At 38.0% G+C, this 72,089-nt stretch overlaps 1 pseudogene; it reads left to right on the forward strand.

The window, feature by feature from the left end:
- The first annotated feature begins 51,591 nt into the window (after positions 1 to 51,591).
- On the forward strand, positions 51,592 to 52,656 carry LOC115522917 (annotated as a pseudogene).
- Positions 52,657 to 72,089: the final 19,433 nt, after the last annotated feature.

A 72,089-nucleotide genomic window follows, 5' to 3' on the forward strand; every position in this document is an offset into this window, starting at 1 on the left:
TTTTAATATATGAAATTTATTGTCAAATTGGTTTCCATACAACACCCAGTGCTCATCCCAAAAGGTGCCCTCCTCAATACCCATCACCCACCCTCTCCTCCCTCCCACCCCCCATCAACCCTCAGTTTGTTCTCAGTTTTTAACAGTCTCTTATGCTTTGGCTCTCTCCCACTCTAACCTCTTTTTTTTTTTTTTCCTTCCCCTCCCCCAGGGGTTCCTGTTAAGTTTCTCAGGATCCACATAAGAGTGAAACCATATGGTATCTGTCTTTCTCTGTATGGCTTATTTCACTTAGCATCACACTCTCCAGTTCCATCCACGTTGCTACAAAAGGCCATATTTCATTCTTTCTCATTGCCACGTAGTATTCCACTGTGTATATAAACCACAATTTCTTTATCCATTCATCAGTTGATGGACATTTAGGCTCTTTCCATAATTTGGCTATTGTTGACAGTGCTGCTATGAACATTGGGGTACAAGTGCCCCTATGCATCAGTACTCCTGTATCCCTTGGATAAATTCCTAGCAGTGCTATTGCTGGGTCATAGGGTAGGTCTATTTTTAATTTTCTTAGGAACCTCCACACTGCTTTCCAGAGCGGCTGCACCAATTTGCATCCCCACCAACAGTGCAAGAGGGTTCCCGTTTCTCCACATCCTCTCCAGCATCTATAGTCTCCTGATTTGTTCATTTTGGCCACTCTGACTGGCGTGAGGTGATATCTGAGTGTGGTTTTGATTTGTATTTCCCTGATGAAGAGCAACGCTGAGCATCTTTTCATGTGCCTGTTGGCCATCCGGATGACTTCTTTAGAGAAGTGTCTATTCATGTTTTCTGCCCATTTCTTCACTGGGTTATTTGTTTTTCGGGTGTGGAGTTTGGTGAGCTCTTTATAGATTTTGGATACTAGCCCTTTGTCCGATATGTCATTTGCAAATATCTTTTCCCATTCCGTTGGTTGCCTTTTAGTTTTGTTGGTTGTTTCCTTTGCTGTGCAGAAGCTTTTTATCTTCATAAGGTCCCAGTAATTCACTTTTGCTTTTAATTCCCTTGCCTTTGGGGATGTGTCGAGTAAGAGATTGCTATGGCTGAGGTCAGAGAGGTCTTTTCCTGCTTTCTCCTCTAAGGTTTTGATGGTTTCCTGTCTCACATTCAGGTCCTTTATCCATTTTGAGTTTATTTTTGTGAATGGTGTGAGAAAGTGGTCTAGTTTCAACCTTCTGCATGTTGCTGTCCAGTTCTCCCAGCACCATTTGTTAAAGAGGCTGTCTTTTTTCCATTGGATGTTCTTTCCTGCTTTGTCAAAGATGAGTTGGCCATACGTTTGTGGGTCAAGTTCTGGGGTTTCTATTCTATTCCATTGGTCTATGTGTCTGTTTTTGTGCCAATACCATGCTGTCTTGATGATGACAGCTTTGTAGTAGAGGCTAAAGTCTGGGATTGTGATGCCTCCTGCTTTGGTCTTCTTCTTCAAAATTCCTTTGGCTATTCGGGGCCTTTTGTGGTTCCATATGAATTTTAGGATTGCTTGTTCTAATTTCGAGAAGAATGCTGGTGCAATTTTGATTGGGATTGCATTGAATGTGTAGATAGCTTTGGGTAGTATTGACATTTTGACAATATTTATTCTTCAAATCCATGAGCAGGGAATGTCTTTCCATTTCTTTAAATCTTCTTCAATTACCTTCATACGCTTTCTATAGTTTTCAGCATACAGATACTTTACATCTTTGGTTACATTTATTCCCAGGTATTTTATGCTTCTTGGTGCAATTGTGAATGGGATCAGTTTCTGTATTTGTCTTTCTGTTGCTTCATTGTTAGTGTGTAAGAATGCAACTGATTTCTCTACATTGATTTTGTATCCTGCAACTTTGCTGAATTCATGTATCAGTTCTAGCAGACTTTTGGTGGAGTCTATCGGATTTTCCGTGTATAATATCATGTCATCTGCAAAAAGCGAAAGCTTGACTTCATCTTTGCCAATTTTGATGCCTTTGATTTCCTTTTGTTGTCTGATTGCTGATGCTAGAACTTCCAGCACTATGTTAAACAACAGCAGTGAGAGTGGGTATCCCTGTCGTGTTCCTGATCTCAGGGAAAAATGTCTCAGTTTTTCCCCGTTGAGGATGATGTTAGCTGTGGGCTTTTCATAAAGGGCTTTTATGATCTTTAGGTATGTTCCTTCTATCCCGACTTTCTCAAGGGTTTTTATTAAGAAAGGGTGCTGGATTTTGTCAAAGGCCTTTTCTGCATCGATTGACAGGATCATATGGTTCTTCTCTTTTTTTTTTGTTAATGTGATGTATCACGTTGATTGATTTGCAAATGTTGAACCAGCCCTGCATCCCAGGAATGAATCCCACTTGATCATGGTGAATAATTCTTTTTATATGCCGTTGAATTCGATTTGCTAGTATCTTATTGAGAATTTTTGCATCCATATTCATCAGGGATATTGGCCTGTAGTTCTCTTTTTTTACTGGGTCTCTGTCTGGTTTAGGAATCAAAGTAATACTGGCTTCATAGAATGAGTCTGGAAGTTTTCCTTCCCTTTCTATTTCTTGGAAAAGCTTGAGAAGGATAGGTATTATCTCTGCTTTAAACGTCTGGTAGAACTCCCCTGGGAAGCCATCTGGTCCTGGACTCTTATTTGTTGGGAGATTTTTGATAACCGATTCAATTTCTTCGCTGGTTATGGGTCTGTTCAAGCTTTCTCTTTCCTCCTGATTGAGTTTTGGAAGAGTGTGGGTGTTCAGGAATTTGTCCATTTCTTCCAGGTTGTCCAATTTGTTGGCATATAATTTTTCATAGTATTCCCTGATAATTGTTTGTATCTCTGAGGGATTGGTTGTAATAATTCCATTTTCCTTCATGATATTATCTATTTGGGTCATCTCCCTTTTCTTTTTGAGAAGCCTGGCTAGAGGTTTGTCAATTTTGTTTATTTTTTCAAAAAACCAACTCTTGGTTTCGTTGATCTGCTCTACAGTTTTTTTAGATTCTATATTGTTTATTTCTGCTCTGATCTTTATTATTTCTCTTCTTCTGCTGGGTTTAGGCTGCCTTTGCTGTTCTGCTTCTATTTCCTTTAGGTGTGCTGTTAGATTTTGTATTTGGGATTTTTCTTGTTTCTTGAGATAGGCCTGGATTGCAATGTATTTTCCTCTCAGGACTGCCTTCGCTGTGTCCCAAAGCGTTTGGATTGTTGTATTTTCATTTTCATTTGTTTCCATATATTGTTTAATTTCTTCTCTAATTGCCTGGTTGACCCACTCATTCGTTTGTAGGGTGTTCTTTAACCTCCATGCTTTTGGAGGTTTTCCAGACTTTTTCCTGTGGTTGATTTCAAGCTTCATAGCATTGTGGTCTGAAAGTATGCATGGTATAATTTCAATTCTTGTAAACTTATGAAGGGCTGTTTTGTGACCCAGTATATGATCTATCTTGGAGAATGTCCCATGTGCACTCGAGAAGAAAGTATATTCTGTTGCTTTGGGATGCAGAGTTCTAAATATATCTGTCAAGTCCATCTGATCCAATGTCTCATTCAGGGCCCTTGTTTCTTTATTGACCGTGTGTCTAGATGATCTATCCATTTCTGTAAGTGGGGTGTTAAAGTCCCCTGCAATTACCACATTCTTATCAATAAGGTTGCTTCTGTTTATGAGTAATTGTTTTATATATTTGGGGGCTCCGGTATTCGGCGCATAGACATTTATAATTGTTAGCTCTTCCTGATGGATAGACCCTGTAACTATTATATAATGTCCTTCTTCATCTCTTGTTACAGCCTTTAATTGAAAGTCTAGTTTGTCTGATATAAGTATGGCTACTCCAGCTTTCTTTTGGCTTCCAGTAGCATGATAAATAGTTCTCCATCTCCTCACTCTCAATCTAAAGGTGTCCTCAGGTCTAAAATGAGTCTCTTGTAGACAGCAAATAGATGGGTCTTGTTTTTTTATCCATTCTGATACCCTATGTCTTTTGGTTGGCGCATTTAATCCATTTACATTCAGTGTTATTATAGAAAGATACGGGTTTAGAGTCATTGTGATGTCTGTATGTTTTATGCTTGTAGTGATGTCTCTGGGACTTTGTCTCACAGGGTCCCCCTTAGGATCTCTTGTAGGGCTGGTTTAGTGGTGACAAATTCCTTCAGTTTTTGTTTGTTTGGGAAGACCTTTATCTCTCCTTCTATTCTAAATGACAGACTTGCTGGATAAAGGATTCTCGGCTGCATATTTTTTCTGTCTAGCACACTGAAAATCTCGTGCCAATTCTTTCTGGCCTGCCAGGTTTCAAAAGAGAGATCAGTCACGAGTCTTATAGGTCTCCCTTTATATGTGAGGGCACGTTTACCCCTTGCTGCTTTCAGAATTTTCTCTTTATCCTTGTATTTTGCCAGTTTCACTATGATATGTCGTGCAGAAGATCGATTCAAGTTACGTCTGAAGGGAGTTCTCTGTGCCTCTTGGATTTCAATGCCTTTTTCCTTCCCCAGTTCAGGGAAGTTCTCAGCTATTATTTCTTCAAGTACCCCTTCAGCACCTTTCCCTCTCTCTTCCTCCTCTGGGATACCAATTATGCGTATATTATTTCTTTTTAGTGTATCACTTAGTTCTCTAATTTTCCCCTCATACTCCTGGATTTTTTTATCTCTCTTTTTCTCAGCTTCCTCTTTTTCCATAACTTTATCTTCCAGTTCACCTATTCTCTCCTCTGCCTCTTCAATCCGAGCCGTGGTGGTTTCCATTTTGTTTTGCATTTCGTTTAAAGCGTTTTTCAGCTCCTCGTGACTGTTCCTTAGTCCCTTGATCTCTGTAGCAAGAGATTCTCTGCTGTCCTCTATACTGTTTTCAAGCCCAGCGATTAATTTTATGACTATTATAATAAATTCACTTTCTGTTATATTATTTAAACCCTTTTTGATCAGCTCATTAGCTGTTGTTATTTCCCGGAGATTCTTCTGAGGGGAATTCTTCCACTTGGTCATTTTGGATAGTCCCTGGTGTGGTGAGGACCTGCAGGGCACTTCCCCTGTGCTGTGGTGTATAACTGGAGTTGGTGGGCGGGGCCACAGTCCGACCTGATGTCTGCCCCCAGCCCACCGCTGGGGCCACAGTCAGACTGGTGTGTGCCTTCTCTTCCCCTCTCCTAGGGGCGGGATTCACTGTGGGGTGGAGTGGCCCATCTGGGCTACTTGCACACTGCCAGGCTTGTGGTGCTGGGGATCTGGCGTATTAGCTGGGGTGGGTAGGCAAGGTGCACGGGGGCAGGAAGGGCAGGCTTAGCTCGCTTCTCCTTAGGTGATCCACTTCAGTAGGGGCCCTGTGGCAGCCGGAGAGAGTCAGATCCGCTGCCGGAGGTTTGGCTCCGCAGAAGCACAGAGTTGGGTGTTTGTGGGGAGCGAGCAAGTTCCCTGGCAGGAACTGGTTCTCTTTGGGATTTTGGCTGGGGGATGGGCAGGGGAGATGGCGCTGGCGAGCGCCTTTGTTCCCCGCCAAACTGAGCTCTGTCGTCCGGGGGCTCCGCAGCTCTCCCTCCCTTTGTCCTCCAGCCTTCCCGCTTTCCGAACAGAGCTGTTAACTTATGACCTCCCAGACGCTAAGTCGCGCTTGCTGTGGGAACACAGTCCGTCAGGCCCCTCCGCTTTTGCAAGCCGGACTCGGGGGCTCTGCTTGGCCGGCGAGCCGCCCCTCCGCCGTGGCTCCCTCCCGCCAGTCCGTGGAGTGCGCACCGCCTCTCCATCCTTCCTACCCTCTTCCGTGGGCCTCTTGTCTGTGCTTGGCTCCAGCGACTCCGTTCTGCTAATCCTCTGGCGGTTTTCTGGGTTATTTAGGGAGGTGTAGGTGGAATCTAAGTGATCAGCAGGACGCGTGGTGAGCCCAGAGTCCTCCTACGCCACCATCTTCCCTCCCAGCTCACCAGTTACCTCTGATTTTTAAATATATGAATGATTTATGTAGTTACTTTGTATTTCATACTTTACTGTATAATAAAGAAATAATAAATGCCTATTAATTTCATGCTCAGAAAAATTATTTTTTAAATATAGATGACTTTTATTTTTATAAGCACAACACCAGTTAGATATTCAACCAAAACAGTTGCTGAATTTGAGTCTTTCAAGAGAGCCTAAATAGAAGCAAGAGTGTTTTTTTTTCTTTTAAAGTTTATTTATTTTGAGACAGAGAGAGAGCACAAACAGGGGAAGGGCAGCGACAGAGGGGAACAGAGGATCTGAAGCAGGCTCTGTGCTGACAGCAGAGAGCCTGATGTGGAACTTGAAATTAGGAACCGAACAGTGAGATCATGACCTAAGCCGATACCAAGAGTCGGAGGTTTAACCGACTAAGCCGCCCAGGCTCCCCAAAGCAAGAGTTTTAAAAGCCATTGCTATTTATAATTTTGACCAAAATGATATTGACTATCACACTTTCCTTAACTTCCTTCCTCTTACAAAGCCTTAAGAGATGGAGATGATATTCAATTGGTTCTCAAGGGGATAACGTGGATTCAGTTCCAAGAATATACATAAAATATCTTAAACAATGGAGATGGTGGTCTTACACTGGTTCTTGTTTTGATGACCATGAAGTGGCAAACTAACAGTGTGTTCAGCAACACTCTTCATCAGAGGCAACTCTCTTCCTGGAGACAATGGGAAAGTTCACCTCCAACCCTATAGGCTCCCCTCTGGGATGTATTTTCAGACACTAGGATCAACTCCCATTAAAAAGCCTAAAAAGAAAAATGCTTATCTTTTTTGTGACACTGGTTTACCCCAATATAAAGTAGAGGGTGAGGAAGTCTGACCAGAAAATGATAGTCTTAACTCTAATACCATAATGTAACTTCATCTCTTCTATAAATGGTAGGGGCAATGGACTAAAATCCCATATGGTCAGGGCTTTATGGCCCTATACCAAAAGTCTGACACATACCCCTTTAGGGGGTCTGAAGACTCCCCTCTCCTCACCCTCTACTCCTCAATCCACCAGCAGCTCAGCTGCCTCAGGCCCTTCTATCTGTTAATCTGCCACCATACCTGTGCTCTGTCAAGTTCTCTACATGCCCCCCTCTCTTGTAAACAGGTTTCTGCCAAAATTGTCTACACATCTCCCTCTGCTTTTCATGAGTTGTCTCCTCTTTGCTTTTTCTTTTATGTGTCAGGTCTGAAATAGGCCTTGAGAGAACTGGATGAATGTTGCCTGACTTTTGTTGGATGTGGGGACTTCTCCATCATTCATTTCCAGGTTAATGGCTATGATCATTGGAGTCTGCAGTTAGTCTATCTCAAAACAGAAATTTTGAGGAGTATTCCCAAGCAGCTGCTGAAACTCCTTTTGTTTCAGGGAGAGGTTCCCCTTCCTCCCGTTTTTTCTGTACCACCTTGAACACAGTTTGCATAGCTTACTTCTATACCATCCTCAGTGCCTCGGGGGCCCTGGGCTCCTGTTCCTCCTATCCTCACTACTGGGGACCAAAAAGCATACCAAGCCATTGGGTCACCTCCTTATGAAGTAGAAAGTGAAGCACTTCCCAAATTATCACGAAAGAGCCCAAGGGCTCCAGTGGATTAAAAAAATCCAAAAATTACAAATTAGGAAATGTAGTCATAAATTTCCAATCTAAAGAATTCTGGTTTACAACTGGTTACTACTTAGTTTTTTCTGGAGACTGAGGTTTCTCAGAATGAAAATTCTGCTAAATGTAATGGAGATGGAAATAAGGAAAGCAACTCTGTACGTAGAAAAGTAGATGTGTAAGAAAGGTGTGAGGAATGGGAATACATTGTTTGTTGAGGAGAAAGAAAGAAAGAAAGAAAGAAAGAAAGAAAGAAAGAAAGAAAGAAAGAAAGGGATTTTGTCCTAAAATGAGGCTGGTTATTTAGAAAGAGGGGGCTTAAGACAAAATCTGAATGAAAAAGAAATTTGTAGAAGATTTGTGAAGGGAAAAGAATAATACCTGTGTTCAGAACTGACTAAGATTGAAATGAATGGATTTTTAAAGTACACTTGAAATTCTGCCTTTCTCTCCATTAAAAATACAAAGTTTTCTTGGATTGTTTGCTCTTGATAAGAAACTATAAACAAGGTTTGTTTGGTTTTTTTTTCTTTTCTTTATCTGCTAAAAAAAACAAAGTTTTATGTTTTGTCTTTATCAGGTCTTTGATTAAATATTTGAAATTCCTGCAGTTTTAAAATGTCCTGATATAAGGCCATCACTTAATATTCTAATTATTGAAATGTATGTCACAGAAATAAGCACATTTTCTTGTCAACTGCATTATAATGAACTCTCATCAGATCTTTAACCATGTCCATTTTTGAGTTTCTTATCATTTATACTTATTGTTCTGATGCTCTTGCAAAATGTGTTTCATCATCAAGGAGATTCATGAAAAGGACTTTTGACAACTACCAGGTATCTCATATGTTTAAAATAATAAAACTATACTAGGTAAGAATTTCTGGAACTAGTGGAAGAGATGCATTCAAACAAATCAAGAATTAATGATATGGGACTGAACGAATTGAGGAAGATGATTATAGTTTTTATGACTATTGTTTGAAATGGCTGATTCTGTTTCCTTTTCCAGAGTTAAGGAAATTTTCTCTTAAGGGATCTATGACTTACAGAAATATGGAAGATATTCCTTTGTGAACAAATTATAACATTTAACTTTTCTTTCTACTTTAACTCTCCAGAATTCAGAAAATCTCAGTGAGTATTCTTTCCTTCATGGCAATTTTAATTATTTGCATAAGTTCAATAAGACTCTGTTCTCCTTGTAACTGGGTACTATTGGGAACATTGCTTATATTACCAAGGCTTTGACTGGAATGTCATACTTGAGAGAAACACGCATAGACTCAGATTTGACCAGACAGCTTTAAAAGATTAAGGTTGACTTTATGGAGTCAATAGAGCCCCTTGGAAATGTTGGCCTCATACCCTTACAGAGTTTCCAGTAGCATTACCCAGGCGAGTAAAGAATTTAATATCCTGGCTGGTGCAGGAAACGGAATATTTGGGGGAACCCAAGAAGAGAAATTCATTTAAATCTACGGGTATTGCAGTCAAGTCTGATGGCAAGTATTTGGCTTCCCTTCTGGCCTCAAGAGGCTATTAAAAGTTCAATCTGAAATTCTTTACAAAAAATTCCAGCAAAGCAGATTTTAAAGACTCTAATACAATCAGTTACTATTCTTGCTGAGTTTATGTAAATTAATTAGACCAAGTTTGTTAACACTGGCCTTGTTTCACAAACAGAGTAGTCTTGATTTGGCTATCTTTTATAGAAATGAGGGTGATTATAGAGAAAGATTATGTTTCAATAACACATTTTTGTGGATGTTAGATTCTAGTTCTGATTAATTATCTTTGAGTGTTTACTATTGTCTATAAAACTGTACTGGATCCTAAATTCTTCTGGTTTCCTCAAAAGCCTAACTATGATTCTCCAAACTAAGGTTTCCAATTTACTCCCATTCTCTTGACTTAAGATCATTAAAAACTAAAACTGTCCTTTTTCCTGAAATCCTGCAAACTAAAGCTGGACAACTTGAGGCCAATTTCAGAGGGATTGTCTCAAAACTCATGTATAGACCATTTTACTGCTTGTTGCTCTCTGGACTACTCAAGGGGATCACCAGAGACATATGAATTACAAACTAGAACAAAAAACTTCCCATCAGATTGCCACTGCCTGCTCCCACTCCATCTGAGGGTGCTTTGAGCCTGACATCTAGAAATCTCGCTGGGAGCACTCTGGACTCAGACATTGGGTTTGTAATTTGCTCCAACCATTAATCTATGGTTTTCTTTTGTTTCCATAGAAATGCCTCTTATTAATTACCTGATTGCTTGCTAACCAAAAGAGAGACTATATGATGTCTAACACCACCTGCTATACCTGCATTAACTCCTCCTGAAAAGTAAAAACCCATGCAGATAAAACAGGCCACATGCCACTTGGCTAAAGAGGCCCTCGACTACATTTTTGTAGAAATCAGGGAGTCTACATGATGGCTAACACATCATGCTATGTATGGATCAATTCTTCCAGAGAGGTTAAACAAAGCTTCTAGCCAGGTAAATCTCTAGATGGTGGTCTGTAACAGCCTTAGGGGGAAAAAACATGAAACAAATGACTATTGACATCCAGTAGACCAAGCTATAACTTCCTTCTACTCCCTACTGTCCATCCGGTTTCCTAAAACTTAGATAGCAAGGACTTCTGAAGCCCTCAGTCAGGGTCAACATCCCACACCAGCATGAAGTAGTTAAGAAGACAGACCATCACCCATGTTCCCTTAAAAGATTTTTAAGGGCCCGAATCCTTGAGTAGAGAATGTTAAAAGTAAGGAGTTAGGTTTTAACAGGATCCCTGGAGGCCAGCAAAGGGAAGTCAGATACTTGTCTTTGCATCACTGCACAAATAAGGCCACAGGTAGCCAGATAAAATCAGACAGGCCCAAGACAAAGAAGGCCAGAGAGCCTGACCAAGTAAGGGAGAAAATGTACAAAACTTTGCTTCCAAAGAAATCCCCTCTCTAAATAATCAATATTCCACCCCTTTGTTAACAACCGTCAATAAAAGGTAGAAACCCAAACCCTGGGGAGGTGCACAACCGTTCCTTAAGCTCACCTGCTCTCACATCTCTAGTGTACTCAATTTAATAAACTCTTCTCAACCACCATGTCTGGTCGATCCTTAAATGCTTTTCTTTCAATGAGACTAATAGCCTCTGGCAATGTTCTTCGAGGGGCTGTGCAGCAACCTCAGGGCCAGGGGACTCCCAGGTCCACCTGCCAAAAGGTGGTGTCTGGATTTCAACAATATTTTCATTTCTTGCAGCACACTTTTAATGGGAAAATGATGCACTTAACTGCATCCACAGGAGAACAAGAGCCTGATGGCCTGTTGCTTTCTAGAGACAGTTGGAAAAAAACAAGGAACCTGGAGATGTGAAGGGAATCTATGATATAGGTCTTCAAATGCAAGAAGGGCTGTCACTGGAATAAACTGTAAGTCCAGACACAGAGAAAGGAGGCAGATTTCAGTTTTCTATAAGAAATGGACTGCCTTAGTTACTAAAATCCCTGGCACCAAGGGCATGCAAAAATGGAAGAGGACTTCTTCACCTGCCTCTATTTGACCTCAAGCTTTCTAATTGGCTTCTTCTTTCCAGCTTGTCTCTTGGCTCAGACAGAAGACCTTGAGGGCAAAGGATCCCCTGATGAGAACCGAAACTACCCCTCAAGAAATAAAAACTGCCCTGAGCCTGCAAGACCCCACCCCATAGACTACTAGATGGTGATTGATTTACTCGTCACTGCCTACCTGCACCTACCCACCCACCTCTGGACATTGTCCTCATATAAACTTGGAAGGATTTTGGACACTTGGAAGGCAGTCTTCAGGATGCTAGTCCACTGTCTTCAAGGTGTTGGTCCCACTGAAATAAATTCCTTTCCTGTTTTACCACCACTTGTTTCCCTGCCTTGGGGTTTTGTCAGCCCAAGTAGCTGAACGTGGTCTTCTGGGACCCCTGGAGCCAGGTGCACCCCAGATACAAAAGAGCATGGATCTGACTTAAGATTCAACCAAAAGACTTAGTTAACATTTTTAACAGTCTCTTGTTTCAGTCACTAAGCAGCTGATCCTGCTTCTACTGTTCTTTAGGACAAAGGCCGTTATGACACCTTTCATTCACCAGCAAAGACTAAGACTCAGTTGTATAGGTTTTTTTTCTAACAATTAAAATCTATGACCTGATTTTATACTAGTAAAAAGTTGGAATATTTAATGCACATTATTTACTTAAGGGTTTACTTGACCTATATTGGGTCACAATTTGAAAAATAATTTTTTAATTTTTTAAAAATTTTTATTTAATTTTGAGAAAGAGAGAGAGCACGTGCAGGGGAGGGGCAGAGAGAGAAGGAGACATAGAATCCAAAGCAGACTCCAGGCTCTGAGCTGTCAGCACAGAGCCTGACGTGGGGCTCGAACTCACAGACCACAAGATCATGACCTGAGCCGAAGTCAGACGCCCAACTGACTGAGCCACACAGGCACCACAATTTGAAAATTAATACCTTAAACACAATTATATGCAAGTATACCTTAAACACACACACACACACAATATCACCTGTCAAAGTACCTATAGATACAGATTTCTAAAGAAACTATCAAGTAGTGGTTTGTGTACACACACACAACAGATTAGTGTTAAGAAAATGTAGAATTTATAAAAACATGAATATTTAAGTTCCAAATCAATGTAAATATACTTAAAACTATTGTATTTTATACACATTAAAATTTTTTTAATGTTTATTATTTTTGAGAGAGAGAGAGAGAGAGAGAGAGCAAAGTCAAATGCTTAACCTACTAAGCTACCCAGGTGCCCCTGAATTATATACTTAGAAATGGTTAAAACAGGAGATCCTAGGTGGCTCAGTCAATTGAGCATCCGACTTCAGTTCAGGTCATGATCTTACAGTTTGTGAATTTGAGCCCCACATTGGGCTCTGTGCTAACAGCTGAGAGGCTGGAGCCTGCTTCAGATTCTGTGTCTCCCTCTCTCTCTGCCTTTTCCTCAGTTGTATTCTCTCTTGCTCTCTCTCTCTCAATCTCTCTCTCAAAAGTAAATCAATATTTTTTTAAAAAATAGAAATGGTTAAAATAGTAAGTTTTATGTTATGTGCTTTATACCAAAATGAAAAAAATTAAAAATATATTCACAAATATTGCTTATTGAGGAGTTTTATTTGGGTAGATAATGCTGCTGAAAATAAAAAAAAAATCACAAGATGTCTTAAATAATATAAAATGTGTTGCATTTTGCAAAAAAAAAAAAAAAACCTCTGTAATTTTAAAAATAAATACTCCCCCCCCAAATTTATATGGAAAGTTTGATAAAGGCTACAGCAATGATTAAAAAGAGTAATTATTAAAGACTTCCAATACCTTATCTTATTGTGTAAATTAAGTGGTTCCTGTCTGAGAGCAAATGAAAAAAGGAATTGCTTTGGAAGTTAGTGCATTCTGGTGGTATGTATTAAAATAGTCAGGGACTGCATGTTGATCAGAAATTACTAACAGTTTGCCAGTGAATCATTCACATGGTCATCCACTGAGCCACAGCAGCAGCAAACAGCATGCCCTAATGAGGGCCTGACTCTTATTGTCTGACTGTCACAGGTCCCGTCCTTTCCACGAAGTTACAGAAAACTACATGAATATACCATATGTGTCGTCCTGAAAAAAATAAGAACACCAAACGGTGTCCTATTGTTTTCCATAAATTGAAATGAGAGCTTACTCTATAACCGCTTCCTGGAAGAATTGTGGTATGATGCTTAGTTGTCGAGTAATAATTTCTTCACTTTGTTCCAGGTGCACTACTTGATTTGAAAGTAATGCTGATCTGCCATTAATATCCCCTTGCACAAGTCAACTCAAAGGACTATGCTTGCTACACTTAAAACATGATTTTGGACTGATTTTGTGCCTGCATTTCTGTGTACATTTAATCTGCACCGTGTTGTTGTTATGCGTTGAATTGCATCCCCCAACACGTAGGCTGAATCTTAACCCCCCAGTATCTCAGACAGTGACATTATTTAGAGGTGGGGTCCCTGCAGATGTAATTAGAGGAGGTCACATAGGTGGAAAGTGACCCCTTAAAGTGAGATAACCTGTGTCTTTATAAGAAGGGGGAAGAAAGACACAGGAAGAACACCCTGGAATGACGGACACAGAGATCAAACCATGGACTGTCAAGAATTGACGGCCATCTTAAGAAGCCTGGAAAAGGCAAGGAAAGAGTTTCTCCCATGAATTTCAGAAAGAGCCTGGCCTGACTTTTTGGATATCTAGCCTCCATAACTGTCAGATAATAAATACATTTCTCTTGGCTTCCACTACCCAGAAGTTTTGATATTTGGTTACAGCAGCCCTGAGAAAGGAACAATCATATAGACCAAATGGGCAGAGAAAGCAACTAAAACCTAAAGAGAGAGAGAACCTTTGTGTCTAATTATTTTACATATAGAATTCTTCTAAAAAGGTCATACTAATTATTTCTGAAGCTCGTTTAGAAATGGTAATTAAGAGGTTTCTATTCCCTTTGATATCCAAACTATATTTTGTAACTTGCTTAATCACCGAGTTACATTAACACTAAGATGAAATCATACAAAATCAAAGAAAAAGCCTTAGCAAAGGAATGCAGGCTCCTTAAATGAATATTAGTTGATTATAAGAAAGAGTTACTGCCATGATTTCATACATTTGGATCGTTTTTAAAACACTTCTGTACTTGAGTTTTGGCTATTAATTGTGTTAAAAAAAATCTCTAGAAATTCTTTAAAGCAATCATTCCATTTTGTAGTTGAGTCAATTTAGATTTTGTCTTTGTCAAATAGTTGATACATGAAAGCCCTGGGACTTGAACCCCACTACCTCAACTCCTAGGACAGTATTTTTTTTTTCTTTTTAATACATTATCTTACCACTCCTTCTTGAAATAATAATTATTCTAACATAAAAAAGGCTGTTTGGCCAATAAGAACCTCAGGTACAAATTCAGCTATGCAAAAAATGGTTCTATCTTTCTATAATGGAATCTTTTTTTTTTTTATTTCAAGTTTTCATTCTGCCACATGGCACACTTTCTCACTTTCTTCATTTATATATTGTTTTAAATTGTATTACATTCATATGATACAAAGTTCAAAAGACAAAGTTATTCCTCTTTATGTGAGGTTAGGGAGAAAGAGACTAAAACCATAGGTAAATAGAAAAACATCTTCTCCAAGAAAAGTTTGCAAACCAAAATTTCAAGTTCTTTAAAGAAGCAAATGTCAGGGCACCTGGGTGGCTCAGTCTGTTGAATGTCTGACTCTTGGTTTCAGCTTAGGTCATGATCTCACAGTTCATGGGTTTGAGCCCCACATCTGGCTCTGCATGGGGCTGTTTGAGATTCTCTCTCTCCCTCTCTCTCTCTCTGACTCTCCTCCACAAAACAAATAAACTTTTTTTGTAAAAAAAGAGACAAGATAGCATCAATAGAGATATCTTACAAACCAAACACTAAACAACAACAACAACCAGAAATTAAAAAAAAAATTATCATATATCCACCCATGTCTCTTCTGGCATAATAAAAACTTTATCAGTCTCTCATATATTTTTCCAAAAATATATTTTTCTAGAAATATATTTTTCTGTATATACATGTGTGTGTTTCTAATTAAATTATAGATTATCAACATTCTGTACCTTTTTTCCCTTATTAGAGAATATTTCATGTTAGAGCTAAAAGATTTTTTTCTGCTCTCTACACAGAGAGTGAATGTTCTCCAAAAATGGACGAGTCGAAATATGAAAGTAATTAATAAATACAAATAGATTTAACTCAATATTACAATATAGAAATTAAATTTTATTTTATAAAACCCAGCTGGGTGCTTATCAAAAAAGGTAGAAAATCGGAGAGGGGAAGATGGCGGCGTAGGAGGACGCTGGGCTCACCGCGCGTCCTGCTGATCACTTAGATTCCACCTACACCTGCCTAAATAACCCAGAAAACAGCCAGAGGATTAGCAGAACGGAGTCAGCAGACCCAAGTGCAGACAAGAGGCCCACTGAAGAAGGTAGGAAGGGCGGCGAGGCGGTGCGCACTCCACGGACTGGCGGGAGGGAGCCACGGCGGAGGGGCAGCTCGCCAGCCAAGCAGAGCCCCCGAGTCCGGCTTGCAAAAGCGGAGGGGCCTGACGGACTGTATTCCCACAGCAAGTGCGACTTAGCGTCTGGGAGGTCATAAGTTAACAGCTCTGTTCGGAAAGCGGGAAGGCTGGAGGACAAAGGGAGGGAGAGCTGCGGAGCCCCCGGACGACAGAGCTCAGTTTGGCGGGGAACAAAGGCGCTCGCCAGCGCCATCTCCCCCGCCCATCCCCCAGCCAAAATCCCAAAGGGAACCGGTTCCGGCCAGGGAAATTGCTCCCTCCTCGCAAACACCCAACTCTGTGCTTCTGCGGAGCCAAACCTCCGGCAGCGGATCTGACTCCCTCCGGCTGCCACAGGGCCCCTCCTGAAGTGGATCACCTAAGGAGAAGCGAGCTAAGCCTGCCCCCCCTGCCTCCGTGCACCTTGCCTACCCACCCCAGCTAATACGCCAGATCCCCAGCATCACAAGCCTGGCAGTGTGCAAGTAGCCCAGACGGGCCACGCCACCCCACAGTGAATCCCGCCCCTAGGAGAGGGGAAGAGAAGGCACACACCAGTCTGACTGTGGCCCCAGCGGTGGGCTGGGGGCAGACATCAGGACGGACTGCGGCCCTGCCCACCAACTCCAGTTATACACCACAGCACAGGGGAAGTGCCCTGCAGGTCCTCACCACACCAGGGACTATCCAAAATGACCAAGCGGAAGAATTCCCCTCAGAAGAATCTCCGGGAAATAACAACAGCTAATGAGCTGATCAAAAAGGATTTAAATAATATAACAGAAAGTGAATTTAGAATAATAGTCATAAAATTAATCGCTGGGCTTGAAAACAGTATAGAGGACAGCAGAGAATCTCTTGCTACAGAGATCAAGGGACTAAGGAACAGTCACGAGGAGCTGAAAAACACTTTAAATGAAATGCAAAACAAAATGCAAACCACCACGGCTTGGATGGAAGAGGCAGAGGAGAGAATAGGTGAACTAGAAGATAAAGTTATGGAAAAAGAGGAAGCTGAGAAAAAGAGAGATAAAAAAATCCAGGAGTATGAGGGGAAAATTAGAGAACTAAGTGATACACTAAAAAGAAATAATATACGCATAATTGGTATCCCAGAGGAGGAAGAGAGAGGGAAAGGTGCTGAAGGGGTACTTGAAGAAATAATAGCTGAGAACTTCCCTGAACTGGGGAAGGAAAAAGGCATTGAAATCCAAGAGGCACAGAGAACTCCCTTCAGACGTAACTTGAATCGATCTTCTGCACGACATATCATAGTGAAACTGGCAAAATACAAGGATAAAGAGAAAATTCTGAAAGCAGCAAGGGGTAAACGTGCCCTCACATATAAAGGGAGACCTATAAGACTCGTGACTGATCTCTCTTTTGAAACCTGGCAGGCCAGAAAGAATTGGCACGAGATTTTCAGTGTGCTAGACAGAAAAAATATGCAGCCGAGAATCCTTTATCCAGCAAGTCTGTCATTTAGAATAGAAGGAGAGATAAAGGTCTTCCCAAACAAACAAAAACTGAAGGAATTTGTCACCACTAAACCAGCCCTACAAGAGATCCTAAGGGGGACCCTGTGAGACAAAGTCCCAGAGACATCACTACAAGCATAAAACATACAGACATCACAATGACTCTAAACCCGTATCTTTCTATAATAACACTGAATGTAAATGGATTAAATGCGCCAACCAAAAGACATAGGGTATCAGAATGGATAAAAAAACAAGACCCATCTATTTGCTGTCTACAAGAGACTCATTTTAGACCTGAGGACACCTTTAGATTGAGAGTGAGGGGATGGAGAACTATCTATCATGCTACTGGAAGCCAAAAGAAAGCTGGAGTAGCCATACTTCTATCAGACAAACTAGACTTTAAATTAAAGGCTGTAACAAGAGATGAAGAAGGACATTATATAATAGTTACAGGGTCTATCCATCAGGAAGAGCTAACAATTATAAATGTCTATGCGCCGAATACCGGAGCCCCCAAGTATATAAAACAATTACTCATAAACAGAAGCAACCTTATTGATAAGAATGTGGTAATTGCAGGGGACTTTAACACCCCACTTACAGAAATGGATAGATCATCTAGACACACGGTCAATAAAGAAACAAGGGCCCTGAATGAGACATTGGGTCAGATGGACTTGACAGATATATTTAGAACTCTGCATCCCAAAGCAACAGAATATACTTTCTTCTCGAGTGCACATGGAACATTCTCCAAGATAGATCATATACTGGGTCACAAAACAGCCCTTCATAAGTTTACAAGAATTGAAATTATACCATGCATACTTTCAGACCACAATGCTATGAAGCTTGAAATCAACCACAGGAAAAAGTCTGGAAAACCTCCAAAAGCGTGGAGGTTAAAGAACACCCTACTAACGAATGAGTGGGTCAACCAGGCAATTAGAGAAGAAATCAAAAAATATATGGAAACAAACGAAAATGAAAATACAACAATCCAAACACTTTGGGACACAGCGAAGGCAGTCCTGAGAGGAAAATACATTGCAATCCAGGCCTATCTCAAGAAACAAGAAAAATCCCAAATACAAAATCTAACAGCACACCTAAAGGAAATAGAAGCAGAACAGCAAAGGCAGCCTAAACCCAGCAGAAGAAGAGAAATAATAAAGATCAGAGCAGAAATAAACAATATAGAATCTAAAAAAACTGTAGAGCAGATCAACGAAACCAAGAGTTGGTTTTTTGAAAAAATAAACAAAATTGACAAACCTCTAGCCAGGCTTCTCAAAAAGAAAAGGGAGATGACCCAAATAGATAAAATCATGAAGGAAAATGGAATTATTACAACCAATCCCTCAGAGATACAAACAATTATCAGGGAATACTATGAAAAATTATATGCCAACAAATTGGACAACCTGGAAGAAATGGACACATTCCTGAACACCCACACTCTTCCAAAACTCAATCAGGAGGAAATAGAAAGCTTGAACAGACCCATAACCAGCGAAGAAATTGAATCGGTTATCAAAAATCTCCCAACAAATAAGAGTCCAGGACCAGATGGCTTCCCAGGGGAGTTCTACCAGACATTTAAAGCAGAGATAATACCTATCCTTCTCAAGCTATTCCAAGAAATAGAAAGGGAAGGAAAACTTCCAGACTCATTCTATGAAGCCAGTATTACTTTGATTCCTAAACCAGACAGAGACCCAGTAAAAAAAGAGAACTACAGGCCAATATCCCTGATGAATATGGATGCAAAAATTCTCAATAAGATACTAGCAAATCGAATTCAACGGCATATAAAAAGAATTATTCACCATGATCAAGTGGGATTCATTCCTGGGATGCAGGGCTGGTTCAACATTTGCAAAACAATCAACGTGATACATCACATTAACAAAAAAAAAAGAGAAGAACCATATGATCCTGTCAATCGATGCAGAAAAGGCCTTTGACAAAATCCAGCACCCTTTCTTAATAAAAACCCTTGAGAAAGTCGGGATAGAAGGAACATACCTAAAGATCATAAAAGCCCTTTATGAAAAGCCCACAGCTAACATAATCCTCAACAGGGAAAAACTGAGAGCTTTTTCCCTGAGATCAGGAACACGACAGGGATGCCCACTCTCATCGCTGTTGTTTAACATAGTGCTGGAAGTTCTAGCATCAGCAATCAGACAACAAAAGGAAATCAAAGGCATCAAAATTGGCAAAGATGAAGTCAAGCTTTCGCTTTTTGCAGATGACATGATATTATACACGGAAAATCCAATAGACTCCACCAAAAGTCTGCTAGAACTGATACATGAATTCAGCAAAGTTGCAGGATACAAAATCAATGTACAGAAATCAGTTGCATTCTTATACACTAACAATGAAGCCACAGAAAGACAAATAAAGAAAATGATCCCATTCACAATTGCACCAAGAAGCATAAAATACCTAGGAATAAATCTAACCAAAGATGTAAAGGATCTGTATGCTGAAAACTATAGAAAGCGTATGAAGGTAATTGAAGAAGATTTAAAGAAATGGAAAGACATTCCCTGCTCATGGATTGGAAAAATAAATATTGTCAAAATGTCAATACTACCCAAAGCTATCTACACATTCAATGCAATCCCAATCAAAATTGCACCAGCATTCTTCTCGAAAGTAGAACAAGCAATCCTAAAATTCATATGGAACCACAAAAGGCCCCGAATAGCCAAAGTAATTTTGAAGAAGAAGACCAAAGCAGGAGGCATCACAATCCCAGACTTTAGCCTCTACTACAAAGCTGTCATCATCAAGACAGCATGGTATTGGCACAAAAACAGACACACAGACCAATGGAATAGAATAGAAACCCCAGAACTAGACCCACAAACATATGGCCAACTCATCTTTGACAAAGCAGGAAAGAACATCCAATGGAAAAAAGACAGCCTCTTTAACAAATGGTGCTGGGAGAACTGGACAGCAACATGCAGAAGGTTGAAACTAGACCACTTTCTCACACCATTTACAAAAATAAACTCAAAATGGATAAAGGACCTAAATGTGAGACAGGAAACCATCAAAACCTTAGAGGAGAAAGCAGGAAAAGACCTCTCTGACCTCAGCCATAGCAATCTCTTACTCGACACATCCCCAAAGGCAAGGGAATTAAAAGCAAAAGTGAATTACTGGGACCTTATGAAGATAAAAAGCTTCTGCACAGCAAAGGAAACAACCAACAAAACTAAAAGGCAACCAACAGAATGGGAAAAGATATTTGCAAATGACATATCGGACAAAGGGCTAGTATCCAAAATCTATAAAGAGCTCACCAAACTCCACACCCGAAAAACAAATAACCCAGTGAAGAAATGGGCAGAAAACATGAATAGACACTTCTCTAAAGAAGACATCCAGATGGCCAACAGGCACATGAAAAGATGTTCAGCGTCGCTCCTTATCAGGGAAATACAAATCAAAACCACACTCAGATATCACCTCACGCCAGTCAGAGTGGCCAAAATGAACAAATCAGGAGACTATAGATGCTGGAGAGGATGTGGAGAAACGGGAACCCTCTTGCACTGTTGGTGGGAATGCAAATTGGTGCAGCCGCTCTGGAAAGCAGTGTGGAGGTTCCTCAGAAAATTAAAAATAGACCTACCCTATGACCCAGCAATAGCACTGCTAGGAATTTATCCAAGGGATACAGGAGTACTGATGCATAGGGGCACTTGTACCCCAATGTTCATAGCAGCACTCTCAACAATAGCCAAATTATGGAAAGAGCCTAAATGTCCATCAACTGATGAATGGATAAAAAATTGTGGTATATATACACAATGGAATACTATGTGGCAATGAGAAAAAATGAAATATGGCCTTTTGTAGCAACGTGGATGGAACTGGAGAGTGTAATGCTAAGTGAAATAAGCCATACAGAGAAAGACAGATACCATATGGTTTCACTCTTATGTGGATCCTGAGAAACTTAACAGGAACCCATGGGGAGGGGAAGGAAAAAAAAAAAAAAAGAGGTTAGAGTGGGAGAGAGCCAAAGCATAAGAGACTGTTAAAAACTGAGAACAAACTGAGGGTTGATGGGGGGTGGGAGGGAGGGGAGGGTGGGTGATGGGTATTGAGGAGGGCACCTTTTGGGATGAGCATTGGGTTTTGTATGGAAACCAATTTGTCAATAAATTTCATATATATATAAAAAAAAGTAGAAAATCAGTTATGTTACAATAACAAAAAATAAGGATTAAAAAATAGGCAAAAATAATTAAGAGTTACCTGATTTAACTTCCAAAATGTAAGATAAAATAGAATCCAAGACAGATACTTTAAGTATAGTGAGGGAAGCTTCATATCAAAAGAAACAAGTTACCAAAAGTATTTAGCAGTGTTTGATATAATATGCAATATAGCCTATAATGCAAAAAAACTGCCAGAATTTTCAAATTGAAACTGGAGAAATCTATAATTAAAACAGTAGTGTCCAATGTTATTTATTACTAAGTGATAGACCAAGAGACAGAAAAATTAGTAGGTATTATGTTTTGAATTTTGTACCCCTCCCCAAATTCATAGTTTGAAAACCTAACCCTCAAAGGTGATGGTGTTAGTTGGTGGGCCTTTGAGAGGTAATCAGGTCATGACAGTGGAATCCTCATAAATGGGATTAGTGCCTTATAAAAGAGGATCCAGAGAGATCCCTACTCCTTCTATACCAGGTGAGGACACAGCAAGAAGTTACTGACTATAAACTGGCAAGAAGGTCCTCACCAGAACGTGACTATGCTGGTGCCTTGATCTTGGACTTTCCATGTAAGAAATGAATTTCCATAGTTTAAAAACTACCCAGTCAGTGGAATACTATTACAGTAGCCCAAAGGACTAAGACAGTAACGACGTAGAATATTTGAACGAACAATTTTAAATGTGAGCTAAGTAGGATATATAGAAACATACACCTAACAAATAGAAATAAATATTTTTTAAAAGTATGCATGGAACTTTTACATGATATTATTTATCTTACACACAATGTATTATGATGGAAACGAAATTAAATTAGAGTGAATACTTAAAAACAAAACTCTAAAAGTTTGGAGAACAGAATACTCAACTATAGATTAATAAATCTTAATGGATATTATCAAATATTTCAAAGCAACTAAAAAATTAATACATCAAAACAGGCTAGATATAAAACGAAGATAAGATGGTGCTGAGGGGTAAATTTGCTAAAAGGCAAGACTGAAAATTAGTAAACTAACCACAAAAAACTAGGTAATATTTTCTTAAATGTTCATTTATTTATTTTGAGAAAGGGAGAGAAAGCAGGGGAAAGGCAGAGAAAGAGAGGGATGGAGAGAATCCCAAGCAAACTTCACACTGTCAGTGTAGAGACAGACATGGGGCTCCATCCCACAAACCATGAGATCATGACCTGAGCCCAAATTAAGAGTCAGATGCTTAATTGACTGAGCCACCCAGGCACCCCTAGGAAATGATTTTTTAAGGCAACAAAATAAATGCCAGTAGAGGAAACAAATGTACATATAAGAGTACATTTACTCATTTAGTGGACCAAAAGAATAATATTATTTTATTTATTTTGAGAGAGAGACAGCACAAGCAGGGGAAGGGCAGACAGAGAGGAAGAGAGAGAATCCCAAGCAGACTTTGTGCTGTCAGTGCCGAGCCTGACATGGGGCTTGAACCCACAAACAGTGAGATCATTACCTGAGCTGAAACCAGGAGTCAGAAGCTTAATTGACTGAGCCACCCGGGCACCCCCAAAACAAAAAGGTTTTAAAGAGACCCGATCTTCAAATCTAAAATGTGAAAAAATAGTATACTAAAGAACCCTCCAGCAAGATGGACTAAGAGGAAAATAATCTGAGAAGCAAACCATATGAGAAATAAAGAAGAAAAATAAGGCATTTTTAATATTTAAAAATATCAATAAATTTATGGCAACATATTTAAGATTGATAGCACTTACACAAAACTATCAAAAAATACATAGTCCCAGAGAGGTGTTAACAACCCTTCAAGTGACATATAGTTTCTGTTTTATATTAACTGTTCCAGAGAGAAAATAATTTAACAAGTGCCATACAATTTTGTATCAGAAGAAATATATAAAACTATAAAAGTATCTCACTTATAAACTCATAAACATAATACTAGCACATGAATCTAGCATATATAAAACATAATCCACCATGACAAGTAAGTTTTATTCCTTAAGTAGAAAGATTTTTGTTTTGTTCACCAATGTACCCGAAGGATTCTCTTAGACACTGCCTGGTAAAGAGTAGGAGTCAATATTTGGTAAGTGAATTGAATAACAAATAATCACAAGTATGGGCTAAAATCAGAAAATCAAACAATGTAAGCTACCACATTAACAGGTTTAATATTATGCTAATACTAATTGTTAATTAGTATTATATTAATATCTAGTATTATACAGTTATATACATATATATATCACATTAACATGGTATAGACATAGACACACACATCAACAGACACAGAAAAGCACTGAATATTAAACATTCATGTCTGATTTTTAAAAATGCAAACAAGTAAGAATTAAATGAAGTTGTTTAGCTTGACGAAAAATATTTACTAAACCCAGAGGTAAATACACTTCATGTAACCATTCCCATTAACATCAGAAGCAAGGGAAGGATGATGGTCCTTGTCATTGCTATTTTTAATATTGTGCAAAGACTCCTAGCCAATGCAGGAATACAAAATAAGCAAAAGGAAGCTTAAGGTTTAGAGAAGAGACAAAAATTAATTTCAGATTATATGAGTGGGCAAAAAATAAATAAAATAAAACAGTTTCATGGAAAAACAATAAAAAATATTTGAAGGTTTTATCAGGGCTGTACATGGATGAGAGACTCAGCATTATGAAGATACCATTTTCTTCCTAAATACACTGTAAATGTAATGCCTTTGCAAATAAAACATCCACTTTATAAAATGAAGCTAAACAAAGTAATTTTAAAATTAATATGAGAGAATACATTTGCACCGAGGGTCTAATAAGGTTTTTCAAAAGGAAAGAATAAGATTTGCCCTTTCATATTTCAAGATATATTTTGCAGCTATAGTTAATAAAATAGTGATATTTTCTGGCTTGGATAGATAAACAAATAATAAAAATGTAAAAGGCAGTCCAAGAATAGACCTACACACAGTATACGGCACAACAGGATTCAAACCAAAATAGAACAATTTGACTCAATAATAATTCATGTTAAAACAAAATCCCAGGGCCATGGGATTGAGCCCCCTCATTGGGCTCTGTGCTAAGCATGGAGTCTGCTTAAGATTCTCTCTCTCCCTCTACACCCACCCCGACTTGCATGCTCTCTCTCGCAAATAAAAAATTAAAAAATATATATTTGAAAAATATTAAAATATAAATAATGAGCAAAAAATGTTAAAACGGTTAAATACAAACTATGTTCATTCTATTTTTGAAATAAGAAAGTTGGATACTAAAAGCAAAACAGATTAGTGAAAAGACTCAATATCTGACATCATCAAACTTAAAACTATCTTTCACCAGCAATCCCTATCAAAATAACACCAGCATTCTTCACACAGCTAGAACAAACAATCCTAAAATTTGCATGGAGCCACACAAGACCCCAAATAGCCAAAGCAATCTTGAAAAAGAAATCCAGGTGCGCCTGGGTGGCTCAATTGGTTAAGCATCCGACTTTAGCTCAGGTCATAATCTCATGGTCCGTGAGTTCAAGTCCCACGTCAGGCTCTGTACTGACAGCTCAGAGCCTGGAGCCTGCTTTGGATTCTGTGTCCCCACCCCCCCACTCTCTATGACCCTCCCTCACTTGTGCTGTGTCTGACTCTGTCTCTCAAAAATAAATAAATGTTAAAAAATTTAAATAAAGGAAAAAGAAAAAGAAAACCAAAGCTGGAGGCATCAGAATCCCCGACTTCAAGATGTAATGCAAAGCTGTAATCATCAAGAGAGTATAGTACTTGCACAAAAACAGACACTCAGATCAATGGAACAGAACAGAGAACCCAGAAGTGGACCCACAAACATATGGCCAACTAATCTTTGACAAAGCAGCAAAGAATATCCAATAGAATAAAGACAGTCTCTTTAGCAAATGGTGCTGGGAAAACTGGACAGCGACATGCAGAAGAATGAACCTGGACCACTTTCTTACACCATACACAAAAATAAACTCAAAATGGATTAAAGATCTAAATGCAAGATGGGAAGCCATCAAAATCCTAGGCAGGCAAAAACCTCTTTGACTTCGGCCATAGAAACTTCTTACTCCACATCTCCAGAGGAAAGGGAAACAAAAGCAAAAATGAACTATTGGGACCTCAGCAAAATAAAAAGCTTCCGTCAATGAAGGAAACAATCAGAAAAACTAAAAGACAACCAATGGAATGGGAGAAGACATTTGCAAATGACATATCAGATAAAGGGTTAGTTTCTAAAACCTATAGAGAACTTACCAAACCCAACACCCAAAACAAATAATCCAGTGAAGAAATGGGCAAAAGACATGAATAGACACTTCTCCAAAGAAGACATCCAGATGGTGAACAGACACATGAAAAAACGTTCAACATCCCTCATCATCAGGGAAATACAAATCAAAACTACAATGAGATACCACCTCACATCTGTCAGAATGACTGACATTCACAACTCAGGCAACAACACATGTTGGTGAGGATGTGGAGAAAAAGGATCTCTTTTGCACTGCTGGTGGGAATGCAAATTGGTGCAGCCACTCTGGAAAACAGCATGGAGGTTCCGCAAAAAATTAAAACTAGAACTACCCTACGACCTAGCAATTGCACTAATAGGTATTTACCCAAGGGATACAGGTGTGCTGTTTCGAAGGGGCACATGCATCCCAATGTTTATAGCAGCACTATCAACAATAGCCAAAGTATGGAAAGAGCCCAAATGTCTATCGATGGATGAATGGATAAAGAATATGTGGTATATATATAAAACGTAGTATTACTCGGCAGTCAAAAGAATGAAATCTTGCCATTTGCAACTATGTAGATGGAACTGGAGCTTGTTATGGTAAGCAAAATTAGAGAAAGACAAATATCATATGACTTTGCTCATATGAGAAATTTAAGATACTAAACAGATGAACGTAAGAGAAGGGAAGCAAAAAGAATATAAAAACAGGAAGGGGGGCAAAACATAAGAGACTTGAATGCAGAAAACAAACTGAGGGTTACTGGAAGGGTTGTGGGAAGGGGGATGGGCTAATTGGGTAAGAGGCATTAAGGAGTCTACTCCTGAAATCATTGTTGCACTATATGCCAACTAACGTGGATGCAAATTAAACAATAAGTAATTTTTAAAAAATAAGTAGACATAATGCTTATATTAACACTGCTTGTATTAGGTTATTTAAATGAAGTTGTAGTTTATAAATGGAAAATATACTATTAATTAGTCTAACAAATAGGAATATCTAACTGAGGCCTTATTCCTGGATCCATGATATCATATCTTATGGTCGTACCACGGAGATGCATGTGGGAAAAATAACAATGTATTGTCAAAAATCAAATAAACTGCACATAAATAAAAAAATATATACATCTTTCGCAAGAAAATATACAAAAACTAAAAATAGACTGACATTATATTTGCTATATTTTCGACAGGATGTTAATATCACAATGTAAAGAATTTGCATGTATATGTCCAAAATAGGAATAATATGATATCTTTTTTAAACTCAAAATTGTGAGCTGAAAGACTTGGGAATTTTTTTTTAATTTAATAAAAATATATGGTAACATAAAATTACTTAAAGGTAACATTTTTGTGAGGGTGATAAAAATAAGAATCAAATGCATACATACTTGTTCTATTCTAGTTTATGGTTTTCTAGGGTTTAAACTTAAAGCACCCACAATTATAAAGTGAGAAAATAATCAGTGATAGTGATCAATCAAAGTAGTCTTAACAAGAATGAAAGCAGGCATTCTTAGAGGATATGCATTTCTACAACTGGTAACTAACTAGTGTTTTTGACTCTCATCAAACTTCACCATTTTAGAATTTCAGAACCATCTAATTTTAGAAATAAAATAAATACTGGAAGAACCTTGGAGATCTAGAATACAAGTTATAAGGAAAAAGGATTGTATTTTTATTTCATGTAATTGCATAAAGAGAATCTGGAGTGTGTGGCTGGGGGTGGACAGTAGAGTTACACATAATTTGAGAAATACAATGGGAGGAAATAATCTTCTAAAACTAGTATTTTCTCTGCTTAATGCTTTAGTATAATAGATGCTTAAGATTCTCTTTTCAGCTTAATGAGCAAGGAAATCCAAATTCTGAATCTTTAGTCAAATTCATGGTTTCTCTGGGCAGGAGTTCACTCTGCTAATAAGAATAGTCTTTTTATGATTAATATCTATGGCAACCACTAATGCTTGGTTCTTTACAACTAGGCAAAGCGGAAAGCAAGAGAAGAAATAGTGACTTTTTAAAAATAAACCTTTTGACAATAAATTTCAAAAAGAAATAAATAAAAATAAACCTTTAATTTTATAATAATCTTTTTATTTCCAGAAAAAAAATGAAAATAGTAGAGAGTCACCATATATCCCAAATTCAATTTCCCATATATTGCTAACGTCTTATATTAGTATGGTATATTTCTCATAATAAATGAGCCAATGTTGATACACTATTATTAAGATAAATCCATACTTTATTCAGATTTCTTTAGCTTTTACTTAATATACATTTTTCCCCCTATTCCAGGAAACCCCATTACATTTAGGTGTCATGTCTCCTTAGGTTCCTCTAGACTGTGACACTTCTGCTTACTGTTTTTGATGATCTTGACAGTTTTGAGAAATAACTGCTTGGTCATTAAGTTGAATGTCCCTCAGTTGGTGTGCGTCAGATGTTTTTCTCATCACATCATATTAAGAATTCATGCGATCCATATGACTTATCACGAACTATGTTGACCTTGATTATCTGGCTAATGTAGTGTCTGCCAGACCCCTCCACTGTGAAGTTGTTCTTTTTCCCCTTCCCATATGGTAGTGTTTGAAAGAAAGTCACTACATGCATCCCACAAGTAAGAAGTGAAGAGTTGTGCTCTCCCTCTTAAAGGTGTGTGGAGGGGGGGTATCTACATAAGCTCTCTGGAATTTTTTGGTTTAAGAGCTTTGTCTATTCTTCCCGTTTTAATTTAATCAATAATTTCTTCCAATCAGAATGGACTTACAGGTATTTTATACTTTGCATTATAATCCAGTGCTATTTGATGTTGTTGGTCAAATTCTTCCAGCTGTGGTCACTGGCAGCTCTTTCGGTTCCCTCTGTGTCCCTTTTACATACAGTCATTGCTGTGTGTCTGGTTTTTTATCTTTTTTATTTTTCAGCACTTTCTTACCTTCTGGCACTAAAAGCTGCTGAAAGTACTAAAAGCTGCTGATATCCTGCCCCTATCCCAGAATCAACCAATATTCCAATGATTTCCCTAGAGTTTACAGTATATATTTTCAAGTAATCGGAGTCCAACTTCAAATAACACTATACCACTTCGTGTGCAGTGAAGGCACGTTCTAATGAAGCATTCCCAACTGCTCTCTCTTGTCTCTATAGCCCTGCTGTCACTCATTACATTTATTCATGTTATAGCCACTTGATACATTGTTATTATTATTGTTTTAAAGGTATAGGTATCTTTTAGTTCAATTAAGAATAAGAAAAATAAGATATTTTACCTTTATTTTTTCCCTATATTTTCCTATCTTTATGTAAATCCAAGTTTCTTGCTTATATTGTTTTTCTTCTGCTTGAAGAAATTCACTTAATACTTCTTTTAAGACAAGTCATCAAATTTCCCGAGTTTTTGCTTTTCTGAAAAACTATTTCTCCTTTACTTTTTAGACAATAATTTTGCTAGGTGCACACAATTCTAATTTGGTAGCATCTTCTTCAAATATCGCAGTGCAGGGGCACCTGGGTGGCTCAGTCGGTTAAGCGTCCGACTTCGGCTCAGGTCATGATCTCGTGGTTCGTGAGTTCAAGCCCCGCGTCAGGCTTTGTGCTGATGGCTCAGAGCCTGGAGCCTGTTTCAGGTTCTGTGTTTCCCTCTCTCTCTGACCCTCCCCCATTCATGCTCTGTCTCTCTCTGTCTCAAAAATAAATAAAGGTTAAAAAAAATATATCTCAGTGCATTCTCGGCTGGCTTACGTGATTTTTGACAAGAATGTCATAATTTTTATCATTGTTCTTTGGACAAAACTGAATTTTTTCCCTCTTGTTTCCTTTAGTGATTCCTCTTTTAAGTAAGCAAAACTCAGTTGCTGTATCTTTAGTCCTTTCCAGATTTTGAGGTTGGTGATTTGCCCTCACATCAGTTCTTTGATGAATCCAAGTAAAGTGATTAATTCCCAGTGTGTCTAGTTTGTTCTTTTTGTAAAAATAGGAGTGATGGATGACCTCCAACCTCTTTACATGTCAGAACTTAGACAAAAGTCGTATGGGTTTTAAACTTGTTTTTTTTTTTTTTTGTTTGTTTGTTTTTACTGTTTATTTTTGAGAGAGAGAGAGAGAGACAGAACACGAACTGGGGAGGGGCAGAGAGAGGGAGACATAGAATCCGAAACAGGCTCCAGGTTCCGAGCTGTTAGCCACAGATCCCAATGCGGGGATTGAACTCATGAACTGTGAGATCATGACCTGAGCCGAAGTCGGACACTTAACCAATTGAGCCACCAGGTGCCCCCATATGGATTTTAAAATATCTTTTTGAATAAAGGAAAGATAAAGCTTACTTGAGAACTATTAAACACAATTTTATAGACTTCTAAACACATTTAAGATAAAAGGTCAGGGGAAAAAAAATAGTCCAACAACTCTTCAATATAATATTGAAATGACAGAAAACAAAATAAAATCTGGAAGATTCAAAATGAGGCAAATGAAAAGAAAATGAGGCAAATGATATTGTGAAAATTTTGCAATAAAATATTTCACAATAGACCATTCTTACTTCATAATCTAATATCAACTTGTTCATTTATTTTTTATTTATTCAATATCTGTTAAATTATTACTATGAGCCAAGCACTTTTCTAAATGCTAAAGAGTTGACAGGGGAAAAGAAGAAGTCATTTGTTATCCAAACTGGTGGTCTTTTAGATATTGATGGCAATGTCAACTATGATCACAGACTCCTATCTAACACCCAGTAAGTTGGAAAACATAGAGGGTTGGTTTTTTATTGTTTTTTTTTTGTTTTGTTTTGTTTTAACTCCAAAAAGTTATCAGCAACTCCTAACAGGGAAAGATCTTCCACCTTGTATAATGAAATTTGAAAAGTACAGTCAGAGAAAGAAGGAGGTTTTATTGTTTTACAGCATAGATATACTGATCTGCACTGAACTCAGGTACAAGCAATGGTACAAAATGAGCAAAACCAAAGCCATATTACATGTTATACAATCTTAAAGTACAGAAAAAATTCTTTAATTATTCTAAAATATAGTTCTAAAATATAAGCTATAATAATATAGCTCTAAAATATAAGCTACTAATGGACAGTGGGGAATGCATCAGGCTGGCCGCAGACTCTTCTGCAATAACAGACGTGAAAATTCCAAAGATAAGGAAATAGTAAATACAGAATTCAATGTAAAAAAAAAAAAAAAAAGGAATTAAATCATAGCAGCTGAGAAACTTTAGAATAAAATCTTAGTGAAATAACTGACAAAAGGAACATAATAAAAGCAAAAATAAAATTGAGTGCTGGACGGTGTGGAAGAAATAGAAAATGTAAAAACTGCTAAGAGTTTGTGGTAGGGAGCTGATCTATACTGTCATTAACTGAAATTGTTTTTAAAAATAAATCTCTGCCCCTTCACAAGTTGATCCTTTTTTACTTAATCTCAAAGAGACATTGAAGAAAGTGCTGTATATCATAGTAAAAATAAATAAATAATAAACAAATAAAAATCTAAATAGGGATACTTCAAATTTCTTTTCCATAAAGCAAATTTAATACTTTTCTATTACAAATGTCTTTAATATTATGATCTCATTCTTATAAAACGCTCCCTGTCTTTCCCTTTTACCCTCCCCCGCCCCAGACAGCACATGGAAGTGCACAGATTTAGAAAACTGAAATGCATGATGTTCACCAAGTGTAACCAATGTTATTTTTGAATGGTGGCATAGTGGCTGTTTTAATGCATTCCATTTTTGTGTACTTTTCTCAATTACCTGATAATACTATGAAAAATGATGCCCTATTTCAGAAGAATACATTTATTTATTTATTTTTTTATTTTTATTTTTTTTTAAATTAAGAACTTCTTCAACGTTTATTTATTTTTGGGACAGAGAGAGACAGAGCATGAACGGGGGAGGGGCAGAGAGAGAGGAGACACAGAATCGGAAACAGGCTCCAGGCTCCGAGCCATCAGCCCAGAGCCTGACGCGGGGCTCGAACTCCCGGACCGCGAGATCGTGACCTGGCTGAAGTCGGACGCTTAACCGACTGCGCCACCCAGGCGCCCCAATACATTTATGAATATTATATAAGAAAGAGAGATAATTAAACAAAAAGACACCATTTGGAGCACCTGGGTGGCTCAGTTGGTTAAGTGTCCGACTTCAGCTCAGGTCATGATCTCACACATGTGTTCCAGGCCTGCGTTGGGCTCTGTGCTGACCCCTCAGAGCCTGGAGCCTGCTTTGGATTCTGTGCCTCCCTCTCTCTCTGCCCTCGCTCCCCGCTTGTTCTCTCTCTCTCTCTCAAATAAACATTAAACATTTTTTAAAACATATAAAAAAAACACCTTTTTCATTGCACATAGTTTTAGCTTCCTCATATACTCAAATTACCATTTGTTCTTGAAACACTACAAAATGTCATACTTATTTTCTCTAATTATTCTATTTACTTGTATAGAATACTCTCTTCACTCCCTCCCTGAACTCAGTCCATCAAAGTCGTTACCATTCAATGTCCAGCTTGAATGTTATCCTTCATCTATCACCTTTACAAACTGTCCCTTCCTCATAAATCATTAGGCATATATGTTTGTATGGTCCTTTTTCATATCTCCCTTATAATACTTATGCTGTAATATAATAGTATTTCTTATAATATTTATGCTGTAATATAATAGTATTTATTTTGAACTATTAGAGAACAGAGATGATTTCATTCATTTTGTACCACAAGCATAAGAACTGAGACATTATATATGTTTGGTAAAATACGTTTGATAAATTATGATGGGACAGACACACAAGTAAACCAATAACATAGTGCAACAGGTGCAGTGTTGACATTACACGCAGAAGAATGCAAGAGAACTCTCAACTCATCCTGGAAGGAAATAGGTAAAGAAAGCTTTAAAAAAAATTGGACATGAGGAGCTCCTGGGTGGTTCAGTCGGTTGGGTGTCCAACTTCGGCTCAGCTCATGATCTCGCAGTTTGTGGGTTCGAGCCCCACATAGGGCCCTGTGCTGACAGCTCAGGGCCTGGAGCCTGCTTTGGATTGTGTCTGCTTTGGATTTGTGGATTGTGTCTCCCTCTCTCTCTGCCCCTCCCATGCTCATGCTCTGTCTCTCTATCTCAAAAAATAAACATTAATTTTTTTTTTAAAAAATTGGACATGAGATAAGTTCTGAAAAAAATAGATAGGAATCAGTATAGTAATTAACCTATAAAGTTAAAATTAAAATATTCATAATATATAATACATTTTGTATATTATATAGTATATATAGTATATACTATATAATATGCTATTATATACTATACATTGTATATAGTATATAATATGCTTATATACTATATATATTGTATATAGTATATAATATGCTTATATACTATATATTATAAATACATATAGAAGAAAGTATGATCCATCTAGAAAATTGTGAGAATGTGCTTGGTGTAGCTGATGTTGGGCCACATAGGGCAAAGTACAAAAGAAAACAAGAGAAGCAGGCCAAGCCTAGGTGGCAAAAAACCTGTTTATGTTTTGGAACAAGGCCATCATTTTTCCCAAAAGCAATGAAAATGTATTGAAGACTTTAATTGGAAGAGCTGTATGTTAATATATGCCTTTTAGAAAGTTATCAGAGAAACACACTGTACTCACACACTGAATATGTATATATTCATTGCATTAATGGGTTGTTTAATGTGAATTATTAATTCATTAAATGATAATTTCATGAAATAGGCAAAAAGTGGAAAATGATTCTGGAAATGACCATGAATACGGTCCTTTAGCCAAAAGGCTTTAAAGAAGCTATATCTTAGATATCCTAATAAATATACCAGAACCCTCCACGTCTTTGAGCCTCCTTGGACCTTCAGGATTCTAAGATAATAAAGAGAAGATGGATCTAGTTTGACTTTAAAATCATAGAATATTTTATTTAAAAAAGTGTAACATTTATTTCTTGTTTAGATACAGAGAGAGACAGAATGCGAGCAGGGGAGGGGGAGGGAGAGAGGGAGACACAGAATTTGAACAAGTTCCAGGCTCTGGGCTGTCAGCACAGAGCCCGATGTGGGGCTCGAACTCATAAACTGGGATATCATGACCTGAGTTGAAGTCAGACGCTTAACCGACTAAGCCACCCAGGCAGCCTTAGAATATTTTATTTATGCCCTGGTGTTTGTTGCTTCATGGAAACAAGACTATGAAATCTCCCACTTGGTTCAAAGAACTACCTTTTGACTAAAATGTATATAAATCACACACATATACAAACACCTTTTCTCTCATTTTGGCATTTCATTGCCTTATTCTAACTTGCTCCTGCAACTACTATAACAAGAGACATCTTAAGTCAGAAAGAAGAGTGATTAGCAAGAGATATAGAAAGAATCTGGCTATAATAACACTCTTTCTTAATTAGAGGTGACTATTCTCCAGGGTCTCATCTTCTTTTGCAAGCTCTTGGCATCTTGTCTATTCCACATAAAAACTGAAATGTTTCCAAATAGTTCAGGCCTTTACTTGACATCTTGCTACTTAAAAATATCTCATATGTGCTCTCCAATTTCCAAAATCAATAAATCAGATCAATACAAAAATAACATTAATTTTCTGCATCAGCTTGGAAAAACATTCTAAGCAAAAAGAGGAAGCATCACCCTGTCTAATAGATAAACATCAGGATAACTGAATATCCTAATACCTCCAAATGCTAGAGAGTAAGCCAACAAATAAACAAAAACAGAAAATTTAGAAATAATAATAATAAATGAAATAGTTTAGATTATAAACCATTATTTTGTAATTTTTTAAGTTTATTTAGAGAGAGAGAGAGAGAGACAGAGCAAGCATGGGAGCTTGAGTGGGGGAAGGACAGAGAGAGAGAGAAATCCCAAGCAGGCTCTGCTCTGTCAGTGCAGCCACTTCAGGGCTCGAACTCACAAACTGTAAGATTATGACCTGAGCCCCAATCAAGAGTCAGACGCTTAACCAACTGAGCCACCCGGGCGCCGCTAAACCATTATTTTTTAAGTGAATGTTCCACAGCACCCCCTGTAGCTAACACTGTTGGTATTCATTCCAGATCCCCTTCTAGCCTTACTTTTTGACTCTTTCAATGTGCCCTCTTCTTTTTTGTTGTTCCTTTGCCTCTTATGACCCACATGTTTGATTTTTTTGTGTGTGCTCTGCAGAGGTTGCTGGGGCTGTTTGTCTTCACAGCAGAGACCCAGAAATCTGAGAGTTTATGATCCAGTTAACAAATGACTGCAGGGTATGGAATTTGAAAAGGACCATTCCATCATTCGAAGTGTGATTTACACCAGAGTCTTCCCCCAATATCAGCAAACAACCCTGTATGAAACTTTGCATGAACTCTTGCTTAGATTCTTCCCCTGGCTTGCCCTGATTCCCTCTATTCCTTCAATGGTTTCTCTTGAAAACAATTTCTTAATAAGTGTGGTCGGAAAATAATTTCTTAGTAAGTTTGGATATTGGAAAGATGGAACTACTGAAATATTTACATAGGTTTATAGCATGCACGGAACTTTTAAAAAGGCAATAGAAAGAAGAGAAAAACAAATACAGACAATAATATTGATTCTTCATCTTTGAATTTATCAGTGTTCTAAAAAATGACTATTTAGAAACACTACATGTAGCAAAAATTTTGGTGCACCACCCAGATCTCTCCCTGAAGATTCAGGAATTCATTTTCCTGGCTTTCATAACTGAGTCACTCCCCCTGATTGCTTTATCTAAGAGTAAAGTACTTCCTTAGGGGAAGTCAGCTTCCAACAATGGGTCAATGCAGGGGTACAAAGACCAAAGAAAGCTCTTACCTTGTACTCCCAAGTACTCCCAAGTACTCCCAAGAGTACTTCCTAATAAGTCACCTGCATGACCATGCCCTTTCCAACAGTAAATATAACATTAAAATTGTAGGTCTTGGGTTCCTAGTGGGTAGTGGAGTGCCTGGTTAGAAGACATACAGGGCCCAGACATTTAGAACTATTCTTTAGAATATGAGTTCCGCTAGATACACAAAGTGATAAACTTGTGTCAGGCCAACAGCAATCTATCATAATATGGAATGGTACATCTGGGATCAGACAGATACAGGCCAAAAACACAAGTAAGACGTATAAGCAGATGATCCAGAGGCCATGACATCATTTCTCCTCAACTCAATTTATCGGCTAATGCTTATGGATGTATGTGAGGAAGGGGGTTATACCTAATGACCAACTGAAGGTGAAGAAAACATGTTGAGTTGGTTCACAAAATTGTCAGTTCAGATGTGAGTAACACAGAAAATTTCTGCAACACTATAATGGCCTGAAGAGTAGCAGTGAGGAAAAGGCTTCCCCAATCCTAGAGCTTGGGAAAGTACACCGGGTCATTCACTTTGTGCAGAAAGAAAAGGGACGCGAAGCAAGAATATAGGGACAGTCATGGCAAGTGCCAGATGGTTAGGTTGATTTGTCAGTGATGTGAACAAAAAATAACTGGAAAATTGGGAACAAGAAATTGGGGGGGGGGAAGAGGCAAGTAAATAGATCTATTATACTGAACACGAAGTGTGAAAATTTTTGTACCATTAATAGCCTCTAGAAAGCATCAACCATCAAAGATTTATCAAACAGCCAAGTACATAATAATGGGTAGTGATATTAGGCAAATGTCGTCATGATCCACCTCAATGCCAAGACAATGGCCCATGGTAGAAATGAAGTCTGTGAAGAGATTTGATAGCATAAGTTCTCACTCACCACTGCCAATGCAATTACTGATGTCACCAAACGATTAAAATCCTCACAATGTAGACTTACAACTGGAGCATCACTTCAGAAGACCAACTAGCTCGTTGGCCACAGGTGGTCATTGAGCCCATCTGTCCTGCAAGGGACAACAATAATCTTGATGAAGATCAACCAATATTCTGAATGTGAATTCTTTCCACAGGGCCTCAACCAACACCACCTTCCGAAGGCTTACAGAGTGTTTGATTCATCCTCATAGAATCCTGCATCATATTTCACTTGACAGAGTGATCTGCTTTAGAACAAATGAGGCTCAGCAGTGGGTATGTAACCATGGGATCTATTAGTCCTCTCACATACCGTACTGCTCAGAAGCTGCCAGTTGACAATATGATAAGCAGGCTTTTGAGCTGCAGTCTTGGAGAGAAGACCCTGAGATGATGGAGAACATGCCCCAAGATATAGTGTACACCCTAAATCAATGACAGTTACATGTATTGTATTTTAACAGGTAGATACGGTTGAAGAACCACAGGGAAAATTTGTACTCCTCTTCCCTGTGACTCTAGTCTCTGTGGGTCTGGATATCTTGAATTTGAGAGCATGGTTCAACCAAAGGACACAGCCAGGATTCCATTAACAAAATATGATATATTCATACAATGAAATATTATTTGACATTAAAAAGAAGTACTGATGCTTTGGGGATGAGCACTGGGTGTTGTATGGAAACCAATTTGACAATAAATTTCATTAAAAAAAAGTACTGATGCATGCTAAAACATAGATAAACCTTGAAAACATTATGCCAAGTACAAGAAACCAGTCACCAAAGAGGGCATATCATATGATTCTTATATAGGAAATTTCCCGAATGCTTGCTCTGATCTTTTCATGCATGGTATGTATCATAATTATAAATAAACATTTGTTTAACAACTGTGTTACATACTGGACTCCAAGTTCCATGAGGGAAGGTACTACATCTACCTTATTTACTCTTGTAATCTCTAATTTTTTAAACAATTCCTAATACGCAGAGGGAATAAAATGAGTATATACTAAATAAAATATATTTTTTTAAAAAAACCTATACATTGGTATATATAGCTTGTACCTGACAGAAAACTTTTCAGTCACTGAGTCATTTCTATTTTTACTAAGATACCACTTTTTTTGTCATAATGTTACTATCAGAATTATGGATATCTATGTACAGGTTATAAAGAATATCTAGGTTATGGAAATTATGGCTTAAGACTATAAAGTTTAATTAAAACTGTCTTCAGTCAAGTTGAAAATTTTGCATAATATAGTTTTTAGAGTCCTCACATCAATGCTATATGTTGATGTGTTTTGTAGCATTGTAAATCAAATGCTCTGTGAAATGTCTGATAAAAATGTATTGCCAGGAAAGATGAGATTAGAGTCACATTTTCAGGGACACAATAAACTTTACTTTTTTTGCATCAGGAGAAAAATCCTATCTATTCACATGCATATGTACAAATACATATCCACACACATAAACTGTACTGTAAACATTGAAATCTAGCATAGTTCATCTAAGGAAATAATTGCTTCCCTAACACATCTAATCAACAGAATCTTGCAGTAAGATTATAGAAGTGAAAATGTCAAGGTCTACTATCTGGGTATTATATTCATTAAGTAAAGGAATAAAAGGAAATAAATCAAGGAAGCTGATTTTTTGAAGCTTATTTATTTCTATAAATTCCTTGATCATTTCATTATTTACTGAATTTTTCTTTCTGAGAATAGACTAGGCATCTGTATGTTTACAAAACTTCTCCTGTGATCTTGAATCTCAGACAGTTTTTTATCTATTGACCTAAAGTAACTTTTCCATTATTACCAACAATGTCTGTCTCTTTTAATTAATTTATTCAGCAATTATTTACTTTGTATATGCATTTGTCAGTTCAAGTACAAAGAACAGCATCCTTTCTAGCTCTTTGGGGAATATAAAGCAAGCTGCCTCAAAGAATAGAACCATAATTTCAATAGATGTAAAGAAAGAATATGTCAACCAGAAGATGAATTTATCAATCATTAAGCAGTATATATGAGAGAGAGAGAGAGACAGAGAGAGAGAGAATCATAGAGGTAGACTTTCCCTAGACCTTTCTAAATAACTATTGAGGAAAGAGCACCTTAGCCAGTGGTCAGACATGTTTGGTACCCACTGTTTGGGTGAACTCATGGTCAGAGAGATGCAGGCTATTTTACCTGGGTGTCTTTACAGATAAATTCATCTCCTTGATATATTTACTATCCAATATCTAGATTCTGATTCTGATTTGAATACTCATGGAAATCCAGTTATTATAGAGAGAACACTGAGCTTCTCATACTGAACTTCAGATTCTCTCTCATGGGATTTTAAATTATTACAAAATCAGAAACTGATATTGAGCGGGTTTCTTTATTCACTCATAAATATTTTAAGAACCTTCTAGAATGCTGTAAATTATGATAGATGATAAGAAGAAAATAAGCGAGACAGCCATTATCCCCATCCTCCTTGAGCTTACATTCTAGTGAGGAACATAGACAATTAGGAAACCACTTGCAATAATGTGCAATGAGTGCTAGAAGAACAAGGGTCAGGATCTTACAGTGAATGTATATCAGGGACATGTCAACTACTTACATATTTAAAATGGGGATCAGGGAATACTTCTTGGAAGACATTTCATTAAGCTGAGCTAAAAAGATAGCTAGCCAGGTGAGGGGGGGACAAGTATGTGGAATATACTCATCGAGTGGGTGGAATAAAATGGGCAAAGACCCTGTGTTGAGAAAGAGGACATTTTCAAGAAATTGAAGGAAACCCGTGCTCTGAAGTAGAGAGTACCAAGGTGGTAGGGATCTGTGAAGGAAAAGGTGAGGGAGGGAGGAAGAAGCCAAATCATTCTGGTCTACGAAAAACCAAGTTAAGAAACATACACATTATCCCGATTATAGTGTGAATATATCAAAGGTTTTTTAGCAGGAGAGTTATATGATCAAAATTTAATGTCAAATTTGTCCTCCAGATAATATTCTGTGCAGAGAAAGACTCGGGGACACAAGTTTGCAAGGTATGGCAATATGAAGAGATGGTATGTTCAGGGACTCATAATCAATAGGACTTGACCAACTGAATGTAAAAGGTACTTATTAACTTGGATGTTTCCATCTATGGGTGATGATACATCTTATTTTAAAAGTATAAATCATCATTCTGGTTTTATATAGTAATCTTGTGAACTCGGTAAATGTGGGTATGTCCCTGGTAGCTGAATGATATATTGACTTTTGGTATATTGACATAGTAAAGTTTCTTAGCCTAGAAGCTTAACTTCTGGTCTAATAAATTCATCAAGGGAATTAATGGGTCTGTTAAACCCCTTAGAAAGAGCTTGCTGACCTTGTCCCAGGAAGATAACCACATATATATTTCTCCATGTAATTGTCAGGATAATAGTTTAAGTTAAAGAAAATATAACATGATAAAAATGGTTAAAGCTAAATACATAAAGAGTATCTAGTGACTATAGAAAAAAAAGGCAAAATAGTTTATGGAGAGAATACATACATTTCTTTATAAAAGAAACCTAATTTTAGTCTTGCATTTTCTCTATTTATTTATGGTAGAATAAAATATAAAGGTAGATCTTGGAGCTCAAAGCTTCTGGATAAATTATTGCTCCTTGCAGAGATTTACAAGAATTTCAGGTGATATAATACTACATAGAGACCTTTCTTTTAAGTAGAGGAGAACTACGGGCTGTTAAAGTTTATTGAATGATTTTCACTAGTAAATGAATAAAAGAAACTTTCATAGAGAAAGATCTCACCAAAGAACTTTAGCCAACACAAGCCCCTAAAATTTCATTTTCAACACAGGAACCTCATGCAGTCTGGTTCTCTCCGAAGCCATATTCTCCTCCTTATTACTTTCAAGGATAGGACTGCTCTCATTGCTCCAGCCCCTTAGCATCTTAATCTTTAACTCTTCCTTCCAATAGCTTTTGTCTCCTCTAATTAAGCATAAAACTCTAGGCAAGTCAAAATCAAATTCTCACTGAAGGAAGCTTTACGTTGCTGAATCCAGAAAGCAAAGTTTTTAATACAAAATAAGAGACGCTTCCACAAGATATATGATGGAAGGCTTGACATACTTCAGTTTCTCCCATAACCAGAACCAACATTCTCAAGAGGAAGGTTAAAATGCTGTCACGATTACATTTCAGAAGATAGAATGTTGACTCACCCTAGGTATACATGGGCAGCAAAATTCTCATTTATGGGAAAACAAAACAAAACAAAACAAAACAAAACACAAAAGCTGTACAATCTTGGCTAAAAAGAAAACAAAAACAGAGACACTGAACTGTCACATGTATAAAAGGCTCAGTTTGATTTTCACAACAGAACACCAAATTTCCAAATAGTCAGAAGCAGTAATTTTACCAAAGGGATTTTTGACATCCAATATATATGTCATTTTCTTTTGCTCTCTTTTAACTGTAACATATTTGACCTTGAAGATGCATTTGATCAAAAAACATAATTCCCCTTTGATGAGAATGTCTTTCTGAGATGTACCCCTGTCTGAGCAGCGTAATGTGCCCCCTTCACAGGGAGCAGCTCTGATTCTGTCTAGTAGGAAAGACAAAACTGTGTTTCTGTTACTGACCAAGCCTGGGGAAAACTGTGTCTTTCAAAGACAAAGGCAATATCAGGGCAATGAAACTTTTGGCAGCCATTATGAGCTTCAAGCTGTGTCTTGTATTCAGCTGCTGAATAGACACTACACTAAAGCATTACAGAGATTTGTTGGTGACAGCTGCCACCTCGTCTATCAGCCATTACAGGAACAGTATTGGAGCGTACATTTAGTTTCCCAGATGAAGGTTTAAATCCTTGTTATTTCTGATTTACCCTAAAGAAGTTAATATTTTGGCAACGTTACATAATAATGCTGAAAAAAAAAAAAAGTCCCACATAGAGACACAACTTATTTTGTTTTTCCTAATGAGTCAAGTCTAAATAGTGATGGGCATTTCTGGTGATCCAAGTTCTTTCTGTGACATTGCACGTGCATTTTAACAATTATAGCTTTACTTGGAAAGAGAGATTGCAAGCTATTAGTATTTGCTTCTGCCTCTGATATGCATGCTGAGGAGAGAACAAATACTCAGGGGAGTCAACATTTTTGAAAAGCAAAGGAAGAGGTTGAAATTCAGGAAGTAGTTCAAGGTTGAGCTCTATCACATATTAGAACCTAAAAGAATCAACTTTTAGTTATCAATTATGTATCTTAATATTGCATTTGTGTGTAATTTATATATATACATAAACCTTATTTTGTTCTGATTTATATGTGTATATATATACCTCATTTCTGATTTGCTGTTCATTTAATGCTTGATTGCATATAACAATAGCATATGGAGGTATTTCAATTGTGAAAAGGGAAATTAGTTCAGTAAATCACTAAGAAGTTTAAATTCTTCCATCCACCATATCAATACAGCTCCAATGCCAGCCACTGCTTTGTGAAATGTCTTTCAAGAAGAGAAGATTGAGGGCGCCTGTATGGCTCAGTCAGCTGAGCGACGAACTCTTGATTCCAGCTTAGCTCATGATCTCAGGGTTCGAATTTGAGCCCCATGTTAGGCTGTGAACTGCCAGCGAGAGCCTGACTGAGATGCTCAATTTTTCTCTCTGCCCCTCCCCTACTCACTCTCTCTCTCTCTCAAAATAAACAAACAAAACTTCTGTTTTTATAGTTGTTTTTTAAACAGCTTTTCCACAGAGAGCAGCTTTTCTCCAGGAAACAAATACAGAGAAAGGATTTAGTTCTACAGAGAAAAAGTTAAAAACAATAGTAACTGGAAGAGTCCTTTGAAATCAAGCTTAATCTCCACAGATATGTTTCCACATGCACCCAAAATTAATCTTGGTCACTCAGTTGTCCAACAAAGTGTCATTTATTCATTTGTTCACCGCTTCAAAAATTCATCCAAGTCTTGTACATATTTTCTACACAAGCAACCATGCTATCTGCAAACAAGGACAGTTTTATATGTTCCTTCCCAGTGTGAATACCTGTTACTTCCTTTTCTTGTCTTATTGTATTAGCTAGGACTTTCAATACAACCTTGTTCCTGGTCTTAGTGGGAATTGCTTTGTTTATTTATATAGTTAGTTTGCTTCATATTTTTAGTTTACTCCCCAAAAATTATCTCTTCTCTGCACTCTTTCAGTTAAGAAATATGAGAAGTTGGCTCTAAATTGTGGCAGGTTACAAAATAACCACTATAGTATAAAAAAAAATGTTTAAAAAATCAACCAGCAATTGGAAATAGCCATTTTTAATATTTTGAATGTATTTAAAATTATGAAAATATCTGCTAAGCAGGTCAGAAATAGGTGACTAAAAATGTCTTAAGTGGGTTAAAAACTCTCCAAAATTCCAAATCCCTTTCTTTACTTCAAACTTTTTTAATGATTTGTATTTATTACTTAAAGTTAAATATTAATTCATCATAGAAATTTGAAACAAATAGGAGAAGCCAGCAAAAACACAAAATGTCACCTACTAACCAAAAGACAGTTCCTCTGTCATAACCTTATTTTGTTCTGATTTACAATTTTCTATAGGCATATGATGCAGGTTTTTTTTCAAAGGCACATTGCTTTGTAACCAAAAATTGTAGTCAACCAATTCACTATTATTAAGTACTCAAGTTCTCTACAATTTTTCTCTTTGCAGATATTTCCTGCGTTCAGATTTTGCAATTATATGCAGTGGCAAACAAAAATAATTGGCTTGGAGAACACTTTCAGAAAGACAAAAATGCTCTCAAGTCATACAGAGAACTTAAAAAACAGGCCCGTATCACACCATTAGGCATAATGCTTACATCACTTAAAAAAAAAATTATGAAGATCTTTACTTTTTTTTTAATTTTTTTTAACATTTATTTATTTTTGAGACAGAGACAGAGCATGAACGGGGGAGGGTCAGAGAGAGAGGGAGACACAGAATCGGAAACAGGCTCCAGGCTCTGAGCAGTCAGCACAGAGCCCGACGCGGGGCTTGAACCCACGAACAGTGAGATCATGACCTGAGCCGAAGTCAGACGCTTAACCGACTGAGCCACCCAGGCGCCCCTGAAGATCTTTATTTTTAACCAAATTTCAGTTTCAGTAAAATTATCTGATCAATCACCTTGTTTTCACCAGCTGATTGACTACGTTCCTTTGGGCCACATTACTTGAAACTTAGTGCATTGAGTATGGACACAGTAAAACTAGATTCACATTTGAAAAGGTTTACTCTGTCAACCATTTGGAAAACTGATTAGAGGGGAATGAAATGACTCAGTCTAGAATACAAATGTTGATGCTGTTGTACTAATCAAAGAGAAAATGAAGCCCTGAATTTAAATTCTCAGAAGACACATGAAAGAAAAGCAAAAGCCGATAACACACTGAAAATATTAGATTTGTAGGGTAAGAAAGAGGGAGTAGATAAAGACAATGTTTGAGTTGCTATAATGGGCCATTACGTGAATTTTTGTGCTGTTAACTGTGGAAGTAATTTCAGGGGAACTATGATGAATTCAAGTACAGAAAATGAATTTGAATTGTTTATCAGGCATCCCAAGAGCATGCTGATAGATGGCTTGATTTATGGATCTAAGCCCTGAAAAAAGATCAGGGCTAGAGATCCTTCTTCTAGAATCAAGAGCACAAAAGTGAGAAATAAACGGACAAGCAGATAAAATGACCCAAGTACAGCATAAAGTGCATAAGAGAAAATGAATAGTGGAAACCTTAAGAGCAACTAATTTAAAGAGTTAAATATAAAAGCCCATGAAAGAGTTTGTCAAGAAACAGCAAAAGGTATATGCTAAAATTTAGGGTAAAATACTTGTCACTGTGGTTAAGAGAGAGAAGTTTAATAGTGAACATATAATAATTCTGCTATATATACACAGAGCTCAAGTAGAAAATGTATTACAAAGGGACCTCCTTTACCCTGGCCCCTCATGACTCCATGTAAAGGAACTGGCTTTTTTTTTTTTTTTTTTTTTAAGACAATGATAGCATGAGCAGGGGAGGGGCGGGGTCAGAGAAAGGTGGGGACAGAGGATCCAAATTTAGGAAGTATAGGCTCTGCACTGGAACTAACGAACCCTGGGATCATGCCCTGAGCCTGGTGCTCAACCTACTGAGCCACCCAGGAGCCCCTGGAACTGCTCTTAAAGTAACTTCCCTGGCTGCTCTTTCCCCAGAGAAAAGCGACTGATGAGAACAGTGAGCTGGAAGAAGGATCCCGCAGCTACCATGCTGTCCCTTCAGTTCCTTGCCATGGCAAACGGGGCTTGACCTTGTATAGGAGGCTTACAGCCTAGGATACGTTTGATTCATGGAAGTTCAGAAAGCCTATTTCACTGCACATAGAACCCATGTCCTTCAACTTAGGTGTTAACAATGCTGACATTCTAATCTCCCATTCCACTGACCCATGTCCATTTCTCAACTGTTTTAGAACTCAGGCATGAAAGAGATCGCTGTTTCGTATTGACTAGTTCAAACACCAGTAATAAGGATTGAATAGTGTTCGTCCACCTAACATAGGCAGGATGTGGTTACAAATAACTGTGTGATCATAATTAGAGCAGTTGTATTGGAAGTGCGACTGTAATGTGTTGGACCATAAATGTGGTACGAGCGGTGATCAGAAGGACGGATTATTTTTACAAGAGTGCTGGCTTTTGAAAGGAAAGAAACCGTGTGCTCACTGAAGGCTTGATGGTGAGGGAGTTCTGTGGCTAGCCTATTGTTACTGCTTTTTAATATGAATGGAGCACAATATGTTTAAAGTTTTAGGGTAAAACTAGCTGAAGGTGCAGGAGAGAGCGTGTACTCGATGAAGTGTAGTCCTTGAGAGAGAGGGCATAAATTTCAGAGCACAGGTGGGCAGGCAGCCCCTGACTGAAATAAGAGGGAGGCAGGGAAGGGCAGGTTTACATAAACAAAGCACTAGGAATGCAAAGCCCATTTGCATTTGTTTTCCAGGAGCTCGTTTTTTAGGGGCTGGGTGAAACAAACTGAATCGAGAGCAAAGCCTAATACAAGATGTAAGATGAGATTTGAAAATCCAACTCTTCTCCTATAAAGTGACTCTCCTCCAATCTCAGAGTGCTCCTTTATTTTCCCATAGGAAACAAATAAAACTGGAGAATGAGTGTTTGATGCAGTCTCTACATGAAGACAGTTTAATACTTAAGAAGAGTGCTATCACTCAAATCATTGTTGTGTAAATTTATGTCAGGCTTTTAAGTCTTCATCAATACCTTGGCCTAATATCCTGAATAAACACTCAAGAAGTAGCCTGTTACTGTTAAAGAGTGTGTTTATTTAGCTTTGGGAACTTCTGGGATCGGACGGTTTAACATTTTTGTGAGATTTCTGTCCAAGGTATGTAAGATATGAGAATTTATTTGGAAAATGTTCTGAATCTAGAGTATTTTCAAAAAAATCTACAATGTATATAATCAAGACATTTCTCTGCCAAAGCCTGAGTCAGCACATGAGTGTGCACAAGGCAGAGTGATTTAGGGAAGGCAATAAAACAAAATAAAACACTAACCTTGAATATAAGACTGGTTTGAGTCCAGCTTTCCTTTCCCTAGTTTGATCTCTGGCAGGTTGCTCAATTTTTTTCTTTTAGTTCCTATACTTATAAACTGGGGAGAGAAGGGAGAGAGAAGAGCAGTCTTTATTGACCACTAACTTTGTTTACTGTGCTCTGCTGGGAGATTTATTTACTAGGGAGCAGGAATGTAGTGGTGACAGATACGAAGTCTGGAGCCAGGCTTCCTAAGTTTGAAGTTTGGTTCCCCCACTGAATCGCCACGTGACCTGAGTTAGCTTCGTAAATTCTTTATGCCAATGTTGAGTCACCTCTAAGTGTCAGTGACAACAAAGGTTGATGACTCATTGTGACTACTGAGTTAATATACGGAAGCACTTCAAACTGTGTCTAGAACATGATAAGAACATAAATATGAACTGTTTTATAATTTACCTCACATGGTATTTGCAACGATCAAATGAAGTTACAGGAAAAAAGCACTGTTCGCCACAGTGCCTGGCACCTAATAAATTCATGATAAATGGCACCTATAATTAGATTTTCTAATAAGATGTGGTTGACAACCTTGTCATTGGGTGGTACGTATCCTCATTTTCAAGATAAAGTGACTGAAACAATAAAATTCTAAGAACCTTTGAAACAGTGGGAAGTAAAATCCAGAATCAAGTCCTTTTCTAAATATTTTTAAAAGTCTACGTTCTTTCCATTAATTTATTGTATATGAATGAGTCAAAATTTAATAATGCCTCTTTCACAGTGTTGTTGTCAGGATTAAAGGTGCCAATGTTTATAAAATGAACTATAGGCGCGGAATTAATTTAAGGTATCATTACAGTCCATGGGGAAGTCTGTATTCTTGAGTCCTACCTGCCATCATATTCCAAGCGAATACGTACTCCAGGTGTTGACCACAGTTTATGATATCATAACATCGAGTATCTCAAGGGCTCTCCTAATTTGTTAGAGAATTCAGAGGAAGAACAGGTAAAGTGAGACATCTGAATCTACTTTATGGACAGCTGCCTAAGCACCAGAATTGATATAGAACATGAATATTATAGCTTCTCTGTGAGGCAAACAAATGAGTGCTCATTTTTTTTTTTTTTACCCAAAACCAAACCAACCACACACGTTCTTTAAATAAATGACAATGTACTAGTGTGTGTGTGAAAAAAAGAGATTTATGCAAAGATGCAGTGAGTATATGACAGATAAATCAGTGAAAATGACACGATAGGGAAAATCAATACTAAAATCTACAGCAATAAAAAGGAGTAAGTCATGTGAAAGAATGCATTTCTACATCCATCGAAGTAAAATTAATTGTAAATGTGCCTAATTCACTCAAGTTAGAAGACATTCATTTTAGCGAGCTTATACTATGAGCCTGGAAAAATTTGTTAGTTTTTAATTTCAATGCACATTTCATTTTCTATAAATATTGTGATGAACATATCTATGTAATTAACAATAGCCAAGAAAAGCAATGCCTAATAAAACTAGTATCAAGAATTATTGAATGCAAATTAACTACACAATTCATAAGTGGTGTAATTACTTTTTAATTAATAATCCACTTGACCTTTTAGGAAGTAGATGATATTTCGTTATTGCTGAATCACACTAGAGACAAGCAGGAGCTATCCTTCAATATTTGCATCAGCTGGTAAATAGCCTGAATGATTAGTCGTCACATTTAGTTTGCTTAAAAAGTAAATATTTTTCCCTACCAGCATTATTGTAGGAACTTGAAATTTATCTTAAAATAATTAACTAATGTTCGATATTTAAAAAACGCTAAACCATTTTTAGAATTATGGGATCATGAGATCCAAATGCTGAAGAGTAGTTATTCTGAAAAAATTAGAACATCTCAATTGATTAACAAATTCAGAGTTTATCACTATTTCAGAAAGGAAACACATATAATCCAAAATAATCTGATCCTCAGCATCAGGATGGGGTTTCTTAATAGGTTGTGGATTTCCTCTGAAATACAGTGTGAAGCTTACTCAGCCTCATTTTCTTTCATATTTAAGGGATTCTATTTATTACCTATGTCTTAGAATCCATAATTATTTTTAATAATCTGTTCTCTTATAAACCATGTACAAGCTGAAAGGCGCCTGGGTGGCTCAGTCGGCTAAGCGTCCGACTTCAGCTCCGGTCACAATCTCGCAGTTCGTGGGTTCGAACCCCGCATCGGGCTCTGTGCTGACGGCTCAGAGCCTGGAGCCTGTTTCCGATTCTGTGTCTCCCTCTCTCTCTGACCCTCCCCCATTCATGCTCTATCTCTCTCTGTCTCAAAAATAAATAAACGTTAAAAAAAAAAAAAAACTGTATCTAGAACACTTTTGCAATTCTTTCTGTCTATCCATCTATCATCTATCTATTTATCTATCTATCTATCATCTATCCATCCACCATTTGTCTTTATTAACTTATTGTAGAATGGATTTAAATATTTTTCCTGCTTCTCTCACTATCTGAAGCGGGATCTATTCCCAGATTCTTGCATTACATCAGTCAACAACTCTTTCAGATAATAAATGTCATTGTAGAGGGGCGCCTGGGTGGCGCAGTCGGTTAAGCGGCCGACTTCAGCCAGGTCACGATCTCGCGGTCCGTGAGTTCGAGCCCCGCGTCGGGCTCTGGGCTGATGGCTCGGAGCCTGGAGCCTGTTTCCGATGCTGTGTCTCCCTCTCTCTCTGCCCCTCCCCCGTTCATGCTCTGTCTCGCTCTGTCCCAAAAATAAATAAACGTTGAAAAAAAAATTTAAAAAAAAAATAAAAAATAAAAAATAAATGTCATTGTAGATAAATATATTTGCTGCTGCTCCTTCCACAACAAAAAAGAATACTAATGTGTAAAATCAGACTAGAGTTTTTAGATATTTGAGTTTAATGACAAAACACTAACCCTCCAACATTGAATCTTGTGAAAAATGTTACACTGCTCAGAAAAAAACAAGTTTTTCAGGAGGTTGAAGTATGTAATGTGAAAAACCTGATTTTTTTTTTTTTTTGGCTTTTTGTTATCAATAGAAATAGTTGTTTGCAGTGTATCCTCTGCCAATTTATTTTCCACAACCTCCGAAGATTCTCCTTATCTTACTTTAGATATTTTGTGAAATATTATGCATTCTGTGGCCTGAGTTAAATAGCCATGCTATCCATGTATTCTAGAAGTTAAAATTTTTCAATTACTCTTTCTGGTTAAAGACTTACATAATATTTTGTATTACTTAAAAATAAATAGTTTGTTACATTAAAATGACCAGAGTATTTAGGAAATGTTTCTCTATTTCATTAATCCACATGGAATAATAAACTGTAAAGGAAAATATGCTGAGTTGGCATTCCCGCTTTTAATTCAGACCTTCACAATGGACAAGCTATGGCCTCCTGAAAAAAGTACAAACAAAATAGTTTCTTCAGTAGTTGGGGTAGGAATTCATCAATTTGGAAAAATTGTTTAACCAACCCTAAGGTAACAATTTCGATCCAAGGAAAGCAAGGATGTTAGTTACAAAAGCTTCAGAGAAGGCCAAACTACCCTGTTTAAGATAAAGAGAGAAAATGTCTTTATTGTTGCAAAGAGGTTGGATGGAGCAAGATGAAAGATCATAACAGTGAAAAGAAAAGACAAAGTGAGATGATCCGGAGGTAAAAAAAAATGCCTGAAGTGCTGCTATAGACCGAATGTTTGTATACTCCCAAAGTCATATACCGAAGTCTTATTTGGAGGTGACGGCTTTGAAAGTGATTGGGTTACGAAGGTAGAACCCTCATGAATGGAATTCGAGCTCTTGTGACAGAGATCCCAGGGGCTCCCTTCCTCCTGTGAGGACACAACAAGAAGATGGTGGCTTATGGATCAAGAAATGGGCTCTCACCAGACACTGAATCCACTCCCACCTTGATTTTGAGTTTCTCAGCCTCCGGAACTGTGAGAAATACATTTCTGTTGTTTATGAGGCACTCAGTTTATGATACTCTGTGATAGCCACCCAAATTCAAACATCCACTCATAGATGAATGGATAAACAGTATGTTGAATATGCGTGTAATGGAAAAGTATTCAGATTTAAAAAGGACCAAAATTCTGACACATTATGTGTGCTACCACATTGAAGACGTTATACTAAATGAAACAAACCAGATACAAAAGGACAAATACTGTAGACTTCCCAGAATTCCTAGAATAGTCAAATTCATAGAGTAGAATAGTGGTGGCCAGGGACTGGAGGGAGCGGAAAAGGGGGAGTTAATTTTATTGTTTAATGGGTACAAATTGCAGTTTAAGAAAACGAAAAGTTCTGGAGATGGATGGTGGTGATAGTTGTACAGGATGATGAATGTGCTCAGTGCCACTTAAAATGATTAAAATGGTAAACTTTATATAATGTATATTTTACCACAACAAAAAAAAATATTTTTTAAAGCCAATAATGGAGGGGATGTGAAAGAGCTTTTCAAGAATAAGGATGCCTACAGTTCCATTTGAAGTTCCTTGTGATACAAACCCCACTGTTTTCTACCACTGAAATCTTTAAGAAAGCATATTGTGTTCATGCTGTAAAATTTTAAGAGGCTAATGGTGATCAACGTGGTTCAACATATACAAAATCAGAAACCCAAGGAGGCAGAGAAGACTATGAATATGTAAGTCCCCTGAGAACTTGCATCAATCTTAGAGAGAATTTTGGGCTTCTGTAAATCATGGTATTAAGAGACATAAGATAATTTGTATCCCCAGGATACAGAGGAGGACCCCAGAGGACACAAGCATGACCTTCCCAAAGAAAGGTAAAAGAAAACATTGTGGCTAACCTCCATGAAGTAAGAGGTGCCTAAAAAAGTGTTTTCTGCCCAATGGGTAGATATTTGAGGAAACATTTCTTGCTCTAAGAGGATGCATCAAATTAAAAACAAAATAGTTAACAAACGCTATATGCTTCAAAACTACCTTTCACTCTGCCTCCCCGAACATACTCCAAAGATAAGTTATATATAATGAAAATAGTGCTTGAAATATTACTTATTTACTCTTAAGACATCCAAGTTTGCTTTGGAATACCACTTTTATTAAAAATAAACATGACGCATCATGATCTATGCAGGGTGTTAGCTCTTCAGTATCAGCAATTCTGAGAGGCAGCAGAATAGAGGACTTACAGGAAGCAAGGTGCGACTTTAGACAAAACTAGACTAATATCGGGTGGTCTGAGGAAAACTGTTTATATCTTTTTGCCTGAAAGATTGCTAAAACACCATATCTCCTGCACGCCGTCCCCTCCCTCTGGACTCTGGTAACTCAGGACTTTGCCCTTCCTGGAAGAGGCACTGTGCCTTCTCCCTCCGCGAGATGACGGAGTGCTGGGATGGGGAACGTGACATCAGGAAGCCTTGTCACCTGCTGCACATGATGATCTGGGTCTCCCCGAAGGGAAACTGTCTGGCCATCCTCACCTACCATGACGTGGGGTTCAATCACAAGCTGTGCTCCAACACCTTCTTCAACTTTGAGGACACGCAGGCGACCACTAAGCACTTTGCGGTGTGTGACACGGATGCCCCTGGGCAGCGGGTGGGGGCATCGCAGTTTCGCCAGGAGTACCAGCTCCCCTCCATGGAGCAGCTGGCTGCCATGCTCCCCAGCATGGTGTAGCAAGTCCGTGATTGGCATTGCAGGGAGATCCAGAGCCTACGTGCTGGCCGAGTTTGCACTCTCCTTCCCCTACCTGGTCAAAGGGCTGGTGCTGATGAACACTGACCCCGACGACAACAGCTGTCCAGCCTGACCGGCACTTTACCTGCCACGTGCTATCCCACCTTTCAAGCCGGGAGGAGCTGGTGAACAACACAGTGCTGGTGCAGAGCTACCGGCAACAGTTCGGGAAGCGTGGTGAGCCGTGCCAAACTGCAGCTCTTCTGGAACATGTACAACACCCGCAGAGACCTGGACTTTAACGGACCTAGAACAGGACGCAATGCTAAGACCCTCTGCTGTCTGAAGATGCTGGTGGTTGGGGATAATGGGCCTGCTGAGGATGGGACGGTGGAGTCCGGCTGCAAACTGGATTCAACCACCACGACCTTCCTGAAGGGGGCAGATTCCAGAGGGCTCCCCCACCCCCCACCATCACACACCCAGGGAAGCTGAGTGAGGCCTTCAAATACTTCCTGCCAGGCGTGGGCTCCATGCCCTTGGCCAGCAGGACCAGGCTCGCCTGCTCTTGTACTGCGTCTCTCACCAGTGCCAGCTCCGCGGAAGGCAGCCACTCACCCACAGGCCTGCACCCACTCAGGCTGGACCTGCTCAGTCACAGCATGGAGTTCTGTTGAAGGCCTTGGCCCAGCAAAGATGCCCGCCTGCCCCTGCCTTCATCAACATCCCACTGCATCCTCATGCCAGCTTGTTTTGCTTTAGTATATTTTTGTGAGGCGAGGGGAGAAAACAGGTTTACTTCTCTTTTGATAAAGAGCTGAGGGGATTCATCCTAGATGCTGTAGCAGAACAGTCCCCAGATGGTTGAAGAGGCTCACTCCTCCCCAAATTATTCACCTTGTTAACTCGGCTGAGTTAGACCCCCACAGTCAGGGCCGGGGGCAGGGAGGAAGGGGATTTGCTGATGAAAGAGTTCCAGTCCTTCTCTGGGCAGGATCCAGGGTAATAGCCTGGATTGAAGAAGACATGGCTGACCCCCTTGGGCAGGCAGGTTTGAAGATGGGTTGGCGTTTTGAGGTGGTGTGCTGGGACAGCAGAAGCACGGGGTCCGGCTCAGGCACAGGGGTGACAACCAGGAAACAGCAGTAGGAAGCACTAAGGGGCAGGGGCCCTGGAGATCCGCAGGCCCCCTTTTTCCGCATCTCCTCCACCAAGCATGTCCATTTCTATCTTGTAGCACATGTGATAATCATCTGAACAGCGTCTCCTCCAGACATTCCGAGGAGGCAGCAGTTTTCCTGGTGTTCTCTCGGCTGTCATGGTGATATAGGGTCAGGCAGGACAGGGGCTGATAGGATTTCTCTGACCAAGGAAGACAGCACACAGGAGGACCTTAAGGGCAGGAACCCCAGAGACTGTCTCTTCCAGCCCATATACTCCACCACCTCCTGGCCCTGTCCCATGTCTGAGCCAAGGCCCTGAGGTAGAAAGTTTGCCTGATCCTCTATCTCCACAGGAGCCTGACTTGGGGGCTGAGGTTAAATGCTAGGACAGCCCATGAGGGTTGGACACACCTGTGAGACCTCATTGTGTCTCCCTTTGGGAGCCAGTATGTGGCTTGAGGCAGCAGGGGCTGAGAGTCCCAGTTTTGGACCCCAGGTTCCCTGGAGGACAGTCCGATCAGCAGCAGTGTGTCCAAGGCCATCAGAAACATGGTGAGAGTTGCTAGAGAGAGTTCTGGACAAGCTATGACAACATTTTATGTGGCCATCACGAAGAAAGAAGAGAATTTTATTTGGAGATAATATGATCCAAGGTAGTGAGACTTCTGCAGGCCCACATCTATATCTCAGGACCATTGGAGTGAGTGGCTTGGGCTGCAGCTTGTTGGATCCTGGGATGGGAAGTGAAGGTTCCTCAAGTGAATAAGGGCCAGGCAGAGAAGAAAGGCTCTCCACGTACCTGGTCTCCTCCTTTTACCAGAAGCCCAGGACTATGCCATATACTTCCTACCCAGCCACACTATCGGGAAGAATCTCCTGGCCCAAAAACCAGAGCCGTTTGTCTTAGAGCCTAAGTCAATGGCCACAAACTGTAAAACAAGTAAGGAAGGGACGAGAACAATGAAAACTCCCAGTTGGTGTAGGAAGAGCAGTTGTGTATGGGGTGCTCTGAGGCTGAGGAGACACTTGCAGCCACATTTCCTCTGCAAATATCACCCCTTCTAGAATCTTCACCCATTACTAGACTGGTCCAGAGCCTGGCAGAGTATTAGTCTGTCCCCAGTTCTATTCATTCACGTGCTTCTTTGAATATTCAATGTGACTGTTGAAAAGCTGGTAGGATTAGTCCCTCTTCCTATAGGACCAGTGCTGAAAATCTTGATTTATCCCCTCTGTGTCTTTCAGATGAGATATCTGTGAATATCTATACATTATTTATATCTAAATATATAAACATATACATATAAATATATACATATATTATAAATATAAATAAATAAATATATATATATATATATATAGATATATATATATTCCCTCCTGTGTGTGGTTTTCCATCAGAGATTGTTTCTCTGGTCAAAGTGAACTTTTAATGGAGTTTATTATCTTCCTCTCTGTACAAAGTGAAGAACCTAATTTTGTATATTCTAGTGGCTGAATACATGAAACTCTGAGATGACAAAATGTAAAACAAATAAAAACCCTTGTCAAAGTAAAAAATTTAAAAAAATATATTGCTATTGCTAAATATATTTAATATGTAATACTTTTAAAATATTATAAACTTTTATAAAATTTATAAAATATTTAATATGTAACAATATATAAAAATATATCGCTATATTGCTAAAAGGGGTTTAAAATACTGAGTCTCATATCTCATTCAGTTTCACAATAAATGATTATCATTGTTTATAATCTGTTACATATAATTTTAAAGAACTTTCCACAATTAGAGGATCAAAAAATACTTGTTGGCAATTTATCAATTGTATTAGCTTTCTATTGCTGCTCTAACAAATTACCACAAACTCAAAGCTTAAACCAACACAAATTTGCCATTTTCCAGTGTTGTAGGTTAGAAGTTCAATCCAGATCTCACTGGGCTAAAATGTTGGCAGAGCTATGTTCCTTTCTGGAGTATCCAGGGGAGAGAATTTTCCAGCTACCAGAGGGTGCCCACATTTCTTTGTTCATGGCTCCTTCCTCCATCTAGCAGAAATACTGCTTCAAACAGTAATTACTTCAAAACAGTAAATACTACATCTGTCTGATCCTTCTTCCTTCATCATATCTCCCTCAGATGCTGAACTCAGCTGGGAAGTTTCCATCAATATTAAGGACTCATGTGATTAGACTGGACTCACGTCAACAATACGAGGTTACCTTCACATCTCAAGGTTCATACTTTCAATCACATCTGCAAAGTCCTTTTTGCCATGGAAGGTGACATATTCACATGTTTTGGGGATTAGGGCATAGACATGTTTGAAGGACCATTTTTCTGCCTACCTCATTGATGTTAAAGACATAATGCTGAGATGCCTTGAAACTGTGTTTTCTTTCCATGAAGATCCCAACACAGTGCATGAGAGTTGTAAACTACCATTCTGTATATTGACTATATCCCATGTGATTCATCCATGGGAGGAAAAAATGATGGTGGAATATAATCAATTGGCCAAGTAGGAAGCCAGCTACTTTAGGCATCTTTAATCAGAAAGGCACTGCAATTAACTTCCCATTGGGCACAATCATAACTGACTCTCAGTATATTTCAGACTGACGACAATATCTATAATGTGTTCTTCATCTGATGCTTCTATCCATAAACCTCCATAAACCTTGCAAATACCAGCAGTCTCATTTTCCATAGCCTCCCAAATACTAATTTCACCATACCAATGCTCATGTCAAAAACACCAAACATTAACAAACTTTCAACAAGACACAGAGTTTAGCCTTCAATTAGCTTCGCATCCACTAACGGGAATGCATCCTTAGAAGCTGGAAAAAAAATGGGGCTCCTGGGTGGCTCAGTCGGTTGAGCGTCCAACTTCAGCTTAGGTCACGATCTTACAGTCTGTGAGTTCAAGCCCTGCATCAGGCTCTATGCTGGCAGCTCAGAGCCTGGAGCCTGCTTCGGATTCTGTGTCTCCCTCTCTCTCTGCCCCTCCCCCGCTCATGCTCTGTCTGTCTCTCTCTGTGTCAAAAATAAACAAGCATTAAAAAAACAAATTAAAAAGAAGCTGGAAAAAAAAAATAATTTAATTCAACAATTAAAAAATGATAAAGTTTCTCGGTGTATTCTTTTGTTAGGGCTGCTGTAACAAAATACCACAAACTGGGGGACTTGGAACAATAGAAATGTCTTATCTCATGGTTTCGGAGCCTCAAAGTCTGAGATCAAAGTGTCAGTAGGGTTGATTCCTTCTGGGGGCTATAAGAAAAAATCTGTTCTGTGCCTCACATCTAATTTCTGGTGGTTTTGTCATCAGTCTTTGGTTAGAAGCAAATTGGGGTATCACCCCAATCTCTGCCTTTATCTTCACTTAACATTCTCTCTCTTCTGCACGTCTGTCTCCAAATTTCCCTTTTTGGTGTCCTACAGGAACACCAGATAACCTCATGTTAACTTCCTTACTTCTGTAAATATCTTATATCCAAATAAGATAACATTTTAAGATATTGGGAGTTAGGATTTGAACTTCTGAATTTTGGGAACACACAATTCAACTCATAACACTCAGTGTTAGGTATTGACTTGCATATATATAGATGCCTCTTGGCAACATTACTTTGTGTTTCACAGTGGCTCAGACATAGAAGTAAAATTTCATTCTATGGATTGACATCCCCACATGGCAAAATGGTCATACAAAACATGATTTAGGAAAAATAATAGTATGAAGCCATAATAATTCAGGCCCATAATTTTATTTTGTGCTATTAGTACTCAAGCACTTAAAAACTGCAAAATTCCTATTAAGAACGTTGTGCAGTGGGTCACTTCACTTGTGCCACTTAGAACTGATCAAAAGCTACTGCCTCCTGCCTGGTTCGCTGCAAATAAAATCTGAATACACAGTACACAGTGTGCCTTAACTTATGATAGCAGTCAGCACCAACTAAATCATATTTTTCATGTCTCAGGCAATAAACAAAAGCACAAGTCAAATAGCAGTGAAACTAGAAAAGACTACTATTTTAAGTTATTGGCAGCAAAATTTCTTATCACTTCCCTGCCAAGGTTGAAGAACAAAGCCACTGACACACAAAGAAGTTCGAATATGTCTATCCATGAAGATGATAAGAATGCCTTAAGGTCAGAGTCTTATCTAAAATAGTTGTTGTTGTTGTTGTTGTTGTTGTTGTTGTTGTTGTTGTTGTTGTTTTGTCTGCTAAGGAACAGTTAAGAAAAAAAAACTAGTCTGCCACCCACTATATAAACCTCAAAACAGTCTTAAGTATCATTTAGATATTCATTTAGACATCCAAAGATCTATCACATGCCAGACATCCTTCTATGTTACATATCTATGTAACATATCTTCTATGTTACATATCTAATAATAAAAGATAATCCCCATTGATAAAAAAAATTAGTCTTTTATTTCATTTTTATATATGATTATTATTTTTAGATGGAGAGCACACAAGCAACGGAGGGAGAGGGGGAGAATCAAGCAGGCTCCATGATCAGCACAGAGCCCAAAGCGGGGCTCGATCCCAAGACTGTGAGACTGTGAGTCGGACACTCAACTAACCGAGCCATCCAGATGCCCCAGCAAAAAAACTTAGTCTTTTTAATTATTCTAAATTAAATTACTTTTTTCCAGTTTCTAGTAATATACTCCCACCAACAGATTAGATTTTTTTCTGCAGGTGCTTAATGTTTTTTTTTTTGGGGGGGGCATACTTCTTACAGTCTACATTTTGATTCTTTATTATAAACATTAAAGTATATTTCTTCTTAATTTAAAACATATTTTAGTTTTTAAATTGACTATTTTAATACAGGCTGGCTTAAATATTAATGTTTTTATAGAAGGAGTGTATTCTACAGAACAGTGATTCTAAGTATGATTAATAGACCCCTAAGTCAACATAAGGAAGGAAAGCATAATCTAGTGAACCAATATTTTCCAAATTACCAATGTATGGTAATAAAAAAAGTCTTGCATGGGTAAAAGACTGTCCTCAGTTCAAGAAAGACTAATGGATTTCAACGTAACAGAGTATAATTTACTGATACATTTCCAAATACATTTTGTAACTTACCTTTCAGAAACTACCACCTCCCAAATTTTGTAAAGAATCAAATGTCCACAGCTATCTGAAAAGCCTTTAAAATACTGTACTCCTTTTTGCAACTACATATCTACATGAAGCCAGACTTACTTCAGATACTACAAAAACAATACATTACAAGAGACTGAATATAAACAATATGGGAACTTATCTGTCTTCTAGGTGGCCAAATATAGAAGAGATTTGCAAAAATATAAAACAATGCCTTTTATGCAACAGTTGTTTTTCATTAAAAGTGCTACATTAATATTAATGGGCTTAAGGGCCCCTGGGTGGCTCTTTGAGTTAAGCGTCTGACTTTGGCTCAGGTCATGATCTCACGGTTCATGAGTTTGAGCCCCGCATTAGGCTCTGTGCTGACAGCTCAGCCCATAGCTTGCTTCAGATTCTATGTCTCCCTCTCTCTGCCCCTCCCCTGTTCCTGCTTCATCTCTGTCTCTGTCTCTGTCTCTCTCTTTCTCAAAAATGAATAAACATTTTTTTTTTAAATAATGGGCTTAGCATTTATTTTTAATTAATAAATACATGAAAGTTTCCCATTTAATTTCTAATACAGTAAGTATTGATAGATACAACCCATATGAAACAAAACCTCTCTGGGGCCCACAGTAAGTATAATGGGGTCCAGAAACCCAAACGTTTAAGAATCACTGCACTGATATATATTCATTAGTGCACTGCAATCAACAATGCAATAAAAAAACGATGCAAACATTGCCTGCCTGGGCTCCTCCATGCCAGGCCCAGAGTGCGGATGATCCCCCTGGAGCCACGGGAACAGGTGACAGATTCTGGAGTTCCCAGAATGTAATGCCATTAAATACTGTCATATATACTTTATTTCTGTTTCCCTACTCACCAAGCAACCTTCTGATAATATGATTTCCTAGCTCTTCTGCAGGAACGTGTTATACTGAGAATTTTATTTCTTTAGAAGTCATATTTTTCATTATAAATAAATAAACAGATTCTGATTTTAGCCACCACAGCTATTCCAACCACTCATAATAGGACTTTGGTCACTTCTGCCCAAACACTAGGCTCTGACATGCTTTCCCATCAGTGGAATTTAGTACAGGTCATTCTGTTTTGCTTAAACAGATTTCCCTAATCTCACATCATGATATTTGCCCTATGTAGTCCAGAAGGCCCTGGAACACCTTTGCAAATGTTTCCACTCCACACGGAATTACAAGGAGTCTCAGAAAGGGGCAGGCAGCCTGCAGGCCCAAAAATTCTTTATGCTTATACCCAGAACTAAGCTGGTGCCTGCCTTAAGAAAATCTGTTTTAAGAGAACTTTCTCTCTCTGTGAAGAACAGAACCTGAAGTTTTTAATTTCTGAGAGGAAAAAAAAAAAATTAAGCTTTGTCTCACCAATAATCAGGTACGTGTTTTTATACATCATAGTTCAATGATTTAACTGCAATTGACAGCATTCAGGTGTGCTGATTCATCAAGGTGGAGAAACAAGAATTTCAGAGCATACAAATTCACCAAAATGGCGCCTACTTCTGAAGACATCCTAATTCACACAGGCAAAAACAACAAACAACCAACCAAAACCCACCACCTTTGTAGAGACTAGTGAATTCACCAAAGTATACTGTGCTAGATTGTTTTATTAGAAACTTCTGCGACTTCCCAATGAAGGAAATGGTAATAAGTCTTTATTAACATGGCTAAAGGAGTTTCCATTCCTGATCTCTTTGTGATTTTCTTTTTGTAATCTCCTGCTCTTTTTTAATATTCTACTCTGTAATGCCTTAATGCCCAACACTCTACTTTGGGATTGCAGCTTTCAGGAAAAATGGTAGAAAATCTTTAGTCTTGTCTATGCACTTGAAAAATGATTTTATTTTATGACAATTTTGCATTCTACTGTGAAAACTTTCCACTTTCTTCTAAAATTATGAAAACCCTTGTAGCCTCCTCTGCTTTTAACAAGAAATGGCAGAGTCAGGCTGCCGATCTAGTGTCTTGCCCTCACCTACGTCTCACTTCTTTGTCACAGGATTCTCTACTTGTTTGCTATAGAAGGCTTATAGTAAATTCCATTTAAAAGAATGCACTGCTTCTTAATGCTGTTTTAATTGAAAATAAACACCCGACTGAATAAAAATAAGGACATCAGGGTATTTCTTCCAATATCATTAACTCCCCTATTCCTCAGGTGGCATTCCAAGACTGTTCACTTTTACCATTTATATGCCCAATATTTATCTTCCTAGAATATTGTATTTATTGTTCCATCTTCTGGGACTTGACGATTTATTAACTCTTGGCATCATTCAATCTTTCATTCAATATCACACGAATCTAAGTGTTGTGGCGGACTCTGAGGATACAATGATGAATAGTCATTATCCTTGTTCACCAAAAATCTTAAGTTCTAACAGGGGAGGGTGACCAATAATATAAAACAAAATATAACATAACATAACATAATATGGTTAGTTTATACAAATGCTAGGAAAGAATTGACAAGAAATGATTAATTATTCCTGGAAAGTAACAAGGGAATGCTTCCCAGAGAAGAGAGTAATTAATCTGTATGTTCAATGAATGACAAATAGAAGAACTTCACTGAGGAAATGGGAGAATGGTGGGATACTTGGGGGTGCACAAACTCACAGAGCAGTGCCGTGTACATGTACTTGGGACTTAAGAGGAATGCAGGTTGCCTTCAGGGTTACATATATCACAGAAATGAAAGGCGTGAAGAAGTGAAATTAGAATGCAGGCAACTGTGAATGCCATCCTAAGCAATATGTTTTGTTGTTGTCGTTGTTTGTTTTTTGTTTTTTTTTTGTTTTTGTCATATAGGCATACATTTGGTTTTGTATTTTAGAAATGGGAGTCTGACAGGAATATGAACAATTGATTATAGTGGAGAGAATATGAGGAACATGAGTCAGTTTGATAAGGCAATAAAATGCAACGTTACAGGAGAGAAATTAAAAAGAAATCTTCTGAATTAAATTTTAGTGTTAAAAGAAATTTGGGAATACCAACCATCTAAGGATTAACACAGATAACTCTTTCCCTCTGATATGTTTTCTATTCTCTTTCTAGTTCTTAGTACATCAAGAACCTATAGAGGTTTTTTAAATAATTTTCCCTTAAAATTCACATTTTATCTACCTTTGTATAGTCAAAACATGTCTCAATCATGAGCCCCATTAGATGATGGTGATGGTAATAATAATACAATGACCGAGAAAAAGTTCTTGTGCATGAGAATTTTTAACTATGAATTCACTCTTGTCTCAGGAGTTAAAATTTACATTTATAAAATTCACATATATTAAATTAGATTAACCTTGTCCAGGCTTGAAAGAATCTTCCATCTGGCAGAAGCAAATAAAATTTCCCTTAAAAAGCATTTTAACTCTACCAGAATTAAAATTTTTAAAAATCTTCACTTTTTCCCACCCTGTGGGGTCCTACAGACCAAGTACATCTAAATAAATATATGTTAAATGCCAAGAACTACTTAAAACTAAAAACATCAATTGAACAATAATGATAGCAATTTTTTTTAATTAGAATCTCTGACAACTTCAGTTATTAGACTTATCACATGTAGAATATAAAACATCTGTGTACAAAGCTTTAAAGATATAAACACACTTGGTAACAATATGCAAGGAACAGCAGACAAATTTTAAAATGAACCAAAGAAAATTTCAGGAAGAAGAAATAGGAATATTGAAATAAAAACTCCATGGATGAAATAAATCATGTTAGACATATTAGACTTATGTTAGACACGTATTTCTGAAGAAATGGCGATTTGGAAAACATGTATTTAAAAGTAATCTGGAATGCAGCACAGACAGACAAGAAAGTAATATGGAAAATGCATGTGAATGTACGAGAAGTGGAGTTTGAAATAAGAATGCCATAAGCTGAACATAAGCTTATGTTCCCCGGCATGGGAGAACAAAGAAAAGGAGAATGAAATGTTTAATACGAGTCAATAATTCTCCAAAGTTTATGAAAGATGGGAATCATGATACTCAAGATTACAGTGTATTCGGGGGGGGGGGGGGGGGGGGGTGGGGGGGGGGGGTCTGAGAGAGAGTGAGAGAGAGAGAGGTGAGCAGGAAAGGAGAAGGCAGTGGGAGGGAGAGTAAGGGAAAGAGATGAGGAAAAAGGAACAGAAAAAGGAGAACAATTTTAAAGACGCTGATAGTTGGTTTAGCTGGGAAACACACCTTAATCTGTTAAATTGGATCTTGTACATGCTTTGTTTTAATGTAGATCTAATGATTGCTTTTACACATCAAAGTCTATTTTCTAGTCTACATTCAGATTTTTTTCCAATTCAGTAGAAAAGGATTACATAATGGGCTTAAATAGAAAATCTATGCTGGACTGGAAGCATCAACATTGCAAATGTATGTCAACATGACAGTTCCTAATTTTCTGAGCCTAAGATTCCTTCAACTGTAATTGCTTTTGGCATAAAATGCAGAAAGGCAGAAGCACATCTTAGTTTAGCTGTGTTTTTGGCATGAATAGTTGAACTGTTGATAGCATAGGGACTTTTTTGTAGGATTTTAGAGTCAGTTTGCTTAGAAATATGCATATGTCTAATTTAATACGTTCCCTGAGACTAAAAGAGAATATCTCCTGTGTATGTGTCCAGATACTAAAAGACAGAAAGTACAGAATTTAAGAAGACTCGAACTCTTCCTACCAAGATCCTATTCACATTGAGTTTTCCAGAGTTCCAGAATGAGTACATTTTCACATCTACTGGAAATGAAGGAGAACTGAATGGGGTAGTGGGATGAAGAAACTCAGTACCGGAAACATGCAATTAGTTTTATATAGAGGTTACTAATTAAATTGTTCTAAATAAGAAATGTTTTAGCCTTTTCTCTTCATCTTCGTCTTCTCTTTCCTTCCCGGGCAATTCAGTTCTAAAGCCATTAAGTGGACAAAGCAAAGCAGGCTTTCAAGCAAGTGGGGCTGGGGAGTAAAAGTTACTGTTGTGTGTTACAGTCTGAATGGTGTAGTGAGGCTGCCTGGCCAAGGGGGATCAGAGCCTGAGCAGAGAGAAGGCATCCACATATGGGAGAGGCCAGCACAGGGTGTGAGAACCCAAGTTAGTTGAGGAAGACACACGTGAGAGAGTATGATTCACATAGCGTCAGAGCCTGACTGGGGTGAGAAGGGCATCCGTAGCAACCTGCGCAGGATGCCACAGTGCGAGTGGAAAGGAAGGGCCATTTCTTCAGGGAGACAGGAGGCTCTACGACGTCAACACCTGAGCAGAGTCCGGAATGCATCCACGTCGGGGTGGGGGACAGTCTGGCCTCAGGAATCATAACCCAAGCAGGGTGAGGATGTTCACACAGAGCCACCACCTGGCCTGAGATGTCAATGCCCCATGGCAGGGTGGGTGTCAGCCAGCCCACCGCAGGAGGTTAATGTCCAAGCAAGTAGATGAGTGAAGTAAGATGGCCCCATGAAAAGAGGATGTGATGCAGGTTTTTAGAGCCCGAGCATTCATCTGATGAAGGTGTACAGCCCAGCACAGAGCGGCAGGGCCTGAGAAGGGAAAGGGCAGCTTTCATGCAGAGGATACGACCCCACATAGGCTACTGGAGGCCAAGCTAGGTAAGGCGCGGGTCTGCATGGGGGAAGCATAGCATGGAGAGTCAGAGCCCTAGTGAGAGGGCACCAGCTTGGGGGAGGGCGTGGCTCTAGGGAGGGGAGACTGACTGGTTGCATGATGAAAGAATGATCAAATTATTCATATGTTAAATGTAATGGAAACCAGGTTCATCACTGTCAGAGAAGGAGTTAAAAAAAAAGGAGTGGGGGGAAAGAAAGGAAGAAAACTAGAATGAGCCCTGTTTGATTGGAGTGGTATTGGAAATATCAAAGTGAATTCAATGGTTTTGATGGACAGAGAAAAATGAATCTAAGTATAAAGGCATATATGGCATGTGCATATGAGTGCCTGGTATTATGTATCTGCTTTATATTGACACCTATGTATGTATGAAAGTATGCCTGTGCATGAGTTCATTCCCTAATTCTGCCCCCAGAGGGATGTAGGGGAAGCAAAACCTCAATAACAATGAGCACGCTGGTGCTGAATGTTGGATTCCAAACATGATTCCCCATGAAAAGGAAGAAGGGCTCCTCGGGGAAATGCTTAATTCTAGGGCTGAGGTTCAGAAGATACAAGGTGAGCCAGGAATACCCATTTGCATCAAAAGCAGAAAGGGCTCAATGAAAAGATGGCTGGTACATGTTAAAAGGAAACAAGGGACATGGCTTGAAAGGACCCCCCCCCCCGCCCCCGGTCATATCAGGGACAATTTAAACATCAAAAATAAACGCTGATAGGAACAGATCAAAACCCACTGTATAAAATAGGAAATCATAAATGCACAGCAAGATTGTTAGTTACTTAAGGAGTTAATTGTCTAATGAATATAACATTTACACAGACTGAAAGTAAGTGCCCACAAAATCCATAATAATTACAAAGGGGAAACGCTAACTTTACATTGGGTAAGCCTAACGTATACCATCTTAATCCAGTGACTGAACTGAACATCATCTATAATGAGACAAATCCAAATGTGTTCTACCTTAATGCAGACGAGAAAAGCACAACATCATTTTTATGATTATTCCAGACAGAAATGAATAACCAGAATCTAATTATAAGGAAATATCAAACCCAAACGAGGGCACATTCTATGATAATCTTAAATGTGCCAATATAAGGAAAGTCAAGGAAAGACAAAGCAATATTTCCAGACGGAGATATGAACACTAAATGTAAAGTGACTTGGAGCTACGTCCGTTGGCCATAAAGTACAATATTGAGACTATTAGTATACGTGGTATGAGTCTGCTTAGATGGTAAGAGTGTATCGATATTGATATCTTAGTTTTGATAGTTGTAAAGTAATTATAAAAGAGAATGCCCTTTGTAGTAAAGTATTTTTGACAGGTGATGGACATCAAGTTAAGAAGTCAAGTGATATACCTAAACTTGACGTTCATTAATCTTTTTTTTTTTTTTTTTTTTCCGTACTGACGATTTCTATCCATACACAGAAGATTTGGAATATGTATTCATGTCTGTTTTGCAGTGATGAGATTTATTGAAAAATCCAAAATGGGGCTACATTCAATAAAAACTCTGCCTCTTTCTGCTCCAGATCTCCCTGATGCATCCATTCACAATGAGTCCCCTGAGGTCACATTGTTCATTTCAGTGGAGCATGTGGATAAGGTTTTCCTAAGCAAGGTGTACTTGAGTTCTTCTCCACATTGATTTTGTATTACAAAACAAGATTCTTCTAAAACCTTACTTTGGAAGAGATTCAGGAGCCTACTCAATAGGATAAAAATATATCTTTAGATATCTATATATCTCCCTGATCTCCTTTCTTATGAAACTGTCAGGAGGTAAACTGTTGCTAAAGGAACTGAGGGGAATAGTTATAGTCACATAATAAGAATATATGATAGTGTAATATTTATAAAATAATAAAAAGTGAAAATCCTGTCCACTCCATAGTATATTGCTCCACAAAACCCGAAGCAGCCAGATATAAAACTGTACGTGATAACATGGATTGTTCCTTAATCTAGTTATCTGTGATCTTAAGAACAAAAATAGCAAAAGTTCCAAAGAGAGTAATAAAAATGTCAAGAAATCTAGAAACAATATATCCACTCATTCAATATAATATTGAGAAGAGTTGGAGAACTCAAGACCTTAGAGATTACTTATTCGAACATAGCAGCAATCTTCAAATATATGAAGCAGTATCGACTAGTAAGTGGAAATTATAGAAAAACATATTTCCAGTGAGTTAAAAAGAAAATCAAACCTTGAAATGTTCCAAAATGTAAGATGCTACCTAGGTACGTGACTAGTTCACTAGGATATTCACACAGAAATTGTTTGATAAAAGGGATAGAATAACAGTCTGGTCACAGAGATCCTTGACGTGTAAGTTCACTTCCAATCTTATAATTCTATTATTTTATATATGCAAAACTATCAGAAATAAGCTAGTAACTCCAAAGCTCATATATCAATGTGACCTTAGAGATTTATATATCACAAGTTTATTGCTAAAGGTTATCATACAAACATGGTCATTTTTTTTTTTTCTAAAAATAATTTCTCTCCCAAAGACAAGCTATGGCCAAACTTCATAAATCCCCTGAAATAGGTTTATAAGTGATAAATTCAATAGGAATTATATACTGGAGGGCAGACATTGATCTAAAGGAAATATGTTGTCTTTTGATACATTGTGTTCAATAGTGGTTCCACCACTGAGTAATATTCATTGTCCCGCAGCTAGCCAATTTTGTATTGTAGTGACATGAGAAAAATTGTATTTTTTCAATACCTTTTTATTGTACAAGGATGTGTTTGTTTCCTTAATCATCATTTAGAAAGTGACATTCAAGGATAGGCATGTGAGGGAAATCAAAGCATGACAAATTGCATTACATCTTCAAATCAGGCTTTGGAGTTAAAAGAACAGGTAAGCAGGTGTCTTTATGCAACTTGCATTAAACCACTACTTTATTCGGTGAAGTATTATTTGGGATGTATGTAATTTATTCTTAGTACACCCAACTAGCCAAATTGTGTTAAAAGTCTGTGTACCTATGACAAAAATATATATATATACCATCAAAAATTAAATTATTTCTTTTTTTAACATTTTACTGACATTACACTTTATATCTGTATATATGGAAACATATGAATGACTAGATAAGTTTATCTCTTATCTCTTCGCATCTGCATATACACATACTGGGCTTAACATTTCTTGAGACAGAATTAAAGTATTTTTATCTGTCTATCCATCCATTCGTCATAAATTGAGCCATAAATAAGGAAAATGCCTTAGCCAAGAATGTATGGTTGGGTTGGAAATATAGTTTATGAATTTAAGAATATATTAAATGTATATTATTAAAATAATATTATTTTTATATTATTGTATATATACTGTGTGTGTGTGTGTGTGTGTATGAAGTTGAAAAAAAGATGAAAAAGAAGTAAATCTGATCCAAATCTAGAATAATAACTTACAATGGTGAAGGTTCATGACAGCGGCTACCCATATAATGGATAATCATCAAGAAGCTGACTAGTCTTCACCATATCTGAGCCATATCAGAGACTCTTAGTTCCTGGCAAATTGGATACTCAACAATGCTGAACACCAAATCGGAAATGCTTGTTATTTTAACAAGGCATAACTTCAAGTCCTTATTTTTCATTAGGCCATTAAATAAGTATCAGTTCTACAAAACAAAGAATATGGATCATCTCTGCAGAATGGATCATCTTGTCCACTTGATTTAAGACACTTTATAGAGGTAATGTTTTTGGTAAATATTCACATGGGATATCAAAATTTCCAATTCTGAGTCTATTCCAAATGCCCATCCCTATAATTCTTTTTGAAATTTCTTTCCCAATTTATTAATTCCAAGGCCTTTATAATCTGGCATAAGAATTTGCATTCCCCATATAAGAACCATTTGCTTCCGAGTTCATAAAATCCTGATCTCATTATATCACTTATTCAAATGCTGAAAAGAACATTTCTATTTTTCAATGGATAGACACAACAACTAATTCAAGATGGACATTTTGTCATACGTGGACACCTTGGGGTGCTTGTTCACTTGTGGACTGGTGGCCAGGCATTTGATCTTTATCAGAACCCTCTAGAATAAGGATTTTCTCAAAATGAATCTATTGAAGAAGGTACACCTTTCTTGAAATCACAGGAGACTCCTCAGTAAATCTATTTACCATAGGTCCCATCCATCTGCTTGGAATTCAAAAAAACGAATAATAGTATTACATTTTAAAGCAGCTGGAAAGACTTATTTCACTCTGGCATCATATCAAATCTTGAAGTTTTGCTGATTAATCAGAGGTAGATGTCTTGAATGGGTATACACTGACTCGAGAGTTTTCTCTCTCTTAGAGGTAGGGAAGCAACAGTCCTTTATTTTAATAGGTTAACAGATATCCTAGAATACTGAAGTTTATTTATATTACAGGTGCCCTATGCTATTCTTACCTTATTTGTCTCTAAACTCCCTTTAGGCTTGTCTAATCAAGACATAATGATTAAAGCTAATATTTATTCTCTCTTACTAAGTGGCAGTTACTCTTTTAAAAGGTCTAAGAACCTTAAAAATATTAACTCACTGGATCTGTAAAATAACTCTATGAGATAACTACTCTTATTAACTACTGATTATGGATAAGAAAAATGAAATACAAAGATACATCCCCATCATAAAACCAGTAATTAGTAGAACTCAGTTTAGACCCATTTATTTTTCTCTCGAGTACATACTTAGTCCTTTCTCTTTTTAAACTTTCTTTGCCCTGGGGCACCTGGGTGGCTCAGTCGGTTAAGGGTCATGATCTCACACTGTGAGTTTGAGCCCCACGGCGGGCTCTGTGCTGACAGCTCAGAGCCTGGAGCCTGCTTCAGATTCTGTGTCTCCCTCTCTCTCTGCCCCTCCCCTGCTCATGCTCTGTCTCTCTCTGTCTCAAAAATAAATAAAACATTAAAATAAATAATAAATATAATTCTCTTTCCCCTTATTTCCTTTTCTCTTTTCTTCTCTCCACTCAGTCTACTATGTGGGCCTTACAAACATATTTTTTTTGTAAACAAGATAATTTGACTTTGCCTTAGGATACACTTTATAGCAATTTATATAGACTTGTTTTCTCATTACTTACAAAAGGCTAATTACTTGAGAGTGTAGTTTGTAGCCTGAGATATTATCCTTCTCTCTGCTAGTTTCATTTTAGTTTAAACATCATAGATTCACTATGAAGAATGAGCAAATTAATCCCAATGGTATCGTTAAAACGCACGCATCAATGAATTTTTGTCCAGTTAAAAAAGAAAAAAAGTATATTCACTGTCTTATAGTCCTGGGAAGATTGTGATTTGGCCACCAAATATCACTGGGAAAAATTGGGGGGGGGGGATTAAGAAAACATTATTTCTGGGAAAGCTCCCAGAGTGTAACCATAAGGCATATCCTGGTGATAGTTGCTTATTTATAACTAGCATGTTCTTGAAATTCTCTTATTTCCTCCTTTCCCCCATCAGATTTCCTCCACTCTATTCCCTATGAATGTCAGAAGATACAAGAACCAGGTCAGACTTTTCAGTGAACACTATAAACTACTCCCCATTTCTTTACTTTTTCCTAAATTAAACTGTTGACTTCCTGCATAGAGAGTGATTTTTTTCCAAGTGGTTTGTAAAGAAAATTCCTGTGATGGATCAGGGATTAGTGTTAGTGACAAGCTGACGACAACACAGTCCTTGTCCAGGAATGTCACGGTTTGTACCTGAGTGAGTCATAATAAATATCTTCTTCTTCCCTTCCCCCCTTGTGTGCCAAATGTTCCTATAGGCATAATCACTCACTCACCCATTGCTTACCTAGTGACATGTAATTAAAATGACATACAAACAGGACAAGAAAGTGTGAATTCTCATCGGATAACTCCTTGCAAATCATTGCAGAACACATCTTATTTCATTTGTTTTGAATTTTAATTAAGCTCGATAAAGCAAATGTTTAAAAAAGAACTGAGCTACCAATGTCAAAATATAGATATCAACATATTTTTATAAGTGAGTATACATCCCATTTATACTCTTTCAGCCCTCAAACAGAAAACATTAATTGAGCATTTACTGAGCACTAAGCACTATATACATCCTATGGCCCTAAAAAGCATCAACATGATTATCTTTGGATGGTGAGCTTTCAGGTGATTTTTAATATATATTTCTTCCAAGTTTTTATGATGATTGCTTTTACAAATATTGAAATCACCTATTTAAGAAAAGTTTTTTAATGTTTATTTATTTTTGAGAGAGAGACAGAGAGGGAGACACAGAATCTGAAGCAGGCTCCAGTCTCTGAACTGTCAGCATAAAGCCTGACATGGGGCTCGAACCCATGTACTGCAAGATCATGACCTGAACCAAAGTCAGATGCTTAACCAACTGAGCCACCCAGGATTTTTAAAACAATCACCATTTTTAAAACAACAAATTTTGATATATATAAATGCATAAGGGGTCTTCTCTTTCACATAGCTTATGATCTGTTGAAGATTCCAAAGATATCAAAACTGGGTTAATAATTATAAATTAGTTTTTTTATTTAAGTTAATTTATTAATTGATTAATTTATTTAGAGCAAGCACAAGTGGGGTAGGGGCAGAGTGAGAAGGAGAGAGAATTCCAAGCAGGCTCTGCCCTGTCAGAACAGAGCCTGACATGGGGCTCAAACTCACAAACCATGAAATCATGACCTGAGCTGAAACCAAACGTCAGATGCTTAACCAACTGAGCCACCCAGGTGCCCTAGCTAGTTTATTTATTTTTTTTAATATCTACCAAAAAATGATACTATTGTGCATGTCCCCAAATAATAATGCTGCAAAATAGGCTTCAAGCCTGACTAAAATTCTGACTTTTAGAAAACTAGTACACTGGGAAAATGACCCAAATGTTATCTCTGATTGGGAACTCTCACTTTTATTCTAGTCACTTTTTTTTTTTTAACGTTTATTTATTTTTGAGACAGAGAGAGACAGAGCATGAACAGGGGAGGGGCAGAGAGAGGGAGACACAGAATCCGAAACAGGCTCCAGACTCTGAGCTGTCAGCACAGAGCCCGACGCGGGAGTTGAACTCACGGACCGTGTGATCATGACCTGAGCCGAAGTCGGATGCTTAACCGACCGAGCCACCCAGGCACCCCTCTAGTCACTTTTAATGGATTTCTAGTCACTTTTAATGGAGTGAAACTTGACCTTTGATTTACTCATGTCCAGTAAAAACTCAGGAATAGGGTACTTGTTGAGCAAGAAGAACAAAAAGCAATTTCCCAATTACTTGAAGGGGCCAATAGCTCATAAAAATCCCTCTGAAAATGGCCAATCAATCAAATTCTTGAAGAATCTGATGGTGTCTTCATCGTTTTGAGGTGGTATCATTGGCAGAAGAAGCATCTTTTTGGGACCTAAAGGCAAAGGAATCTTTCCAAACTGTAAGAGGTGCTACTGTGCTATTTCTGTGGCATAATTTTTATTCTTTCTTAGTTTAAATGAACATATATCTTTCAGTTGCATGTTGCTATCTTTCCATCTATTACATTATTATTCATTGGGACAACAGCCCACATGAAATGGAACTTATGTTTTTTTTTTTTTTCTTTATGTTAGCCACATTATAATCAAGAATCAAAACATTTTTGAATTATCTAATCTACTGTTTATCCATATACTTATCTGTGTGGTGCATGATTATTGATTGTCTCCTCAGAAGCATCCCTACATTGTCCTTTTAACAACCCAGATTTCCATTTTTGCAAGTTAAATTTACGCCAACTCCTGCAGTGGCGTGTGTGATTTAGGCTACGCCAATCAGACATTCCATTCCTCTAGCCATCATGACTGGTTCAATGGTAAGCATGAGACATGATCTCCTGTCCACTTAAAATTAAATTCATGACATTTCCTGAGATACTGTGGAAAAAATTCCCTATGAGGATTCAAGTAGACCAGGAACTTCTAGAAGACTTTTAGAACCACAGATAGTCCATGTTGGTATAAAGCAGAGTACAGTTGACTCTTGAATGACATGTGGGTTAGGGAAGCCAACTCCCCACCACAAATGACTTTAACTTCCCCCAAACTTAAATATTATTAGCCTAGTGTTGACCAGAAGCCTTACTCATGGCAAAAACAGTTTATTAACACATATTTTGTATGTTACATGTACTATATCCTGTACTTTTGTAG

Source organism: Lynx canadensis, chromosome C2, assembly GCF_007474595.2.
Source record: "Lynx canadensis isolate LIC74 chromosome C2, mLynCan4.pri.v2, whole genome shotgun sequence".
Classification (NCBI taxonomy): Eukaryota; Metazoa; Chordata; class Mammalia; order Carnivora; family Felidae; genus Lynx; species Lynx canadensis.